Here is a 72,089-nt window from a genome sequence, read left to right on the forward strand (position 1 = left end):
CTTTTATGTTGAGCACCAAAACTCCACCGAAGAGTGGTGCATTTTGCGAGAGCTCTAGCACTGAGTGCCATCCCTGGCGCCAATTCCTATCTCTTTGGTTTATGATCCTTTAATTTGTTGTTATGTGTGACGATAAAAAAAAATTCTATTTATTTATTTATTACAGTATACTTATAATTATTTAGACGCAAAAATTTATACACTAATATATAATTATATTTAAAATATTCACATTTATATATATATTTACAATATTATATACTTCCTATATCCACATTGTTTAGTACATTTTATATTTCCTACACTAGAAGAGGAAGAAGGGTTATTTATTTACAGTTTCCCCCTCATATGCGGTTTATCAAACATGTGGAGGGAAAAAGTTATGGAAAGGATTCACTTGGACTGTTGGGGGTAGATAAAAGGTAACTCCGATTTGTCCTTCGATGACAATCGGCGCGTTTGGAGCAGAGAGAAAAGTAATGGTAGAGTTTCCCGTTCCCTGAAATGTTACAGAATTATTCACTACATTGGCTTGCCATGCATTTCCCGGAAAAATAGCCACAATGACAGCGAAGAAGGGATCAGGCGTGTTCGGAGCAGCCATCTATGATAATGTTATAAAATTTTGTTTTTCATACACCATCATAAAATAGGGAAATAAGACAAATATCACATAAAAAAAATACAGTATATCATAATCAAATAAAATGAAATGAAATTTCTTCCAATACTATAAAACTGGATCTTTATTATACTTTTATAAAGATATTGATTAATTTTGTAGTGACTAGTCAGGATAAATGAGCTCATGGCCAACAAAGTAACTCAAGAACATCTCATCTTGAGTAATACTAACTCATTTAAATCCCCAAGGTCATACCTCCAACTACAATAATCAAATCTTTATTTATCATAAATTTTAATTCAATATTAAATCATATAATTATATAAACAAATAGATAGGATCAATGTATAATTAAAATAAATATAAATAACTAAAAAGGACCAGTACGTAACTGGAGATAAATATAAATAAGTAAATGAGAATAAATATAAATTGAATAAATAACTGAAGATGAATATAAATAAATAAGTAGGAATGAGAACTAAATATAAATTAGAATGAGGTTAGGGACACCTCACGGGAGATAAAAATAATTATGAACAGATAAAAATAATCATAGTAAAAAGATAAAATGATAGATGTCTCCTTCCCTTACCTTAATTATTGTGGAAAATATACCAAGGTTGTACTGAAGCTTTGATGATATTTGTTTTTCTCTGTCGCACTTCCAGCTCCTATTTCCTAATAACCTCGATTCACCTTACCAACACTCTCTGTTTCCTTTATCACGTTTCACTACTTTCACACTTTCACTCATTTACCTCTCACCCCTATTTATATGTCTCAATGTAATGATTACATATAGTTTAGTTTTAACTAGGTTTGTAAATACTATTCCCGTTTGATTGGCTTTGAATGCTTGGTTACTGATTTTTTTTTCTGCATTAAATGCTACATCAGAACAGATAAGAGTTGTTGTGCAACCTTATCGCTCATTTATTGTTTTTTTGTTTTTTTTAATAACAGTACAAATTAATAATTATGTAAAATTTTATATATATATATACATATAGAATGTTAATTCTTTATAATCAGTGGAAACTTTAAAATAATTGGTGCCTATTATTAGACGTGTAGTATATATATATATATATATATATATATATATATATATATATATATATATATATATATATATATATATATATATATTCTTTGATTCCATACCATATGGCCACTACCATGTCATTCATGTTCTACATCTTTAGATGATAACCTTTAGATATTCTTTGCTGCCACCACCTACAAGCCACAACTTGTAGAAACATGTGAGGGAATATCATGCTATGGACCACACTTTGCAATGCTAGGTGGAGTTCCTAATATGAATCTCAATTCGTACTCTGAACACAAGATTAGAACATGGCCATACCCTGTGATTGCTAAATCAAGTGGAGACCCTCCGTACGACCACAACTCACACAATCACACCGGTAATACTCACCATAACTCAAGGAATGCTTGTGTTCATCCTCCATATCGAGCCACAACTCAATAGATGCCATTCTGAGCTACAACTCAAGGAATGTCACGTGTTTACCCTCTATCCCGAGCCACAACTCAAGGGATACCATTCTGAGCCACAACTCAAGGGATACCATCCCAAGCCACAACTCAAGGAATCCCAAAGCCTTGTAGACCACACACATCTAAGTCACACAAGCCTCTACCCCTGCATTATCTCCTGGCATTGCTCTAGAGCCGCCAGGCGAAAGCCAGATGCAGACAGCCTGGCGGAAGCCGCAAGCCGCCAGGCGCCAGGCGCTGTAGTGCTCACTACCGTCAAGCTGTCGTGTAGTGAAATCATCCACGTCGCCAGGCGCTAAGCGATCTAGTAGCCTTTAAAATTGTAGCTATCGCCTGACAGTCCAAACCTCACCGCCAGGCACTACACTGGTACAACGAGTTTACTGATTTATGCACTGCATAATAGATTTCCCTTTCACTCAAAGCATCAATACACTTAATACAATTACCAAATTTCATACATCCCCTTCAAAGATCCAGAAATTCGCATATTCTGATGCTTTATTGTCCTCTATATTTTATTCTCTCTCTTGACTATGCCACCCCTTGGGTTTAATTGAGCACAACCCATACCCCTCAACCATGTATCCCAATCGTCCCAACCATAACTAGATTCCATCACAAAACCAAAAATGTCACAGTAAATGTCAATTCATCTTATGCCACATATATAATACACTGTTTACCCCACCTCAAATTCATACACCTATAACATATTTTCCGTAACTACCATTAACTCTAGGAGAGAGAAGAACCAAATTTAGATTATAATCTATACCAGTTATTGTAACGAATTTTTCACTCATGCCTTCCTGTACTAATATTATTCATCCTGCAAATATTTTTCCTCACTTATTATACCTTCTACTTTTAATTTCTCCTCTTTGTAAATCACTCTTATGACCTAAGGTACCCAAGTTACCAACAATTTCATTTCCACCCATTTATTCATATCTAATTCCACTTAATTCCTCGAAGGAACCCCCCAACACGAGTATCACAAGATCAGCCACAAAGGCTGTTGTCACCGATTATCGCCTGACGGCAAGCTAGGAGCCGCCATGCGGTGCATCACTTTCTGGAAATTTTCCAGATTTGAATTGCACCTGTGCGAACTCTAATCTCCAACAACTCATACCAATATATCAATTTTTCTCATAACTACTATTTAACACATTTCATTCTATAGATAAATAACTATTAATCAATTATGTAGAGAAATTACTACCAATTATAGTACAATCATGCTACCCAAAATTCCCAAGTTGTCGCAATCCTAATACCCATGAAATCTTTAATTCATTCACGTGTTCTCTCCATCCAATTTGTCCATTTACTCAACATCATAGATTATAAAGACTCCCACAAGTCCCTCAAATACCTAGAAAACCAAGAACATAAAATTAAAACAACACCTACCTACACCGCCTAGCGGCAGTTCCTCGCCGCCAGGCGGTTCAAAGGAGAAACCTAGAAACTAGGCTTGATCAGCATGAGTCGCCTGGCAGTTGAAGGCGCGCTAGGCAGTTCTTGGAAATTTTCCAAAAACTCATAAATTTGAGATTTCGCAGAAGATAATCATACCCCATTCATACCATACATTACACAATTAAGCAATTAACACATAATTACAAGGTTCAGCTCCCCTAACATGGTTTTCTTGCTGAATTCCTTCAAAATTCCTAGAGTGCTTGGCTCCAATTCATCTTAGCTTTTGCTTCCCTCTCCAAGAATCCTTCTCAACCCTTACCACTCTCTCTTTTCACGTACACAGAACAATTGCTCAAACCTCACTTTCAGCCTCTCTGTAAGTTTTTCTATAACTCTATTCTAACCTCCTCATTAATCCATTAATCAATTGAGTTAATAACAAAAACGAAAATGGCATTAAGTTCATGTTAATGGCCATCAAATGCCATTACAAGTGATTACTCAACCCTTCCAACTGCACTCTTTGACGACTAGGGTTTCTGACCCTAATCCAAGCCAAAAATATTTTTAGCGAAAAGGAATTTTATTTTGCATAAGCCAAGGTTCAAATACACAACCATATCATTGTCAAGTCAACGAACAATCATTTAGCCAATTTATGCTTCATGATAATTCCTATACATCTAGGGATTTATAATCACTCATCATGATCAAGCATATCATTAAAATAATAAATAATTAAAATAACACATAATTGGCATACACAAGACTCAATGTGACGATAAAAAATTTCTATGTATTTAATTATTATTATTATTTCCTACAATATACTTATAAAATTTAAAGGCAAAATTATATGATATACTTAAGATATTCACACACACACACACACACACACACACACACACACACACACACACATATATATATATATATATATATATATATATATATATATATATATATATTGTATGCATCTTATATCTACACCGTTTAGTACATCTTATATTTCCTACACTAGAAGAGGAAGAAGTGTTATTTATTTACAGTTTTTCCCTCATATACTAGTTTTCAAACAGGTGGAGGGAAAAGGTTATGGATAGGGTTCACTTGGACTATTGGGGATAAATAAAAGGTAACTCCGATTTGTCCTTCGATGACAATCGGCGCATTTGAAGCAGAGAGAAAAGTGATGGTAGAGTTTCATGTTCCCTGAAATGTTACAGAATTATTCACTACATTGGTTTGCCATGCATTCCCCGGAAAAACAACCACAATGTCGGCGAAGAAGGGATCAGACATGTTAGGGGCAACCATTTATGATAAAGTTATAATTTTTTTGTGTTTCACACACAATCATAAAATAGGGAAGTGAGACAAATATCACAAAAAAAATACAGCATATCATAATAAGATAAAATGAAATGAAAATTCTCTCAAATCCATAAAACTGGATTTTATTATACTTTATAAAGATATTGATTAATTTTGTAGTGACTAGTCAAGATAAATGAGTTCATGTCCAACAAAGTAATTCAAGAATATCTCATCTTGAGTAATACTAACTCGTTTAAATCCCCAAAGTCATACCTCCAACTACAATAATCAAATCTTTATTTATGATAAATTTTATTTCAATATTAAACCATATAATTATATAAATAAATAGATAGGATCAATGAATAATTAAAATAAATAAAAAGGACCAGTATGTAACTGGAGATAAATATAAATTGAATAAATAGGACCAGTGCACAACTGGAGATGAATATAAATAAATAAATGAGAACGGGAACTAAATATAAATTAGAATGAGGTTAGGGACACCCCACTTAAATGTAAATATAAAAATAATTATGAGGAGATAAGAAAAAAATAAAAGTCAAAAGATAGAATGATAAATGTCTCCTCCCTTTACCTCAAAGATTGAAAAAGATAAATGCACGTTTCTCCTTTTTATACACCCGCACTGTTAGCACTCTCTTTTTTTTAACGCCTTCGTTGTTTTTATCATTCACTTCTCTGTATTACTTCCTTTCACTCTCACTGTCTTTTTTTTTTCTTTTAGCTTTGAATCTTTGCTATTTATAGACATCTAAATCTATACATACATATATAGATATACTTTTGCATTCAATTTCTTTTATATTTTGTTCAGATTTGGTTTATCTCCATTTATCCAAAGTTCTAAGCATTTAATGTTCTGACGTTATGTACTTAAGCTTTATCCAATGACGTTCAACGTGATTAGCCAAACAAGAATGTTATCATTATATTCCCTAACTCTCTCACATACATATACATGCATATATATATATATATATATATATATATATATATATATATATATATATATATTATAATATTCTACGTATGTTCATTTAATAAACATCTGGAAACTAAAACCTATCAGAATATATATATACATATGACTATCCATCGGCTCCTTTAATATATATATATATATATATATATATATATATATATATATATATATATATTTTCTTTATTATTATTTTTTCTATAAAAATTATCTTAATTCCTTTATCCTTTATATTTTTACCATTTTATTTAAATGTTTATTATCATCATTATAGTAGTACTTATTAATTATTATATATATATATATATATATATATTTTATGACTGTCATTATTTCTAATAAATAAAATATTTATAAATAATGTGATATTAATAAATTGTATATTATTGCATTATAAAATTTAGGCATGTTACACTCAAACCCAAGTCTTTTCATAACAATCAAGTACTCTCAACCATTTGAGCTAATACTATTACCCACATTTATTAAATAATTATTTATTTAATTATTTAAATTTCTTGGGTCTTACATGGTTTGCTGCATGAGATGGTATGGTGGTGTGAAAATATGGTCATGGAATGGTCTAAGAAACGTGCAACCTCCCTAGGAGGCTGCTGGGTCGTCCCCCTATACCATCTCCTCGAATCTCCCTTAAAAGTTACCCTACACTAAGCCACCAAATGAGCCCAAACTCCAATTAGCAGCCCCTCTAAGATTTTTTGCAATCCTAAGGCCCAAACCAATCACATTTAGTGTCCTAAAGTGCTCCAAATGATTAGAACACTTTGACTAATGAAAACTAACAAAATTCAAGACATATCAAACATCTTCCTTCATATCGAGTATGACAAAATCCATTGGAAAAGTGAACTTGTCCACCTGCACAAGTACATTATGCACAACTCCATATGGGCATTTTATTGATCGATCTACTCGTTGCAAAATCATCCTTGTTTGTTTGACTTCAAGGCATTTAATTTTCTCAAGCATAGATAAGGGCATCAAAGTTGTCTCCCAAGTCAACCAACACCTTCCCAATAGCCAAATTTCCAATTGTGCAGGGAATAGTAAAGCTACAAGGAAATTTGAACTTCAGAGGGGGAGTCTTCTAAATGATTGCACTGTAGTTGCCCTGGACTTTGATAATCTCTTCCTCTATGTACTTTTTCTTCTTTCTATGCAAATCTTTCAAAAGTTTGGCGTATGCCAGCATCTGTTGTATTGTTTTAGAAAAAAGAATTTTTCTTTCCAACTATTTGAAGATCTCTATGAAGCAAGAAAACTGCTTCTCCCTATCTTTCTTGGAGGGTACTAGAGGATATGGAAGGACTTTTTGCACCTTTTCTTCTTTTCTTCTTTCAATTTCTCCTTCTCTCTTTCATTATCTATTTTTTTTCTTTCCATCCTTATTCTCTCCATTATTATTCTCTTCCTCTCTTTTTTTTCTCTCTTTTTCCTCATACACGTTCCCACTTCGCGTTATGATAGCATTAAAATGCTCTTTTTGGTTCACCTCTGTATTGGCTGTAAAAGTTTTGTCAAATTTCTCCTCTACCTTTTTCGCCAATTAACCTTGTTGTGTTTCTATATTACAAATAGAGGCTTTCGTGCTTTTGTGATTTGAAATAGACACTTGAATGAATTGTTGAAATTTCTCTTCCAATTTTGTCAACCTCTCGTGCAAGGAGGGTTGTTGTTGTTGCTGCCTATTGGATGGTCCAAGTTGTCCCATGCTAGGATGAGACTTTCATCCTTGATTAAAATTCTCGTAGTTTCTTGGGCAACCTTGAATTCCTATATAGTTCACGTCCTCCTACGGCTGACTTTGCACGACACATTGCCCATTAGCGTGATTTCCTTCACACAACACACAACTTTGCACTTATGTTTGGTGTTGCACTTGGTAAGCATTCTGAATCTCTTGTGCCAATGATGATAACTTCTTCATGAGCACCTATATCTCTTGTGTCATTAGCTTATTTTGAGCTAACAACGCATCGTGACTTTACAGCTCCAATACTCCCTTCTTTTGTAGTTGATTGCACTCATTCTTCACCTCGTAATCATTCAAAGCCATTATTTATATCAATGCTTTAGCTTCAATAGGTGTCTTGGACTTGATCATTCCTCCAGCTAAGGCATCCAACATTAACTTCGTCTGCACCGAGTCTGCTTAGAAATATTTTAATTTGGGTTGGATCATCAAATCCATGCATTGACGTCTTCCTTAGAAGCCCTTTGAATCATTCTCAAGATTAGCTGAGTGGCTCTTCATAGTCTTATTGGAACAATGTTATCTCCTGTCTTCCCTGATTAACGTTAGATTGAGGGAAAAAGATTTGAAGAAATTTTTGGACCAAATCATCCCGTTCAATTAGGCGATTCTTAGGGAAAGAGTGCAACCATACCTTTGCATTTCCTACCAAAGAAAAAGGAAACAAACTTAAGCGAATAACATTATCAGGTACCTAATTGATTTTCATCATGTTGCAAATTTCCGAGAAAGTGGCCAAGTGATTATATGGGTTTTCGTGTGATAACCCATGAAATTGATTACTTTGCACCAAATCTATAAGGGCATACTTCATCTCCATATTTGGTGCAATTATGGTTGGCTTGACAATGCTGTTAAAATTGAGTGGGCCCATAAGTGTGGCATAGTCTTCTAAAGTACGTTGTCCTCCAATTGTTCTGACCATATCCACCTCTTCTTTGTCATCTGATGGTTGGATATTTGCGTGATCAGAGAAATTTGTTGTACTTTCTACAGTTGTAGAGGAAACTTCTTGTGCTTCCTTGAATAGTCTTCTCTTGATACTGTTGTTTCTCTGAGCTCTTCTTTCAATCTCCAGATCATAAAGTAATGGTTTAGTCGGGACCCTGCGCCCCATGCACAATAAAGAAAACTAGAAGGAACACGTTAAATAGTGGATAATGATAAAAATATATTTTTTAATTTTTTTTGAAATAAAGTTAAAACAAAAATTCTAAATCGGTAAACAAACACAATTAAACTACACCACAATGACGCTAAAAACTTGTTACGTGTTTGACAAGTGTACCAAATCTTATAAGTAATACAGTAGACAAGTCCAGATATCGTCTCTTATAGGGACTAATGTGATTTAAATTTAATAGATTGTTTACTAATAAAGGTACAAAGAACAAAACATTTTTGGTCTAGATTAAAAATGAATTTAAAATTTAAATGTAGCGAATAACAAAAATTGGCACAATGGAAACAAATAACTTGATTGAGAAAATATAAGATAAAAATTTCACCGGGATTGGGTTTCATGATTCCATTCAACGTAAAAGTAACAAACAATATATTCCCATTTCCGTATCTAACACTCACATTATTTGTAACATGCATCGATTTCTATTGCTACTCAGTTGAGGGTGTAACTTTTCCAGTAAGTGCACTGGGTTAGTTGTAGTACAACAAGGTCGTATCCATAGGGATTTGGTTACTAAATTAGTAATCTATAACCTAAGTTTGGCAGTGAAACAATAATCAAAGGTTTGGTAAGTTTGAGAGAGGTGATGTTGATTAAGGCATTGGGATTGAACTTGGCTTCTTAATTTAATTGTACTGCCCTTAATTATATATAAATTGTGTTCTTTATTTTAGTGTTCTTGGAAGTATGCTTACACGTATAAGAGTTAGAACCTAAGGGTGTCAAATGCAAGATGTCCCTATCCAGGTGAAGGAACCCTTGCATTGAGAACAAGACTCTTTGAACTAATTAAAGCCGCATATCCATGTCTAGTACATGCCAAGCATTAGGAGACTTGATTGGATTTAAACACTAGACCATACGTCTCTACATTTAGTGCTGATAAGGTATGATGATTGGCCAAGTTACCAAAGCAATCAATACAAATCAAGTAACCATTACGTAAAACAAGAACACAATAAATATATAATCAAGTGTGGTACAAGCAGAGTTTAGAGGTTACATTCAATCCCAACTAGGAAGGACTTAGCCACTCATGATGAAGAATACAATAAGAACATGGAGTAGCCTTCCTCCTTCGAAAGCTTTACAAAGATATACAATGAGATCTAAGGCTAACTAGGGAGTTTCTCTCTCTAAAATTGATTAACAAAATCATCATATGAATCCTAGGGACATGCCCTGAAAGCTTTACAAAGATATACAATGAGATCTAAAGCTAACTAGGGAGTTTCTCTCTCTAAAATTGATTGACAAAATCATCATATGAATCCTAGGGACATACCCTGTATTTACAGAAAATCAAGTGTTGTTTTACCTTCCATTCTTGAAGATTAGCCATGGAGGTTTCCTTCATGAGTGGGTTTTCTTCATGAGTGGGTTTTCTTCCAAGCTTAGGCAACCACCTTAGTGATCAACAATGGAGGTTTCCATTCCATGGAGGTTTTCTTTTGATGCTCAATTTCAAATGTGGAGCTTGAGGTTTCCTTGTAGTGAAAGTTTCTTAAAATGTGGCTCAACGCCGATATCGGTGCTCAACCACAAGCTTCAATTTTAACTTTTCTCAATTCATCTTTCTAGCTGAGCTACAACTATTAGGACTTAGCACCAACTTCTCAATTTCTTTCATTTAACATGCAAAAACATCACAATTGCATTAAATTCCAGTTTTTATGATTTCTACTTACATCATCATGTATTTATATGCAATTAGGGCAATTATAATGATTTTTTCATTGATTTAATGTAAGATAAGTGTCCAAATGATATGCAATTTAACTAATAATAAACACTTATCAATTTCGTCGCAGACAAGCCTAAACTAAAATAGTAAAAACTCTATGTCTAGCAATTTTTACTATTACATTTGCATTAATGATAAATATGCTAATGCTTAAGAATGATTACTAACCACATCTATGTCTAGCATGTGAAATCAATTGTTGTTTTATCTCAAGTTTCCCAAACTAGCTTTCGGATAAGCCGATACTCCTACATATGCACCAATCTAGAACATGCAATTAAATATCATAATTTGGGTTTCCAAACTATCTTTCAGATCAATATGGACTCCCAGATGTGCAAAATTCATAAGTTGTGCAAAATTCATAAACTATGCAGTTAAAACAAGAATAAAACATGAGAGATTGTGGAAAAGGAATATATTGAATGAAGAATTCACAAAGAATTAAGAATAGATTGCACCCAACCCCCGTGAATAAGGGAGTTAGCTACTCCAACACATACTGAACACAAGACTAATGTTGAAATTGAATGCCTCAAACCTTTATAATGCCCTTCTACCTTTAAGTGTAGAGATATCAAGTTTCTTCCTCTTCAAGTGTGTTTTTGACCTTTGTCAGGTTGTCAATTTATAGATTTTTTGAAGTTGCAGTTCGCTGGGCGAATTGACTTGTTAGGGGAAAACAATGATTTGCTGGTTGAGATGCGCTTCGCTAATTGAATGGCTCGAATCTGATTTGGGTCTACAACTTTGTACTTGATTTTTTTTTACTGGATTTCCATGTTGGATTTATCTTTCTAATCTATATTTTCGAATTTTCTTCACTTCTTCTGACTTGAACTTGAGTAACCAACTTTATGGAAAATTGATATTGTTGATAATTCTTGAAACTATTCCACTTATTCCGTTGATAATTTTTTCAAATCTATGTGATTTCCACTTATTTGCAAAATGTATCCCAATCATTTATCTTTTCCATTTTTATTGAATAAAACTTGAAATATCAACTAAAATTCAAAAATAAAATAAGAATTAAACATAAAAATAAATAAAATAAAAACATGAAAATGTCAATTATCAATTAATCATTATGATTTGCAAAATATTAGAATAAGAAAGGACCTCCATCCAAGGGAGATTAGTAAAGGTGGAAGATGTGGATTACTTGGAAGTTGAAATGATGCAAACAATACAATATTTTTTAATCGCACCTAGTTTTTTTTCTTTATAATTCACTTGCCAATTCATGAAGGCAAAAATTTTCTTAGAGTGAATCGATTTGAGATATTGGACTCAAATTCATAACTCGAATAAATACATCCTTCTTCTTGTGTGTATCTCTTCCCCTACCGCACTTTGTTATGGCTTGCCAAGTCGACATTGATATGTCTTGCAACACTCATAATTCTGTCCTTTGTTACAAAATTTCCGCAAAAAGTATTTGGGTTCTTTTACAATCGAAAGCTCAAATCGCCTTATGTATTCCTTCCTGGTCCTTGTTTGGCAAAGGGTCGTTGATCAAAGACATTCCCTTCTTCCATTCAACATGGTGTCCAACAATTCTTTAGTTCTCCTATGTTATATCTTCATAATAAGGAGTTGTTGAAATTTATTGTTCCTCCCTCCATGCATAACTAAGCAAGATTCACTCTCATAACTTCATTGATTTCAAGTACTTTAAAGTAGATCTTAACTCTCGATTTACAACTTATGGGGTCTTCCCCATTGAACATGGAAAGCGCTATTCTCTTCATTGATTGACATAACTTAGTGAATTTATCTCCCTCTATAGGAATTTCAATTCAAACAACGCATTCCCTTCTTCATCTTGACTTGTGGCTTAGTTCATGGACTAAAGCTCATTAGGCCCATTACTCTTTGGACCTATTATCATTACATAGTCGTTGGCACTTTATTATATAGGTTAATCCATATTCTTAAAGATATCCTCCAAATTAGTAGGAGTTATATTCTGCTTGTTATAATCACATAATGTTGGACATAAGTAATATAATATATTTTATCTCTCATTATTTGTTATATTAATAATAATTAAGATTCTCGAATACGAGTATGTATTAAATAATAAACGTAATAAATCATTAAAATTTAGTAAACAAGACTTTTGTTATTTATTTGAGAACAGAAATTATCTAAATAGTTTGAAAGTAGGTTTGACCTAATTGGACTTAAGGTCTGATTTTCAACTATCTTTTCCGCGAAAACTTCTTAAAAAGAAAAATATGTTGAAAAAGTAAATAAGTTTAACATACATATTAAAAAAAATTAAAGAAAAAGGTATACGAGAGAACTTGTATAATTTTAATTTAAAAAAAAATCTAATTTTAATTTTTCATTCTATTTTTTTAAAACAAAGTCTCTTATATTGCCCTTATTTGTCTCTAGACAATTCTAGGTCCATTTATTCAGATTAAAAAAAAATAATTTACGACACTTTTTAAATATTTTTTAAAAACTTGCTATTTAAATCTCTCGAAGGTACTTGAATGTTTTTTTAGTTCATTTTAATTTTTTTGAGACCATTATCTTATAAAGAAGAAAACTTCTTGAAGTGACAGAAGAAATCTTTTTCTGTTCGCGGAACTATTGTGACTTTTGTTTTTCTATTTTCTTCACAATCTTGCAGCAACAAAACTACCAAAATATGAGTGGTGGAGGGTGATGCTGCAACTCTAACCTCAAATAACTACATTTCCTAGAAGCCTCCATTTTGTTCTTAGAAAGTCCAATGCACTCAAAAACCACATTCCAAAACCAACGTCCATGTCACCAAAAGCCACGTATTAATAATACCGCAGTACTTCCAACCCCACCTTTGTGGCTGTTGATAGATTCTTTAGCCAATCCACAGATTTTTCTGTTACTTTTTCCACATTCATCACACTATAAAGTACCCTCTCATCTATTGAATCCAACCAAACACTTTGAAACACTTAGTTTTCTCTTGTCTTGTTCCCCTCTACGAGTCAAAATGGCTGCTTCAGTGCCAACTTTTGGAGCTGTTAACATGGCACCGGTACTATGTATATGTCAGATTAAACTCTTCAAACTTTGGTGTCATTGCTACAACATGTTTTGTTTCACTTATAATAATGCTGGTCTGGTCCATGTTTTCAGTAGTTTTAGCTTACCATAGAGTATAGACATGCTGGGGCTCTTTAGAATTTTGGTGATCAAATATGTATTTGATTTGTTTTTACTATCTGGGTCTGTTCCAATTTCTTGCAAAGGATGAATCTTGGTGTTGAGTTTGGGGTTTATATGGCTCACTGGGGTTACATTTTTGTGCAGTTGAAACTGAATGGCTCTAGCAGTGGAGTGGCAGGCTCTGCATTGTTTGGAACCTGTTTGAAGAAAGTCAGTTGTGTGAGTTCTAGCCAGAAGAGTGTGTGTGGGAATTTCAAGGTTCGTGCACAGATTGAATATGATGAGGAGAAGCAGACTTCAAAGGATAGATGGGCTGGACTTGCTTATGACACTTCCGATGACCAGCAAGATATCACTAGAGGGAAGGGAATGGTGGACACTCTCTTCCAAGCTCCCATGGAGAGTGGCACTCACTATGCTGTCATGAGTTCCTATGATTACATCAGTGCTGGTCTTCGTCAGTAAGTTGTTGCTTTGAACTTAACATGGCCAATAAAAAGAGTTGGAATATTAAGTTTGGATTGTTTGCATTATGTGAATATGATGAATGTTAATGGACTTATTTTTCAGGTACAATTTGGACAACACCATGGATGGCTTCTATATTGCTCCTGCATTCATGGATAAGATTGTTGTTCACATCACCAAGAACTTTTTGTCCTTGCCAAATATTAAGGTTCCTCTTATTTTGGGTATTTGGGGAGGCAAGGGTCAGGGGAAATCTTTCCAATGTGAGCTTGTCTTTGCCAAGATGGGAATCAAGTAAGCTTATTTATTTCCATTCCAATATGTATTACCCCATTTGCTAGGAGAAGGATACCATTTTATTAAGAATCTGAGTATGAGTTAAAAGTTTTATATTGACTAGAAATGAGAAAGTTGAATGAAACATGGAAAAAATAAGATCCATAAACACCGAATCTTAAGGTTTTATGTTGAATGTGGTGTCAGATCTCTCATATGGGTATCTCATATTCCAGAGGTGATCAAATTCAAATGTCATAATTCTTAGTTTGGTTTGACTTTCAAAATATATCCCTAAGTTAATATTGCTTCCTTAGAAGCATGGTTGGGTTAAGGATCCTCATAACAACCAAAACTATAGTATATAAGTTGGTGAAAAGTTTATCTTATAATAAGGTTTTATAGGATTGAGTTAAACTTAAAGTTCACTTCTTAACACAAATGTTAGGTTATGTGTTAAGAATTCTTAGTTTGTGAGAAAATGTATTCCTATGTAGATTTTGCTTCCTCAGAAGAATGGTCGGGTTAAGGATCCTCATAACAACCAAATTTATGTTCAAATACAACTCAAAGGAGATTTTTTCAATGTAAACATGTTATCTATGCATGAAACTCAATATTCAGTCTCCAAACCATGGTTTGGGACATACAAAATTACAAACTACAATCCAAAACATCATTAACTCTTTGTCCTATTGCCTTTGAGTTCAGCCCCATAATGATGAGTGCTGGAGAACTGGAAAGTGGAAATGCTGGAGAGCCTGCAAAGTTAATCAGACAAAGGTACCGTGAGGCAGCAGACATTATCAGAAAAGGAAAGATGTGTTGTCTGTTCATCAATGATCTTGATGCTGGAGCTGGTAGGCTTGGTGGAACAACTCAGTACACTGTGAACAACCAGATGGTGAATGCAACCCTCATGAACATTGCTGACAACCCAACCAATGTCCAACTTCCTGGCATGTACAACAAGGAGGAGAATCCCCGTGTTCCAATCATAGTCACTGGCAATGACTTCTCAACATTGTATGCTCCTCTCATTCGTGATGGACGTATGGAGAAGTTCTATTGGGCACCTACTCGAGATGACAGGATTGGTGTCTGCCAAGGCATTTTCAGAACAGACGGTATTCCAAAGGAGGACATTATCAAGCTTGTTGACACTTTCCCTGGACAATCTATTGGTAAGCTACACCTCAATTCAAGTTTCAAGCTAAAACTATGAACTTAAATATATTTTATCCTTGTAAATATAAGGCTTTTTTGGTGTTAGTTCTTACTCAACTTTAATCCCTGTATTTACAACAAATGTGCTTTGAATCCCTTACCCTCAACTTAAATTTGATGACTTTTGTTATTGTCAAGACCTGAAAAGAATAAAATTTAAACAGGGTATAGTTACAAGAATTGCTTAAGCCAAACTTTTATTTGCTAATTCCTTATCTTCTCATTTACCATAATGGATGGAATGTGATTCCATGCTAGTAATATAAGCTTTTATTAACACCTCTTTGGTTTCTTGGAGTCTTGTGAATAGATGGAATAACTATATTTTGTTTTAAGGAAAATTAGGCTTAGATTTCCTCACATCTTTAGATAAGGTAATAGATTAAGTTCACTTGGTATTTATCTTCAAGAATTTACTGGTGGCAGAGCATATTCCTACTATTGTCGGATATGACTTTTTTAGAGATAGACTTGGTCAGTCTAATTTTAAGTTTTTCTGGTGGATTTTGGTTGGTCATTCACTATTTTGTTCTATTTCTTCATATATATTTTTTATATTCTGCAAATTATTGATAGACTAAGGTGCTGTGCTGACCTGGTCAGGATCTCAGTCTTTACAGTGATGCTTTTGCAGATCATTTTAGTTAAAAAGAAGACACCATAGAAGTTTGAGGCATTGGTGTCAAATTGTATGATGAAATGTGAATAATGAACTGTTTGATGGATTTTTATGCAGATTTCTTTGGTGCCTTGAGGGCCAGAGTGTATGATGATGAAGTGAGAAAGTGGATTTCTGGTGTGGGAGTGGAGAATGTTGGGAAAAAGCTAGTGAATTCAAAGGAGGGACCACCAACTTTTAAGCAACCACAGATGTCTCTTAACAAGCTCCTTGAGTATGGAAACATGCTTGTCCAAGAGCAAGAGAATGTGAAGAGAGTTCAACTGGCTGACAAATACCTCAAAGAGGCTGCACTTGGAGATGCAAATGAAGATGCCATAAAGACAGGAAACTTCTATGGTTAGACCCTTGATTTGATCCTAAAGTTGTTGATGGGAAAACTGTTTCTGACTTCAACATTTTTTCTGTTTTTATCGGCAAATGTTAGCTGTTAGTTTTTGTCAGTGGAAATCCACAACTTCTTCCACTCTTCTTTCCAAACCTTTCAAACCAGTCTTATATCTCCCACATATTAGTAGAAGAGTTGAACCACAACCTTTTCCGTTCTCCCTTCCAACCTTATAGCACCTTGTGGCTTCAGGATAATGTTGGAGTAACCAGTGATGATGAATGAACAAGACTAAATAAAGGTTTCCTTAATTGTTTGGTGCAGGACAAGCAGCTCAGCAAGTTCATGTTCCTGTTCCTGAAGGTTGCACTGACCCTACTGCACAAAACTATGATCCAACAGCCAGAAGTGATGATGGAAGCTGCACATACACACTTTAGGTGATGATTCTTCGGTAAATCTGGAGCAGATAAGGAGATATTTGATACAGAAGAATAAAGAATGTCACCATGTTTTCACACTTTTTATATAAGGTGTAGATATTTCGTACCCTTTGTGTTGGGTTTTATGGGTGGCAATGAGACATCTTATAGCTATCGTAGTTGAAAATGTCCTTTCCTTTGGGTTTCACTGTTATATCGCCAAGTTCGTCAAATCAAACCTTCAATTGTACTAATAATGTGTATGATAGAATACTAAAAGAAAATTATGTGTAACATTAAAGTTATCATAATAACATAATACTGATAAGTGTTTTTTTTTTTTTAACTATCAACTATATTCACACTAAGACTTAGTAGATGGTTGACCTTAGAGAATTTTTCTTGACAAGCATATTATAAAGAAGGAAGCTATGAATAACGGAATAATTATGTATAATAACAGTATTAAAAGTTATTGAAGAAGGGTCTTAAAGAGTAAATTCCTTGAGGAAAAATTAGAAAGGTAGAATATGGTCAATTTACATTCTCAGTTTATAAGGTAATATTCAATTATTCATCCATCATTCTCAAATATAACTTTTGTTTCTTTAAGATTATGCTATGTATTTTCAAGGAAATATGGAAGAGTTAAATTATCTTAATAATACCACACTTCACTTTTGATATCCCATAAATGTAAAAATTCTCATTAAATTTAGAAACATTAAATTTTCTAGAAAGATTAAAGGAAACTAAGTTATGAATCCCATCTATTATAATAAAAGGGTACAAATTGTTAAAGCAACGGTTCGTGCAAGCTCGAGTAGAGGTAGGGCTAGAGTTTGCTAACCTTGTATCTCCTTTTCTCCATTATAAGATGTAAATGGTTGCTCGCACCACATCACATGCAGTGGCGAAACTTGGACTAAAAATATAGGGGGCCAAATTAGATTTGTTATATATAATTTTTCCTTAGAAGAAAAACTATTCATTTTTTTCTCTTCATTTCCTCTCCTTCATTATATTGTAAGTAGCATATCACGCACTAATGGATTTTTAAATTCATTATATGTAATTCTGAGAACTTTAGAGATTTGTTTTATATTGTCTTAAATTCTTGGTTCTTATTAAATTTCTCAAGTTTAGTTAACGTAAATGCATTTCTTTTTAATCTTTATCACAAACCTTCCTATTTGAAAACAAAAAGAATCAATTTTTTTACTTTTTATCATAATCTTTCTAATATAAATTTATCACCTCTCACCTATTTAGAAAAAAATAAAATTTATATTTACAAATCACAATTATCACAATGCAAAACATAACAAAACTCATACTACTTTAATTAAATAAATAACACGGTATAAATTCAAAACTTAAAAAAAAAACTTACCATAGGTAACGAAAAACACAAAATCCATAAATTTCATAATTAAGGGTTATAATAATTTAGGAAAAATTATAAGTAGGATTCATACCAATTTCATAAAAGAATCCCTAAAATCATAATTAGGGTTTATATTAATTTGGGATAAACTTAATTTGGAAGAAACATCCTAAAAAGAATCATAAACTAACATACATAAATCATAATAAGATACTAACATTTGATTTATGAGAGATAATACAAAAATGTATACATCAATCTCAATCTATGTGTTGTCAATCTCTATTTCCCGATCTATCTCTTTGTATTTATCTCTTTTCACACACCTTCATGATAATTTACATAGTAAAAATATCTTATAGTCAGAAAAAAAAAACCCTAATCTCTTTTATAAATTAATGTTTCTATTAAAATTTATTATTTTATCTTTTATTATAATTTTTCAGAATATAATCTTAATATAAATAATATATAATATAATTTTAAAAAATATATAAATATATATAAAAAAATTCAAAAAAAAAAAAAATGGGGGAGCCACGGCTCCCCCTGGTCATCACCTAGTTCCGCCATTGATCACATGGACAAATGGTTTCTTGGCTTGGGCAAATAATAGTTGAAAAAATTGTAAGTACAAATATACATATTATCTTTGTTATTTCTCTAATGTTCGTTAGACTTATAATTAGATTTAGGCCTAATTATTAATTATATGTTGCAAGATTCTTTGATTGAGCAAGTCACACGAGGCTTCTTTACTCCTTATAATCGAGACAATATCTTTACAACGACAATAGGAAAACCAAAACACTTAGGATGTGTGCATTGTATTGGTGGGGCATGAGGTCTCTGAGATGCAGTCCACCACCATCGAGAATTACTGACTCTTACAGTTAGGATACCTTGAATAAAATGGAAATGTAGTTTGAATAAAAAAAAAATCAAATTTGGTAATCCTTGTAGCAAGATTTGATGAGAAGTTAGAGTTCCTTGTTTGTTCTCAATAGCAAACTCAAGAAACAACTTACACAGTTACCGAGGTTTGTTCAAGTAAGCACCAAAAGGTCATGTGCTGTTGTAGATCCCTCAATAGTGAGTTATATGTTGAAGATAATCTTTTTGTGTCTCTAGTCGCAAATAGACGACAAATAGAGGGAGATTTAATCATCCATAGTGTCCTTCTATAGTCTGATCGGAGATGAGTAGTGATTAATGAAGCTTGAGATGTTGTTGCTCGAGTGTCTCTACCTAATACAAAGGTTCAATTGGTTGGAGAGGTCTTAAAACCATTTTTTACTTGGCTTAGACATCTAGGCATGCCGGTCTCAACAAGGACATAGGTATTACAATTCTTTTAGGTTTTATTGTTATAATTTATAAAAATGTTGAACTTGTTCAGACAAATGTTAGAAAACACCCTATTAGTTAATATTCTAATTGATTTTGATAATAAAAACAATATAAAATGATGAAAGTACATATTATTAATAGACTAACACATTTAGTAAGAAGATGAAGGATCTCACAAATATGCTCACTTTATCATGTCTTGTCAAAGGATTAGACGATTAAAAGACCTCGTCCATCGTCTATTGTCTAATGCCTTTCATTCGCTGAATATTTTTTTATCTTAAATAAATGGTTTAATTACTCGGATGGTACCCATTTTGGTGGAAGTATGTTAATCTGGTACCCGTTTTTAAAAAGTGTCAATTGCATCCTAACTTTTGAAAAAGTGCTTCAATTAGGTCCCTTTCAAACGAAGATGACTAACCCCGTTAACGGCATGCCGCGTGTCAGTATGTGGTTTTTGTTTTATTTTTATTTTTTCATTTTTTTAATTTTTTTCAATTTTTAATTTTTTTAATTTTTAATTTTTTTTGAAAAAAAAAATTTAAAATACCACGTGTCAGGTCCCTAGTGTGACACGTGGAATGCAATGCCACGTGTTAGTGTCACCATCAGATGTCATTGTGTTGATTTCAATTTAGTCTCTATATATGTCTTTTTGATTCAATTTAGTCCCTACTTATGTGAATCTGATTCAATTTTGTCCCAATTCTTTTTAATAATTAAAATCCACTTTTTTATAAAATTAAAACTCACAGAATAAAATTTATTTTTTGTTTTTATAATTATTGATACTAATGTAAGTTAAATGATTTAGGTCTTCAATGATTAATCTCCGTTGTTACAGCAAAACATCAACTAAATAAGAGAACAATGAACAACTTTCCTTTTCTAACATATATAGAGTAATTTATTTTATTGTTATTTTTTTAGCTTCATTATATGCTATGTTAGACTTTTTTATTCAAATAGTTGAAAAGTTACATTGTATTGGAAATTTTCTATTTTTCAGATCTTGGATTAAAGCCAAAACCAATGATGTTTTAAGAGAAGAAGTCCAAAAAATTTTGTTGGCCAATGCATGCCTCATTGTAAATTTTATTGGTGCAAGGTGACTCTAGAATGGAGGATTAATAGAGCCTATAGATAATTTCAATATTTTGCACAAATATAGAACAATAAAATATAAATTTAAAGGATATAAAAACACATACAAAATTTATATTGGTTCACTCCCAACTCAAGGGATACGTCTAGTCTCTTAAGCAATACGCTTAAGATATTCCATTAATCAAAATCCTTTATTAGACTAAGTATCATCCTTTCTAGGTTATAATGAGTGTCAACCTTTCCGAGTTACACAAGTATCAACTTCTCTAGGTATCTTTCTCAATCTCTCCCTAAGATTAAGAACTTTAAATTGAAATAACAATAACAACTTTCCAAGGAAGAGAGTATATCAAAGTGCACAAGGTACAATTTTCACTTTGTGAAGAATATTACAATAGTTAAGCTCTCAAACCAATTCTCACAATTCTCTTTTATATAGATTTGACTTTAGTAATTGTAACACTTGTATACGTTGTTAATTCTTTTTATCATTCAACTTCGCATCCTTTATATAGGTGTTGAATTGATAGCCAATAAGGATTTGAATTTTTGTAGCTTCATAACCTTCTTCTTGATTGCTCTTTATATGGAAAAACTTGTTATATTCTTCAAGTCTTCAAAAATCTTTTGTCGGGACTATAGATTTCTTCTCTTTCTTGCTTCAACAAGAGCTTAATTTAGAATCTTTTTAATTTGATCTTTTCTTTAACGTTCAACATTTTCTTACTTAAGGAAACTTTGTACAACATTACTCTAAATTATCTCATTTGAATCATAATAACCACTAATTACAATCAATGTCAATTTGATCATCAGTCACATAAAATATTTCGTTTGCATACAATATGATGGTTTTGATTTGAAAATATTCAAAAATATTTCTTCTTCATAATATAATTATCAAATATAATTTTTAAATTTGTAACTTTTTTAATAAACTTCTAATTTCTAGTAATCAAATAAAGTGATTACGTTCAATTATTCAACAATAATTTTATGAACGAAATATTTTAACCATTAATGATCAAGATCTTCAAGTACGTCTCAAGAGTGTAGTCGTATGCTGCATTCATCAAGTTGAAGCTTTTACTCATTTGGCCAATGCAAGTTATCTTGCCAACTTTGACTCGTTTGGTGGTTTCATCCTTTAGTGCATATACAAGGGTCAAGCAAGTAAAACACTTGTTTTAAGCCTCCATAAGAAAGATCTCAAAGTTTTTTTTAGTACTAATATATTCTTCTACTAAATTAATTATAAAAGTATGTTTTTAAAAAAGGCCTTAAATATTTTTTAGTACTAATATACCTCCATAAAATTAATTATAAAATTATGTTTAAGAAAAAAGGCCAATTATTTTTAGTACTAATATATCTCTATTAAATTATTATAACTTCATGTTTGAGAATAAAATTTAGACTTGAATACTACTTTGGTTCTTATTGTCGTCAAATTTGTTCAATGTGATTCAATCTTTTTTTTAGTGTTCAATAAGGTTATAATTTTTTTCAATTTGATCATTTTTGATAAATGTGTTTAAGTCGTTAATAGAAGGTGAATAATATGTGTGAAGTGCTTTTTTTTTAATTTTTAATTTTTAATTTTTTTACTTTTTTACTTTTTTAAATTTATTTTATTTTCTTTTAAGTTATAAAAAAAGTTGTCCAAGTGTCAAGTTAGTATTGTGTCACATGACAATGTTAGTGTCACGTGTTAAATTATTGTTAGTGTCACGTGTCAAGTCAGTATAAATGCCACATGTCATTGTCTTATATTCAATTTGGTCCTAATTTTTATGATTTTTGTTTAATTCAATCCCAATTTTGGTTAATTTTGTTCAATTTAGACCCATTCTTTTTAAATAGATCAACTTTATTTCTCTTCAAATTGAGACCAAATTTAATTTTTATATAAATATTGTACTGATATTTTTAATAAAATTCACATTTTTAATAGACATTTCATTATAACATTTATATATATATATATATATATATATATATATATATATATATATATATATATATATATATAATACAGTGAAATGCATTATCAAAAAATATATTTTAGTGATTTTTTTAGTTATGAGTTATGAATTTCTCCAATTTTTATAAATCATTTGTTTTATTATTTGTTTTTATAGAAACGTTTAATCAATTTGTAAAGATGAAACTAATTTGTTATTTTATGAAGTAAGTTGTAGAAACAGAATAAAATAATACAGATAAACTTATTTTGTGCCTGAAAAAAAAAGGATAAAAATAGTTTATTTATATTTATAATTTTTAAAATAATGCAAGTGATCTTGGTTTTCCAGATAATGGAACTTAGTTTAACACATTCACTATAATGATTATATAAAAATTAAATTTGGTCTCAAATTGGAGAGGGACAAAATTATTTGAAAAAAATTGGGCTTGAATTGAACAAAATTAACAAAAATTATGACTAAATGGATCTAAATTAAATATAAGATACCGACACATGACACTTATACTAACTTGACGTATGGAATTGACAAATGTCACTGACACTGTCACGTGACACAATATTGACTTAACATGTGGACAACTTTCTTTTTAAGTAAAAAAATATAAAAAAATATAATTAAAAATAAATTAAAAAATTAAAAAATGTTAAAAAATTCATGAACTGATGTGTAGCACACATTGTTCACTTCCCGTTAATGATTCAGATGTCGTTACCAAAGAGGACCAAATTGACAAAAATTGGAATCTTATTTAACTTGCAAAAATAAAAAGAGAGGATTACATTGAACAAACTTGAGAAAATAGAGACTAAAGTAGTATTTAAGCTTAAAATTTAATTAAATTATTATCAATGTATACTAATTTTTATTGGTATTAAAAATGATATTCAATGAGTTAAAACCTTTTTCCAATAAATTATAATTTTTTTTAGGAAAAAGATAATCATTAGTTGTCTTTATTCACTTATAATCAATTATAATTCTTGTATACTGATTTCACTCCTTACCTTTCATTGCTTTCTTCTATTCTAGAGTTATTTTTTTTCAGAGTTTTGACAAATTTCATTCCTTGAATCTTATGTTGCTTGTGTGTACAAATATTTTTATTCTCATTTATAGTTAGTATGTTTTTCTTTCTGTTTGTATTGATGTTATTTTTATTCTATTTATTGAATTTGTATTAGGATGCATTTTTTTTCAGATTTATTTTTCAGTACTTTTCGATTTGAGTTCGAGAGTTTTTTTGCATGTATATTTTGACAAGAAATTGGAATTTTTGCTTGGATTAAATTGCAAAACTATTAACTAGACTATGGTTTAGCCTTTTGATAGATAATGGAGATAGAATCTCAAATGAAATAAGCCAGGAACATGAGTTAGAATTGGAGAACAATGTGAAAGTAATTATGAAATTAATCATTCTTAAATTTCTTTTAGACTTCCCAAATCCTTAAATCGCCCTTGGGTTAGCTGTTTTGGTTTGGCTCGTATATTGTTTACTTCCATACTTATTTCGTTTAATCTATATACTCCATCAGGTCTTTTCTAATCACGCTATTGATTGATACTTTTGAGCATACATTAGATAGTCACACAAAATCATAATTTATATTTGGAAGATCATTATAGAATGTCTAATCAATTTGTCATCTAATGGTTACTTGGCAAAGTCTAGTGATGTCTTGATCTCATTTAACCAATGTCTTTTATACTAATTTGATGATGTTTTGTTATAATCAAAACACTTCATTCAAAAAAGTTTCATCTAACCTTTAACAAATTTTAGACCTTTTCCCCTAATTTTTACATTCTTATTTATCTCAAATGCATCTAGGTCTATTGTAAATTTGATTTTTTTACGTCGAACTTGCATCTCGATGTAAACTTATGTCATCTACATCCACGTCAGAGTATTTCATGACGTAAAAAGTTAAAATATTCGTCATAAAATGTATTTTAATGCCTTTTGTGTAAAATGTATTTTTTTTTTTTGTGATAGTGCCCACAAACATAAACGTAAGAGAAAGAATTACACACAAAAATAATGTGACAATTCAATTCAAGTGTTAATGAACTTGAATCTGCATCTATGATAAAATTCAATATAATAAGATATTACAACTTAGACACTTCAGGAAACCGTTAGAAAAAATTTGAGTGAAACAATCTTCACATTTCTCTTTCATAAAAGAAAAAAAAAAAAAAACACGTAAGGATGATATTATTTCCTTTCTTGATATCTTTTCAGAGGAAACAACCATAAGTAGTGTCCTGATTCAATGTATCTGTGCGAAGGAATCACAATCACATAAATATTTTACTCACAATATCCATACAACATATATTTTCTCAAATATTTCATTTATTGTTGTTTACTTATAACTTAAAGGTGCAAAAATATACGATTCAACACACAAACCTGTTGAAAATTGTTTCCATCTAATCTGATTTACATTCTAAATGGACTAAAAAAATCTTGAACTAGTAATTTGTCTACCTTATACTAGACCATTCTCGTCAAATTCAAAAAAGAAATATTATTTTAAAATTAAAATTGTGTCTTTTATGTTCGAATCGAGCTTATAACAACAATCCAACCCAATCAAACATTGCTATTTATTTAGGAAAAATAATTTTTTGACAATTTTTTGTTGACAAACTTTTTACAATATACAATATTTGATGTGACTTGAAAAAAAAAATTAGTGTATGTTAAAAGGTTAACTTTATTTAGTTTGATCAGATTTATTTTATATACTATTTTTAACGGCAAATCGTGTTAACCCTATTAGATGTAATAAAATCATATTTAGTTTTATGCATGTTACAAATATCTTCTAGTTTTGTTTATATATAGCTAGAAGAGAGTAAACTGTGCAGTTGGCAAAGAAGTGAAGCATAGCTAGGAAAACCATGGGAGAGGTAGACCCTGCTTTCATCCAAGACCCGCAACACAGACCAAAGTTGTGTGCTACCGAAGCTGAAGAAATTCCTGTGATAGATCTCTCCCCAGTAACCAACCACGCAGTTTCAGATCCATCTTCCATTGAAGGGTTGGTGAAGGAGATAGGAAGTGCGTGCAAGGAATGGGGTTTCTTCCAAGTAATCAACCATGGGGTGCCCCTTATTCTCAGACAAAACATTGAGAAGGCTTCGAGGATGTTCTTTGCTCAGAGCTTGGAGGAGAAGAGGAAGGTTTGCAGAGATGAGAGGAATGCCATGGGTTATTATGACACTGAGCACACTAAGAACGTTAGGGACTGGAAAGAAGTGTTTGATTCTGTTGCCCAAGACCCCAGTGTGGTTCCTCTCACTCCTGATGAACATGATGATCGACTCACTTATTGGACTAATGCATCACCTCAGTACCCTCCACACCTCAGGTAATTTCTCTTTCCTATCTTTTGCATATTCACATCGAATTAGAAATAAAACTAACATACATTATGTAATACATTATATAAGCAGAGACAATCATTACCTTACCTTATAAGTCAATTTTATGAACTATATCTAGTATCATATACGTTATGTACATACAGTATGTCTCAACGTAGAGCTCATCCACTCTATAGGATTTGGTCCTAATCTACGTAGGCCGGAGTCAAAAAAGGTCACAAAGCCAAAAAGTCCCCTATTAAAAAGGTCCACAAGACCAAAAAGTCCACAAAAGTCCTGTGGACCAGAGCTAGCCCAAGGACTCTCTTTTTAAACATGAAAAAATATAAATTTTTTAAAATATATTATTAAATTTTCGGTATAAGTCAACCTATTTTGGCCTCCAGCCAAATCGACCAAAGACGACATTCAGCCTGGGTCATCCCATCTCAACCTTCAACTGAATTTGGCCAAATTTCATACGGGACCGACTTGGTTGAATTTTACCAAATTTTAATAGGGGTCGACTTGGCGAAATTCAGCCGAGGTTGACTTGACCGAATTTTGACTAAGACCGTGTTAGCTGAATTTGGTCGAATTTCGTCTTGGTCAAAATTCGATCAGGACCTACTCAACTGAATTTGGCTGAATTTCGGTTCGTGTCGCCTCAACCGATTCAGCTAAGGTCGGCTCAGCCGATTTGGTTGGGGTCGTATCAACCTTTGTTTTAGGTTATCTCGTCTCGACCATTATCCCAAACTGACATGTCTCAACCTTCAGTCCGAGTAGACCCATCTCAACCTTTGACCTGAACTGATCTGTCCCAAACTTAGGCCCTGATCGACTTGTCTCGACCTTCAATCCGATCTCCCCCTTCGATTTGGACCTTTCTCGTCGTCTTTCGACCTAGGTCAATGGGTATCATCATATTTTAGAGTTTTTTGAAATATAAAATTGAAGCACTTATAACAGTTCTTTATGCACGAGTAACAAGTAATAATATTTATTCAGTTCAGGATAGTATATTAATTTATTCAATTACTATAACTCATTTGGTAACTATGATATAATAAAACAACTACTTCCGATATTGCTATGATGGATATTTTTCCATCATTGAAGTGTCTTCATTTGTTGCTTTCTTGTAGGTAACTTTTACACTATAAATGAGTTTTCCTTGAACATGTTCAAACAACTCTCAACGGGCTCCATTACAAATTTAAATATCAAATGGGGTCTCTTGTAAAATAAATTATTGTCATTACTACACATTATAGAATATAAAAAGGTTTATAATGTTACAAGCTAATAACTTGTGATTAATGAGTAAGAATATGACCACCATTAATGAGTGAAGACACAAAATATATTGTACTAATATATATATATATATATATATATATATATATATATATATATATATATGAGGATATTTTTGTGAATTAAAGTTTAGCGGGTACGGGTATCCACAGGTATGGATACTATGATACCCGTACCCGCCCCGTTAAAATGCGGGTATCAAAAATACCCGTACCCGCTGGTAGCGGGTATCTATTTTTAATATCATTTTCCTACCCGTTGCGGGTTTTATCCGCGGATATCTGCAGGTACGGATTTTCTTGACATCCCTAGTTACATGTTTCCAAGGCGGTATAACAATCTCTACAATTCAATAAAATTTATTAATCAATTTGTAAGTTACATATATTTTTATTATTATTTCTTTGAAGTTGATATCGTAGTCTTTACTCGATCTCATATATATAACTAAGTTGACTTAGTTAAGAGAAAAGAGAGTGAAATACAAATCTGGGTGATGAAAAGATTTCAGTTAAACACGTCACTTTGATTATTTACTTATGATCATTGAGGTGAGTTGATAGAAAATCTTTTTCATGTCAAGGATCTACGAAGTTTGACAGAATTAGTTTTGAGGAACATTGTGTTAAACGAAGCAAAGTTACAATAATTAGAATTACAGAACATAAGAGAAAAATATCATTAAGTCAAGGATTATCTTTTTTAGGCCATTAACAAGTTATATTTTTAACAAATATTTGTTTAAGTACACTTCTTAACATTGTATCAGGACCATGAACTAGAGTTTATCTTGACGAGATTTCTTGTTTATTCGGCCTATTGTGTCACCCACTATCAGGATATATGTATTTGTTGGGCATATTGTTGTACCTGCTATAGGGTCATGATCAAACTACCCATTAATGTCTAGTTCTTCACTCGAGATGCATATACCTCGACATAAGAAGGGGTGTTGCAAGTCTCACTTCGACTGGTGATATGACCAATTTAGAGTATATAAGTGGGTACAAACCCCATCTTACAAGTGGATTTTGTGAGTTTGAGTTATTCTTAAAGTACACTTCTTAACAGTTTGGAATTTCCTGAAACAAAATCCTAGATGAATTAAGAAAGTTCAAAGTACTTGAAATGAAAGAATTTGAAATCATTACTACACAATTTCCCATAGTAATCACAATGACCAACAAAATGAGGAGTAATGGAGAAGATATGTCTAATTTATGTAATCCCTTATTTTCTATTCTGAATGAAAATATGTAGGATCAATGTTAGTTCTTGTTGGGTGCACAAAAAAAGAAATTAAATCATTTTCCAAGTAGTTTTCTAACACTACGTAAGCCTTGATTTTTCCTTGTGAACCGAAATACATTTGAGCGATGTTAGTCCTTGTCAGACCTAAAATTCCAAAAAATACTTTTGTTTCTTTTATACAATCTTTTCTTATTATTTCAAGTAAAAACAAACATTTGAAAAATTACATCCATTTTGCATATTTAATTATAGGCACCATCTTCGAACGGGCATTGTAGGGTGCTAACACCTTTCCTACACCTAACCCACTCCTAGATCCAAAATCCAGTTTTCGAAGATCATGCCTTATCTTCATGGTTTTTCCGTAGTTTTTCATAATAAACTTAGTGACCACTCCAAAACCTTTGTTGGTTTTTAGAATTGATTTTTTTGGTTCACTGTCCCATCATGATTTCGATTACGGTAGAAGGTGGTGAAGAATTCTTCAAACATTTATGAAGTAATTTACCCATGTTGTAGTTTTGATCGATGATTCAAATGACAAACAATATCTATTGATGAGCTATAAAGCTCATCGATGGTTCATGAACAAATTGATTACAAAACAATTGTAGGAAAAAGATCTTGCCATTCTCATATAAAATGGGATATGTAATGTCTATCATTCATCCAAAGGATTTATTGCAAATACAAAAAAGACTATCAATCATATGTTTATTCTTCTTAACAAAAGCTCTAACATGAATTCCATTATTTAACAATGTTTACATACTTTCTCATGTCTAACTTATCTTTGGCATGGTATGGAAACTTAAGATACAAGAGATTAAAGACACGGCAAATAAATAAAATGGTGCTTGGACTCTCAATTGGAAGTATTAATTTTTTTCTTGTGAAGATTGTTTTGTCGGTAAACAACATCGTAACCCTATGTTCTAAGAAGAGTGAATGACGTGTTAATGAGATAATGGAACTCATATGTGAAGATATTTGCAAACCAATAAAGGCTACATTATATAATAAAAAGAGGTATCTCTTATGCTTCACTAATGCGTATGGTCCTAAAGGTTAAGTCTATCAACTTTTTGACAAATTAGAATTTTTTTGGGTCTCTTAAAGGGAATTATTGGCTTTGGGATTTTCAAAAAAGGGAAGAGAAAATAGCTGCTTGCTTTTGCAAATTCTTATTATGCAGGACACGAAGAAGATTCTAAAAGTACTTTTTTTTTCTAATTGAGCTTTGGAGCAATGTCATGGATGTCTAAAATGTAACTAATTGTTGAAGTATAATTTATTGTTGATATTGCTTGTGTGTATAAAAACATAAATCACGTTCAAGAAGATGTCATTGTAATAATGTGTAATAATAATCATTAAACTTTTAAAAAAATACAATAATGCATAACTTGAGGCCTTTAATAAGTTCTAAAAGATTACGAGGATCTTTGATCTCAATGAAATTCACTTAATATTGCAATTAGTTTAAGGGAGAGAATAAATAGGTTTTGTTACAAAATAAATTATTATTATTATTATTATTATTATTATTATTATAAATTAAAATAAAGAAAGGTTTATGATGTTAAAAGGTAAAATTTAACTTGTTATTAATATTATTATAAACAATGGAGAGAATAAGAAGAGGTATATGTTGTTACAACTTTTAAAGGCTATATAATAACTTTCTTAATTCAATAAAATCATCAATTAATTTGCAAGTTATGTATATTTTTTATTATTTCTTTCATTTTGGTTAAAATAAATTTATTATTTGTTTTTGTTTTTGTAATTCACTATGTGAATATGAATATGGGTAGGGATACAATCAAAGAGTATGTTGAACAGACGGAGAAGTTGTCCTTCATGTTAATGGAACTTATAGCTTTGAGCTTAGGCCTTGAAGCAAAGAGGTTTGAGGAATTTTTTGTGAAAGATCAAACTAGCATTATTCGTCTTAACTATTATCCTACATGCCCTAGTCCACACCTAGCCCTTGGTGTTGGTCCACACAAGGACGTCGGAGCCTTAACCGTTCTTGCACAAGATGGGGTTGCAGGACTAGAAGTGAAACGCAAAGCTGATGGAGAGTGGATAAGAATTAAACTCATCCCAAATTCCTTCATTATCAACCTTGGTGATATTGTTCAGGTACTATGTTTTTTTACCACTCCAAACAACATTATTTCTAAAACTAGAAATCAGTTTAGCCACTTTAGCTAAAGTAGCTAATTTTTTTTTCTTTGAAAGATCATTTTTATCTTTAATCGTTTGTGAAAAATGATAATATGATAAACAAATTAATACTTTCATCAATTTAACTGTTGTATTGATTTTATAAACAATATTAAAAACTGAGATTATGCAATTTTATTGAATATTTACTCAAAATTTTGAATTTAATTTTTGTATATTATTTATAAATGATAAAGATAATTTCACATGTGACTTTTGAAGTTTTATTATAAAAATTATTGAACTATCAATTATGATAAGAATGTGTTATTAAAAACCTTTTTTAGGTAAATTCTTATTTTATTCTAGAGAGAAATTTTGACTTGGTGATTGGGGTTGTTGTTGTTGTTGCAGGTTTGGAGTAATGATGCATATGAGAGTCCAGAGCATAGAGTGGTGGTGAACTCTGAGAAAGAAAGATTTTCATATCCATTCTTCCTCTTCCCTGCGCAGGAAACTGAGGTCAAGCCTTTGGAGGAGTTGGTAAGTGACCAAAATCCTTCCAAATATAGGCCATATAAATGGGGCAAGTTTCTTATCCACAGATTTAGCACCAACTTCAAGAAGAGAGAGGGGGAAAACATTCAAATATTACATTACAGGATAAAATAATAGTATATTATTAACATCATTTATCATGTGTGTGTAAAATTCTAAATTGGGTGTAATATGTAGCATTATTAATCTAAAACATTATTTCTGAAGTGAATAATGGTAAAAATTTGTTGTTGAGTTTATAATGGTTTTATGTATGCAATATTATCAAATAAAATAATGAAACACCAATTATCATGTTTATGTATAAAGTTGAAATTCTATTGGACTTTAATTTCATAGTTTAATGCATTTCTCTTTGAGTTTAGTTTGCTAAGACTTTTTGTTGATTACAAATTATTCTTTTCTTTCCCTATAAGACTAAGTATTAATAATTGTTTGAACTAGTGAAACTTTACATGGTCTAGGTCAACTACTTAGTACCCTTTTAGGATTTGATGGACTAATTAATGTCTACCTTGTTCCAACCCAACTTGCAAGATCAATGATAGTCATTGGATGAATGATCTTGGAGTAAGTTTTAGTAGAACAAGTTATATTCTATTGAAATAAAATCATTATCAATGGTAATGTTTTTGCCAAAGACTATGGTTATTTTAGCGCTTTACTCGATGATTATAAAATTGTAGTTTACCAAACCATTTTTCTAAAACAAGTTGCTTAGACTATAGTTGGAATCGTAGTCTATTATCACTTATAGACTATAGCTCTCCCAATAAATGTAGCCTATTATCACTTATAGACTATGGTTCTCCCAATAATCGTAGTTTGTTATGACTTATAAATTACGGTTCTCCCAATAACCATAATCTATTATATTTTGGATTTTTTTTAATATTTGTTTCATTATAGTTTCTCTACTCTTAATTAAGCAACCTAAACAAAAACATAAAAACTAGAACCAATGGATCTCAAAATCAGAAAAAATGAACAATTACATATATCATTGACTACGTTGAAGGATGATTACAATTGTCAAGAATGTATATCTAAATAACAAAAAGAAATTTACAAAGTTATCTAACATATTGTGTTTTACAATTCTACAAATTAGGTTACAAAAGTATTCCTAATGTAGTTAATTGATTCATAATCGAATGGTTAAGCATAATTGAAATACTGCAAAAAAACAAGAACTTCAATTAGTACACAAAATAGACAAAAGTTCTTTTTTATACGCATTAACATAGATGGATAGAGGAATGCAAACCTAAGAGCGTGCTTGAACGAGAATGTGAGTAACACCAATGTAGGTAGCAACACAATGATGCAAAAGGGTAGCAACAATATGGATGGTCATTGTGGCAAAAATAGATAAACATGAACAAGGATTTAAGTTTTACGATCATGCGATAGAAGAAAAACAAATGGAAAACGAAGAAAATGAGAATGAAGAAAATGACAATGGGAGTGGTAACAAGCCAACGCAACAAGAAGAGACAAGGAGCTCATCTTTTATGGTAGAAGAGGAAAGGTTTGCATTCAACAACAGTGGCGTAGACAGACTAAAAATGAAGAAATTTACCCTATTTAGGGCAATATAAACTACATATAAAGCATAATTTCTCCAACCGCAGTCTATAATGAGATAGACTACAATTTTAATTGAATTGTAGTCTATTCTTTGCCAGTAATTTCAAAAATGTTATCGCTTCAATATAGGCTACATTTTTTAGATAACCAAGTCTATTTGCGTAGTAATTTTGCATTTATGGAGTAGTGTAACTCGATGTTGTGGAAAAAAATTCCACCACTCAATATTGTGTACTTGGTACTACCTTGGAGGGATCAATGTTAATATTCACATTAAAAAAATATATATTACAAAGATTAGAGAAAAATGATTAAAATTTATTTTTCATCATAAATTAGGATTTATGACGTTGAAATTTAGGAACTAATTACAAAGAAGAAAGATAAATTAAATTCATTTCTAATTTGTTTTTAATTGTACATAATTTGGACCGGAAATTTAAGTTTTCTAATTTCCAAAATCCATATAAATAAAATGAAAATTTGATATGAAAAATTTATAAAATATAAAGTAGAACAAATGTCGGATTCAACTAAATGAACTTTTAAGGGATCAAATTATAACAAAATGAAACAGATTAGCATAACCAAATTTTTTCTAATTCCTACATTATTTTGTGATGACCAAAATTTCCAATTATGAATCCATCAACAAATAAATTAAACAAGTTCAAGATAGTGAGAAGATATTTCCCATTTTTTGAGCAACCACCTAAACTAAAGATGCGATAACGTTTTCATTGCAAAATTATTTCACACTTGAAACAAGAAAAATGGTACCATAAGAATACATTTCCATCACATACAAAGCAACCATAAAACCACACTAAAAACATGATCCATTAGGTGATTTTTATTACTTGTTTCACTTTTATTATTTTGTTACTCTAAGATGATAGTACATTTTCATTCTCCGAAAACAAGGAGCAAATAAAATATACCAAATTTTCCCTTTTTACACATCTTTACATTATAAGTATAAAAAAAATATTAGTTAATTTCTTTGTATTTTTTGTACTCTACTAAAAAGATTCCCTTAATATAACTTTATACCTAACTTTGTGCCGCAAAATTGCAGTTTTGTATAAATCCATCTTTGTCATTGAGCCAATTAAAATGCAGAAAACCAGAACATGAAAATATATTCTCTAAATACAATTTCTTGTTTGAAAACATGTTATTAAATATTCTGGATTTGTTCATTTTAATTTTCTATTCTGGCTCCTCATAGACCATTTTGATAACAAGTCCCCACACAAATGTTCCCCAAGTGTTTGTTTTTTTGTCTGTATCGAAACCTTTCCTCTCTTCCTCTCCTCAAATAGAAACCACATGCATAAGATACATTCACTTGTATGCTGGATCCAATTGGATAATCAATGGAATCTAGTTACAGCTTTAATATATTCCCATGTCAATACTTTACTCTCATTTTTTTTTAACATATCGTTTAATTTTTATTTTTTATTTTTTTTGTCATATTTGTGTTTATCTCTGTTCTATAACATGAGATTAGGTGGATTAAGTAATTATAAACTTTATACAGATATGGTTTTAAATAGAAAGAGTTATATTCTAATTTTAATTATATTATAGGTTTTATTGCAATAATAAACACACCTTTGCTACAACTTGAACAACTTGTTCCTTCACCACATCCTTAATAAGATCAAATTTCTTTCTTTTTACTTACAATATTATTTAAAGATGTTTATTGAGTGAACAAAATTCTTCTGCCAGAGAACTTCTTTTTGAAAAGCTTACATTGCATACTTGTAAAGTTGTAATAAGAAGAATACGATAACTATTTCAAATATAGTAAATATAATTAATATAAAATTTATATTTTATTTTAATAATAACTTACAGTTTTTAAATTAATAATGAAATAATTAAAAAAACTTATAATAATTTCTTAATTAATTGATGTAACGTCCTAAAAACTAAGCTATCAATTATATTATAAATTCATCAAAGAGCTGGTGAAAATATTATAATAATAAATAATACAACATAAATATATACAAAATATGTACATATATAAATATTATACAAAAGTAATAAAATAAAAATGATATATCTTGATTATCTTTCAAACATTTTGTACCTATATCGACATTGCAATTTACAACATATTCAGATAAGTAAGTTATTGAAACAATTTCTTAACATAATTTATATATATATATATATATATATATATATATATATATATATATATATATATATATATTGAGTTGGTGAAAATAATATGTGATGGAAAGTCTCCATCACCTAGGATAAGCAATAGAGTAGGATATATTGATTATATATTGGATTTTAAGTTTATGGTTTCAGTTGCCTAAGTCAAACATTTAAGTTTGCATTTGACTTTTTTTATACTCTTGTATTAGAGTGTTGTGATATTTTAGTTAAATTTGTAACATCCCAAATTAATAGAATAATCCTAGTAAATAGAACGTCACTTGTTTATAGTATAAAAGAAAAAAGCACAGACATAAAGTATATAAGAATTAACCTTTATGGTTATTCCATATACTGAAAAGAATACTCCAAGGGCACAACAAAATGCCTTGAACAAGAGTTAAAAGAAACAATTGATCAACGAATTGCCCTAAGAGTAATATACCACCTAGGCACCAGCGCCTCAGGAGTGCTCTCCGGTGCCATAACTAATGCCCCTAGATTTGACGACAACACCCCCACCATCTGATCTCCAAGAATCTCCACATCTGCTCACACCAAGGGTTTGGTGATCATCGCAAAAAGAAAACCAAACAGAACACAAACACAGAGAGAAGGGTAAGCTAGACTAAAGGTTTTATCATACAATTAAGCATGCAATTTAAAAGTCAAGAACACATAAATAAACCCAGCATATAATAGCAAACGAGCAAGACTCTAAGACTAAATTATCTGGATATATATAATCGGTCCAATTCACTGGATGCTTGCACTTCTGGTAGCCTCTACTGCTCTACAAAGCCATTGCTAATGGGTTTCACCCTACCACACACAAGGTTAATCTTTAAACATCTAAGGCCTTTATCTTGCCAAAGACTAGATCCTCTTGCTACTTTCACCACTTGAGTCAGTACACTCTACGTGAGACTAACTAACTCTTTAGAGTTTCAGGATACAATCCTTATTTGAATCCTTACCTAATTATATACGCGGAGGCACCACCACGAAACCTTACTAAGAGGTTCATAGAATTACATCCATTACATGAGGCACAACCATGAGCTCTCACCAAGAAGTTCATGGAATTACGTCCATCCCACAAGGTACCACCACGAGATCTCACTAAGAGGTTCATATAATTACGTCCAACTCATACCATAGCCATGTCTCACCAACCAACCATAGATTTGTCATGCATACCAATCTCATGTCAATATTCAACCAACCACCCAATCATGTTTCATATGCATATTCATACCAAACTCATCAATTCAGATCCCAATAAATCATATAGAGCATACATGGCATCATAAATGAAACTATTTAAAGCACTAATCATCCAATCATGTGAAACACCCACGAATACAATCAACTCTATCAATTTCGCTCAAGCTAAAGAGCTCTCGCTCAAGCTAAAGAGCTCTCGCTCAAGCGAGAGGAACCCCTCATTCAAGCTACCAACTCTCGCCTGGGGGAGATTGCACACAAGGGGCACATCGTGGTCTTGCTCAAGCTAGCCCATCTCGCTCAAGCAGGTTTCCTTCGCTTAGGCGAGCCCTTGAAACAGAGAGAGAGAGAGATGGGTTGCAGTTGTTCTCGCTCAGGCGAGAGCTCCTCGCTTAAGCGAGAGCTTACGTTTGAGCGACCACCCAGCTCGTGTATGACTCGAAGAATTTAAATAATTAAATAAATAATTATTTAATAAATGCGAATAGAGAAAGCCTTTATGGAATTAAATGCTAATTGTCATGGTGTGAAAAAGTACTAGCTCAAGTGGTTAAGAGTACTTAGTTGTGTGAAAGGACTTGGGTTCGAGTCCTAAGTATGCCATTGTGTGTTATCTAATTTAGTATTTTCTTTTGGATTTGTTTGGGCGTGATAAGAGAGGATAAAGGGCTAGATTACAAATGTTATCATGAAATGTGATTTGGTTGAGTTGGTTGTGCACTTGAATTTCAATTGTGTGGTAGTGGGTTCAAATCGTGGCTTGAACAAAATAACTTTCTTTTTGTTAAAACCTAGTTTGGCAAGGATGTCAAGAGGCATAAAATTACCTAAAGAGAGTGAGTGAGTGTGATTGGGTGGAGTCAAGGCTTGGAATCAAATTGGAATCACAAAGGGACTTTGGAAGAGCATTAGCACGAGAAAAATCCAGGTTAGAGGAGTTCCTATTGGTTGTTTTAATCTTTAATTGTATGAAATCGTGATGTATCAAGGGTTTGGGAATGCATTTTCTGTTTTTATCATAGTTTCATTTGAGTTTCTGGAATTTTCCAGAAACTGCCTGGCAGTCACGCGCGACCCGCCAGGCGACACAAGCTTCAGACTCATTTTTCTTGGGTTTTCTTCATGAAACGTCTGGCGGCAGAGGAGGATCCTTCAGGCGATGCGAACTGGGAAGCCAATTTTTGTTGATCTGGGTTTTCTTGTGTTCTCCGTGATGTTGTCATGATGATTTATATTCATGAATATGAAATTTATGGTCTATTTGACTGTGGGCAATATTTATATGTTGAATGAATGTATATTGCATGAAATTGGGTAATTAGGGTTCCGTTGGAGTTAATGATGAATGAGTATGAATTATGTAATTGATTGAATACGTTGGTTCCTAGGGTATAATGTTAATAAGAATATATCATGAACCCTATATGATGTGTACGCTTTAAATTAAGACTACTCGATGGTGGGGGTAGAGTTTGGGATATTGGGGCCATGAATGGTGCAGAAGGAATCTGGCAGAATCTGATTTGGTCATGCACCGCTTGGCGGCATCAATGCTGTCGCCAGGCGACACATCAGGACAGAGGACGTCATGAGTGATTTTGTGAGTTGTGTTCTTTGGGGTTTTCACTGATCGCGTTTCTGCGTGAATTGGGGTAGTTGGCAGGGGTTCCATTCCTTTGGAACAGGTGAGGGAGTAAGTGTTATGTGTGTAAGGGAGAGTTAGAGTGAATCAAATGCATGAAATAATAAAAAAAGGGCTTAGAGAGAGGGCGATGAACTGTATAGTTGGACTGTAATTATGTGTTGGCTAGAAAGGTTAACCTATAATATGGATAATAGGGAATAGTAAGAGTGAAATCATGATTTCTTCTGCCATAACTTAAGAATGAGTACAATTTGAATTATGAAACCTGATATGGATTGTATGTATTAGAGAGCAGTAGTAAGACACTACTTGTGGTGGATCCAACTGATTAGGGAATGGTTAATTGGGAACATGATGATAATTGATTTATTGTATGGATTATGTGCATGTATTGCTTGTTAGTCATAATCTGATATATGGAATACTGTGGTTTGGCTAATATTGAAGTAATGTGTGATTTGAGGTCCCTTAGGACCTATTTAATATGCTAAAAACCAGTAGCATTGCGCTACTCGTATGGCGCCTGGCGGCGCGGGGCGGCCCGCCAGGCGATGGAGTCCCAAAATAGTTACAGTGGCAACTGTACTCGCGTGGCGTCTGGCGGCAGGGTTGGTTCTGCCAGGCGGAATTGTGTAGCAAAAGCCCTGAATAATGCGTGGCGCTTGGCGGCAGGGTTGGGGTCCGCCAGGTGGTGATGGTGCAGCATTACTGCTGTTTGGCGTTTGGCGCCTGGCAGTGTGAGATACCTGCCAGGCGATCTGGAACCAGATTCCTCCTACCAGCGTGAAAGGCGCGCCAAGCGGTTTCGGTGTAGAGTTAGTGTGCGAGGAGGATTTGTACACAACTTTAGGTGATGTTCTTGATGTGATGTTTTGGCTAGGGGCCTAGTTACAAGTGTATCTTGTATTGGGGTAACACGTGGCCACTCTAGGTTGTAGCCTGGTGGTTTAGGAAGTCTAGTGGAATATGCGAGATCGTGGCTCGTTTGGTGAGGTTTTGGATGATTGCCTTCTTCAGTGCATTTGATAGAGTTTTAGTAGTCTGGGATCAACTACGGACTTATGTTCATTTTGAGGGACTCCACTTGGTCTCGCGGTGAGAGGTCGTGGCAAAGTTATTCCCACGTGTGGACTATCAGGTGGTGGCCTGTAGGCGGAGGGGCGAGTAGACACTCGTGCGGCAAAAATCTATCTTTGACCTCACCCAAAGGGTGTAGAAATAATAGACGTCTAAATTAAGGGTTGAAAGTTGAGGAACTAAGGAAAGGGAAAATGCTAATACGTGCTATAATTTTTTAGATGTTTTGATGATTTTCATATTTTAGTTGTTTATTTAAATGAACTCATCCTATCTCTGTGTGTTTGACGATGATCATTAACTTGTTACATGGGAGCAGATGTTAATGCAAGTGAGCATGTGGATGGTTAGCGATGGAGTGGGGAACAACTATGGGAGTTTTAGTAATTCTTTTTATAGTAGTTTTCTTTACGAAGAAATATGGTCTATTTTGTAATACTTTTATGGATGGTTTAATTTTGTAATAATTAAATACTGCAGTTTTATTTATTATTGGCGCGTTGAATTTGGAATTAAATTTTCCTGCGTTTTGGGAAAGAAGTTATTAATAAATGAGGTTATTTATATATATTATTCTTTATTTTTGTTTTAAATAAATAATTTTCGACTAGAACGTTACAGCTCGCCTGGGCGAGTTCAACAGAACCCACCAACTCTCCCTTATGCGAATGCCAGATTCGAATCACAGCCACAACACAGGCAATGTATTTTCACACAACAAACAACATGAATGAAACATCCATAATGTAAAACAGACCAAGCATGCAAAGGTAACTTAAAAACAGCGAAACCTTAGCTTCCCTTACCTGAACAGAGACTTGTAGACAACGGTAAACCCCAAACAGTGAGCACCACAGCTTCAGGAACAACTTTTTGAGCTGAAAATAGTGGAATAGAAATGGAGTTCACTAGCTTGATGAAGAATAAGGCCAAACCCTAGCAAAGTTCTGGAAAGAGAGAAGAGTGAGTGAGGAAAATGGGTTGTCTTGCGAAATGAGGGCAGAATGAAAGGGATTAGGGTTGGAAAAGGGTTTTGGGGCACCCTATGGGCTGGCCTTAAGCCCAACAGATAAGGCCAGACCCTTAAACATTAAATGCAGAAAAAGTGGGTCTTACAAAATTCTTGCTTTGTGCAATGTGAATATACTTGAGACCAAAGAACATGAGAAAGTTGTCTATGTTGTAAAAAAATTCACATAATGTTATTCTCTTGTTGTCATTAAACAACAATGGTCATGATTTTTCTCTGATTTTGAAGTTTTCATATTATATTATTATGTTGATGATTTCTATCTTATTTTTCTATTAAAGTGATTTTCAAAGATAAAAGACATTGATATTTTTTATCATCACACATTTTTTCTCATCAATATGTGTATGTATGTTTTTTTTGTATATTTATGTAATATTTTAAAATACTTTATATTACGTAAAAACCATATATTTTATATTTTGTATTAAGATGTCGCAATTGAAAAATTCGTCTATATATCAGATTATTCATTTAGGTAAATATGTACACGAAAGTGGGTGATTCAAGATAGTATTTGAATTATTTACCAACTTTTGTTAAGTTTATCAGACGTTTCAAGCGCATTTTATGATAATATTTGAATTGTTTACACCGTTTGACACATTTTCGCTTCAATGTTAACTCAAATATTATCATAAAATGCGTTTAAAATGTCAAATAAACTTAACAAAATTTGGTAAGAATGACTAAATCCATACATTTTTAAAGATGAATGATTAAATTGGTATAAAATTTCGAAGAGGAACTAATTCCAAAATTAACTTAGGACCAAAAATATATTTAACCCTAATAATTTTGTTATTATTTAAAATAAAGTTGGATTAGTCCAAAAATTGAATTCAGTTGTTTCTCTTATTACATAATTTACTCTATTATGATCTTGTATCTGTTATCAAATGTTTTAACCGATCTTCTTACTTATTAAACATAAAATAGTAAAAACTTTATATTTTGAAGCTATTAATTTATTTAGTATTTTTATAAATATTAGGAAAAAATATTTATTTTTATTTATGATACTTTTCTATAGAACATTAGGAATGTTTTCTTTAAAGAATATATGTATCATTATTGAGCATATATATCATTCTCAGGTGGAAACCATCATCATTTTCCACTAAAATCAACCCAAAAGAACTGAAAATGATGAATTTGAAAACTGAAGATTAAAAAAGATTAAAGAAAACTAATGACATCACAGGTAGGTTTCTTTCAGTTTCTTAAGGATCACAAAGATATATTATATATGACATGTCTGTTCTAAACTATTTTGAACCATTATTCAAATCTTGGACTTTTGTTATTCCCCACTTGGTTGTTCTGTGCAAACCCACAGTTTTAACTTTACTGTTCATTCCTAATCCTACAATACAACATAGTCTTCAATTCATTTGCTACAGTAATGTACAGTTTTTAAAATATAACCTTTTATTTGACTCAAAGCTTTTAATTAATTTTAAAAAATATTAATTGGGATTTCATTTGTTATATTTTCTTATGCTTATTTTATAAGTTTCAAGAAAAAATAACTTTAAGAGTTCCTTTAAAAAAAATAGTATAAACAAATACGAACTTGGAACTTTTCTCGAGAAACTTATTTTTCTAAACATTAAATATGTTTTTTTTCTCATTATTTAAAAAATTGTTAAATCAAATTATAATGAATTTAGATATTATACTTTGTAAAAATTTAATGTAAAACAATAAATGATATATGGAGTATTATGACAAATGAAATTTCATAATGAACTAAAATATAACTTATATGAACTAAATACTTTATAATTTATTTTAGAAACTAAACTTAACTTTTTATAATAATTTAGAAATAAAAAATATATTTAACTTTTTCTCTAAGTAGGACTCATCATTATTAAATAGGAAAATTCGATTTTTTAAGAGTTGAATTTATAACTTGATCGATGACCAAAATCTTATCAAAATTCAAATTTTGGAGAATTAAATTTTAGATTTGGATTTTTTTTTTGTTACAAGGGAAAAAATGAAAAAGAAAATATATATAAAAAATATCTTTCCTCAATTTGGGTCATCCGAAAACTGAATTTCAATAGAGTTTCTAAAAAAAAGAGTATAAATAAATACCACACTTTACTAACTTGGAAATTTTTCTCTAAATAATAGAGATCCAGAAAAAAAATATATTACTCAAATAAACTTTAAGAGAATTTAATTTCCCAAATAAGAAGGATCACCATTCTTCAAGATTGGAAAAACCCAAATTCTAAACTCTATTTAGTTGGACTGGTAGTAAAAATTTCATCGAAATTCGATTTCTAGAAAACTAAATTTCAGAAAAAAAAAAGTATTTCTTTTTATAAAAAGAAGAATAATGAAAAAATATAAAAAAAAATCTAAATCCTCTTCCAAAAGTCCAGTTACCCACAAATTGAATTTCTATAGTTTTTGCTCTAAGTGGAGTGGGGAGTCCAATTCCCACCTTGAAAAATAATCGGTGCTATTTGAGAAAACAAAATGCAAACGGGTTCGGTGGGGAAATTCTTTTTTTGGAAAGCGAGTTTTTTGTGAAAATAAAAATTGTACTAACTTGCTTCTATAAATCAGTATAAATTAATTTGTTTTTCTTACATCTCATAAGAAGTACAAGCAAAGTTGAGTGTATTCGCACTATTCCCTGTGGAAAACACATTCTCAAGTTCTTCCCTTTCACCAACTCCTTCATAAATGAGCAAAATGTGCATTTTTTAATTATGCCACCTTTTTTTCCCACTCTATTATATTCATAGCAATTACTATTTTGAACCCATAAGGCTCAAGCTGTTGTAATCAATCACAGTCCTTGATTCTTGTTTCATGGCAAACCTCAACATGTTCCTCGGACTCTTGTCTTTGTTGCTGTTCCTTCTGGTCCCAGTTTCTTCTCAGCCTAACCAGATCTTCTATGCCGGATTCAAGGGTTTGGATAGCAGCAACATGACCCTTGATGGTGTAGCAGAAATTGAGCATAATGGGATACTGAAACTCACAAATGATTCAAGTAAAGTAATGGGTCATGCTTTTTTTCCAACTGCTCTTCAGTTCAAGAACACCGGTGATGGTAAAGCTCTCTCCTTTTCTTCCTCTTTTGCTCTGGCTATTGTTCCTGAGTTTCCAAAGCTTGGAGGGCATGGCCTTGCTTTTACAATTGCAGCTTCCAAGGATCTGAAGGCTCATCCAAGCCAGTATCTTGGTCTGCTTAACTCAAGCAGCATAGGGAACTTCTCCAACCACCTTTTTGCTGTTGAGTTTGACACAGCCCAGGATTTTGAGTTTGCGGACATCAATGATAACCATGTTGGAATTGACATCAATAGCTTGGTATCCAATGCTTCTGCTCCTGCTGGGTTCTACACTGGGGATCATGATTCAGACAAACAGAATCTCACTCTCAAAAGTGGGCAACCTATTCTGGTTTGGGTTGATTATGATTCTGCTCAAAATGTTATTAATGTCACAATTTCTTCATCTTCTACCAAACCCACAAGACCACTCTTGTCTTTTCCTGTGGATCTTTCACCAATCCTTAGGGATTCCATGTATGTAGGGTTCTCTGCATCAACAGGGTTGCTTGCTAGCTCCCATTACATCTTGGGTTGGAGCTTCAAAATCAATGGGCCAGCTCCACCCCTTGATCTCTCTTCCCTCCCGCACCTTCCAGGGCCAAAGAAGAAACACACGTCTCTGATAATTGGGGTTTTAGTTTCTGGCGCTGTTCTTGCATTGTTTGCTGTCTTACTCGGCTTCTACATGTACAGAAGGTACAAGAATGCTGATGTTATAGAAGCTTGGGAGCTTGAGATTGGGCCACACAGGTACTCCTACCAAGAGCTGAAGAAAGCAACAAAAGGTTTCAAGGACAAAGAGCTGCTTGGAAAAGGTGGATTTGGGAGTGTCTACAAAGGAACATTGCCAAATTCCAACACCCAAGTTGCTGTCAAGAGAATCTCACACGACTCCAAACAAGGCCTGAGGGAATTTGTGTCAGAAATAGCCAGCATAGGGAGGCTCCGCCACCGGAATCTGGTACAGCTTCTGGGGTGGTGTCGCCGGCGTGGTGACCTCCTCCTTGTGTATGATTTCATGCCTAATGGGAGCTTGGACAAGTACCTGTTTGATGAACCAGAAAGAATCCTGAGTTGGGAGCAGAGGTTTAAGGTGGTTAAGGATGTTGCTTCTGCTCTTTTGTATCTGCATGAGGGGTATGAGCAGGTGGTGATACACAGAGATGTTAAGGCTAGTAATGTGCTGCTAGATGGTGAACTAAATGGAAGATTAGGAGATTTTGGATTGGCAAGGTTGTATGAACATGGTGCTAACCCAAGTACCACAAGGGTGGTGGGGACATTAGGGTATTTGGCACCTGAGGTGCCTAGGACAGGGAAGGCCACACCTAGTTCAGATGTTTTTGCATTTGGTGCAGTTTTACTTGAGGTGGCATGTGGGTTGAGGCCACTAGAGCCAAAGGCAATGCCAGAGGATTTGGTTTTGGTTGATTGTGTGTGGAACAAGTACAAGCAAGGGAGAATACTTGATGTGGTGGACCCTAGAATGAATGGTGTTTTCAATGAAAGAGAGGTGGTGATGGTGTTGAAATTGGGGCTTTTGTGTTCAAATGGTTCTCCCAGTATTAGGCCTAGCATGAGACAGGTCGTGAGGTTTTTGGAGGGAGGTGTTGGTGTGCCAGATGAGTTGAGAAGGCCAGGAGAGACAGGTTCTGAAGAGGGTTTTGATGAGTTCTTAAATTTACTTGAATCTTCTTCTTTTGATCAGATGAGCAGAAGCACCTATGCTGCTTCTTTTACTGATACATCACTCTTTACTCCTACTGCTAAAGGAGAAACAATGTGATCCATCATCTACATTGTACTTAGATTTTACAAGTGTACTTTATGAGATATTTGTTTATTTTATCTTATCAACCCTTCATATCTCACAATTGTAGAGTGAAAGTTGCTGTTTTTGTTATGATGAATGAGATCCCCTCAGAAAAGATTTTGCTGTAATCCTTCATCAATGCCATCCTTTTTCTGCTTCTGTGTTATCTTTTGCACAAGAATTCATGAAATAATCACCTTTTTGAGATCCATTAGTCAGTTTGTAAGTTAGTTTATGAGAGGTTATTAGTTTGTTAGTTAATTCTGGACAGATTGGTTAGTTTATTACCATATAAATTCTTAGTCTGATTTGACAGGGTAAATGGGAAATTAGTACGAGGAGAAATTTTAAGAAAATTTCCAAGTTTAAGATTAATTTAATCTTATTAAATTCTTTAAACATGGAGAATTAATATATATATATATATATATATATATATATATATAATATGCTATTCAGATAGTGATATATGTAAATTATAAAACATATAATTTTTTTTTTAAAATATGATAAATATATAATTATTATTACGTGAATTCAAATTAAAATCATATGTATTAAAAATTATCAAAATAAAAAATTATAAATTATTGTCATTATAAAAGTTTTACTACTTTATAGATTATATATTTGGTTGATAAGTATTAATAAGATATCTTAAAGTATCCAACAGTGATACATATCCGACATAGATACATGTTCCAAATTAAATTATTGATGTATCCTATATTTATAAAAAGTCATATGGTAGTTGAATTGCGATAAGAGTATTTTTTATAGTGAATAAAAGTATTTATATACATGTAAAAATATAAAACAAAATAAGTGTTTTAATTACGTTAGTTTTATATTAATGAACTGTGTTAATAATTAAGATAATTAAGCATGTATTTTATGTTTAAAAATTGTCATCATCTTTATTAAAATGTAATCTTACGAGATTGAACTATATTCTCCAAAGTCGCTTGAACAACTTCAAGGATCTACGGACTCGACTTCAAAGGGAACTTATCTCCGGGTCACAAACAAAAGGGAGATGATGCCTGCAAAAGATATTCTGATGCCAAAGCTAGTCCAAGATATCAGATGTTAGAGAGTCAATGTTAGAAAGAATAATGTAATCATGTACTTCGTAAAATGTGTCTTTTATACTAGGGTTCGTGGGCCTTAACTGGTTTGGGTTTTGTTTAGTTCACCTAATTATCTATTAATCAAAATAAGTTAATTAACCCCAGATTTATCTTCTTTGAATGGCAATTAGGCTGACTTAGCACATTGGTATGGTTCAAGCACATGTCTTCCTGTAAGGCCGACATGTACTCGATTGGGTCGGGTACTTTAAGAAGTACTCTCGACCATGTAGTCTCACAAACCCCAAGCCATATAATCTGAAGAATATCCTATCTATGCATGACAGAAAAAGAAAATAAAAATAAAAATTAATGTTATTAATATTGAATTAAGTGATTTTAAAATTATAATATAAAAAATAAAAAATAAAAATTTCTCTCGAGGTTGACTTTATATTAATCTTAATTCTCTTATTAAATACATCAACAATTACAACAAATTATCCTTATCCCTAATGTCATTCAAATAAAACTAAAACTTTTACACTAAAATTGTTTTTTTAATTATTGTATTAAAATGATGAAATATATCAATATTTGATGTGCATAATTACTTATTTAACAAACAAATTTTTTATTTTAACACTTTGACAGCAATTTAAGTTTTTAAAAGTTTGCAAAATTTTATTTAGTGACCAATTACATAAAATAAAAATACAAACTAAGCTATTCAACTTTATAATCTAATGTTAAATTAGATTTCAAGAATAAATTTTAACGTTAAAACTTCATACGAAATTTAAGAGAAACAAATAAAAGTAAAAACTCCAATTAAACGTTTTCATAAATTAAAGCTAATTTATGCACTAGTTAATTATAAAATTTTAAAAATCTATATGAAAGTATTTTTTGAAATTAGTTTATATATATATATATATATATATATATATATATATATAAGTATTTTGAAGAAAAAAAATATTCTTTTTTCTAAAAGTCTTTAGAAAAATGTTTCTCAAAGGGACCTTCAATCCTTAATTATATTGACAAATTGGTGTTACAAAACTTAATACCATGACGATTTCTTTTTTTTTTTTTTTAAATACGTAAAATATAGCTATTACACTTTTTACAAATTTAAATATTAGGTAAAACAATTCGTTTTTCTAGAGAATAAATTTCCATTAGTTTAGTTTAGGTAAAGAAAAATGACATTTATTTATTTTCTCTTTAGTCAAAGTCCAGCAATTTGTAAAGCATAAAACAGACTCATACACACTTGCTTTCCAATTTGGCAATTTAACATAAATGGTAATCGTTCTATTATTTCTAAATGTATTTTCAGAAATTTGTATTTATAAATAAAAATATTATCATAATATAAATTCCACACACCTCTCTCTCTCTATCTATCTATCCATCTATATATATATATATATATATATATATATATATATATATATATATATATATATATATATATATATATATATATATATATATATATAAAAGATTATAAAATAAAATAAAAGATAAAATTTTTGTCAAGAAAATATAATTATATATATTAAAAAAAACTAGCATAACACAGGCATTAGCGCGCCTGTGTGTACACATTTTTTGAATATGCATGATATAATATTAGTAGTTGATGATATTGTAATATTATTAAGTTAATAAACAAAATAAAATTATATTTATCAAAAATAAAGTAAAATGTATGGAGAAAATATAAGAAAATAACGGTTGATGAATAAGAGAAAAAAGAAAAAAAAAAGTAAATAGTTTTATAAAAATTTGTAAAAGTAACTGTTAATTTTTAAAAATTTAATAAATAATTACATTATAAAGGATAAAGTTGGAATTATGAAAAGTGGATGCATTTTTTAAATATACATGATATTATATTAATAGGTGATGATAATATAATGTTATTAAGTTATAATATATAAAATAAAATTATATTTATTTAAAATAAAGTAAAATATAATAACAGAAAAGATGAGAGAATAACTGTTGATAAATAGAGAAAAAGAGAAGAGTATAGATAGACGATTTTAAGTAACCATCAATTTTCAAAAATTTTATAAATAATTATATTTTAAAGGGTAAAATTGATATTTTGAAATGTTGACACAAAAAATGGAGTCCTCTTTATATGTTGTTTATAGTTATATATATATATATATATATATATATATATATATATATATATATATATATATATATATATATATATTAGTTACTTACAATGGAAAAGAATTACTTATAAATTAAAAAAGTAAGTATCGTTTTAAATTGTGAAAAAAGAATATTTTTATGTATAAATAATTGTTTTAAGACGCGAAAACGTCAAAACTGGTAGATACCAATTATAGAAGACTTCAACTAAAGACCATTGATTTCCATCAAACCGTTTTCAAGTCAAATAAACGAAGACTTTTTTGAAGTCTAAATTGTCGGAAAATATTCAACTTATCTTCCACTTTCAAAGGAAAAAAAAACTTAATAATAGAGATATTTTGGCTAATTTTTTCTTTTATTTATTTTTTTCTTTCCCTTTTGATCAGGTCAAGATTGGTATATATTTTCATATTATCCAAATTAAAACTCAAATGTTTCTAAAAAAATTAATTTATATTTTATTTAAGATATTTTTAATTCATAAACCGATGTGTAAAAAATTTAGTTTTTTTTAAAAAGTAAAATTTTAATTTATTCCCTAAATGTATATAATATGTTACAATTGGATTATCTTATTAAGATTATTTTTTTATTATTAAGTTGGAATGCTAATAAATAAGATTTATTGGATTTGTTTACATGTCTATCTAGTTAGGAATACTAATAAGCAAGAAATTTGAGAAATTGTTCAAAACAAGAAAACGAAAATAGATAAGAAGATGAAGTGAAAATTGATAGACGCCACACTTCTAAGGATGGAAGATAAGCCTAAGAGTTTAAACAAACAAAGACATAAAGGACTTTTGATAAAACTCAAGGGTTCTTGAATCACTCAAGTGCTTAGGAGAATCACTTTCACTAAAATAAAAGAGATAAACTCTAATACTTCTAAATAAAACACTTGTTTTCATTAATAAAAATTGGTTCAGCTTATATAGAAACTTTAACCATTAGAATTAAAAAAGACCCAGTAATTGCAATTACCACTTAAGCTAATAATGATATCACTACTTAAGACGGATTGTAACCGAAATAAACACAAGCACAAGAGAGGGTAAGCTAGTTTATAAAATAAATAATCATATAATATTTAACATATTTCAAACATTCATAAAAATACCAAACATATAATTACAGACTTTCTAAACTCAATTATCTGGATCTAGACATTGATGTACGATTCTTTGTGATTTTGCACTTGTGGCAATAAAAAGAATGTTGCTCGACCTGAGTTGATATACACAAGGTTGGTCCATTTAACTATCATAAGAACCCTAGGGTTGTTCTTAATTACAAGATCTCATGCCCCTCTCACCATATAACTCATTCTACTCTACATGAGTCTTCATGGGTATCAGAGTATCAGGATAAACCTCTAGTATTGACTCCTTCTATCAGTGCATACACTGAAGGAACGTCACCGTATAATCTCCCTACAAGATTCTTTGAATTAAACCAAACTCATACTTTCATCCACAAACATGATTCCACATCAAATTCCAAATACAAAAAAAAAAAAAAAAATCACTCATATTTGAATTTGTCCATACTATGTAATATCATGTCTGTGACCAATTATAACCGTCATGTATTCCCATACATGCTCAAATCCATTAAAAAGCCCATCATCATCATAGTTTCATACATCATTATACATATGCATATTCATAAATTAATCCATCAACAATTTTATAAACAACCATATACCTTCTTTTATTCCAAGTCGGACCAAAACCACAAATAAGAACTGCTTCTCTAAAAAGGAAAACCTAAAATAGGTCAAACATAAGAGACTAACTTTTCTAACTACAAACCTCTAATCAAAAGATCCTACCGGGCAAAGCAACAATTCATGTGTGTAGGACCTATTGTCAATATTTCAGCTCAATCCAATGGTTAATGAAGCGGGAAACCTATTTTTCCAAGATGATGGAGACTAGAAAAATAAGGTGGCGCCTGACGCTACAACCCTTGGAACCCACTAATTTGAGTGCACCCGACGATTCAAAAGTGGCACCTGACATACCAAAGTGAATGGCCACTATCTAAATGGCACCAGACGACACTACACTGGCTTCCAACGGTATAAAAAAACTCATACTTCACATTTTGAGTTTGATTTGTGTAATTTGACACTCTTTGAGCCAATTCTCAGTATTTAAACATTTTAATGATAATAAATTTCGTGTTCCTTAGCCTAGTGTCATATTACCTTATTTAAATCTTACAAAGGCATTCTCAACAACTCACCAATCACTTTTAAGCTTTTCACAAACTCAATACATATTAACCATGATTATGCACAGGTTCACAAATAATTCACAATTAATTCATCCATTTAACATCTTAAACAACCAATTTAACATATTTCACATTCAACCTTATTTAAGTGAAAATCAACCCTTCAAGTAAACTAAGCATGCAATTTCACAATTCAAAATACAACTCATCACCCATTTTATCATGGCAAAACAAAATTTCACAGGAAATTAGTTAAGTTAGTCTCCCTCACCTTAAGAACAACCTCACAATAGATTGACGACAACAATAGGACTTTCGACTCACGAAAGCTCAAACTAACCCTATAGACAACATAAAAACAAGTTGATCAAACCAAAAGGACCACCAATTAGGAAAGAGAAAAAATAGAGGCTTTAGGAGCACATGCGACGCAATAAGGATCGCTTGTAAAAAAAAATTGGGCATCAAAGGAAAAGAAATTTTTTGACTTACCCGAGTGAAAAAATTGTTCAATCAGACTTGAAGGAGGCTTCACGACGATTGAGAAGATGTCTTCTGTTCAAGAAAAGGAGGAGATCTAAGTGAGCTCACAAGGGAAGGAGATGAAAGTTTTTGGAGAGGAAACCGTATGAGAGGGTGATACCTATATTTTTACTTTGTAGCTGACCATGGTTTTAGAAATGGTTTTAGAAGAAGAAAGAAGAGGGGTCTTACACACTGTTTGATGTTTGATTTTGTAATTGTTATTGTTAAATCTTCTCATGTAACTTCTCAAAATTTCTTACATTTTAATTTACTTAAAAATTAATATAAACTTATAAAACATTTTATTTATTTATTTTTAACTCTTTAAATTATTTTTATCATCAATAAAAGGAATTTACCTTTTTGTGTCCATATTTTTTCTAATTATATATTTAAATAATAAATTTTATAAATTTAAATAAATAATTTTTTATTTTACATTTTAATAACTAAATTTTTAAATTTAAATAATTATTCATAGGAAAAAACTATTTATCTAATAAAATTTTTTAAAAATTATTTGTTTTTATTATATTTTTTATAAAAATTATTCTATAATTTATTAATATTTTTCATTTTAATAATTACAAATTATTTTATAATTTAATAAATTTTTATTATAGTAAAAATAAGTTCATACACATGCACCTTTTTCCACGACAGAAAAATTTTAATCCAAAAATTCATTCATGCAGTTTATAGGAAAAAAATTGCAGGCTTTTTCTTCCTTTTGCACATTATTACTAACTGCACCCCATATTAAAAGATTAAGATATCTACTTCTTTATTGCACCATACTACTTTCACCACCGTTCAGAAATTCAAGAAAGAGGAAATCGAAAGGAAGTAAAATTTAATAAAACTTAAATCACAATAAATAAATACATCATATTTTTTATTTAAGTTGCACTCGTCGTTTCTTCATGTTATAAATTTCATGGATGATAGAATTTGTATCACATTTCTTAGCGATCTTTCTCTCTATGTAAGTGGTCAAACATTTAGTTATAAATTCATCTTTCCTTTTCTTTGTAAGTCTACTTTTCACAATCTTCATAACTAAAAAAGATCTCTCATATGTAACAGTTAAAACAAGTAGAATTAATACTAGTCGAATTAAATGATTAATTAAAAGATAACTTAAATATTTTATTGTTTCACAATCCTTGACATAACTCAGGAATTGTTGGTCATTTTCTATTTCTGAATGAAATAGAATACCAAATTGATAATGTTGAGTTTGTATTTTAAAATGCATTTTTTTCTGCTTTGTAAAATCATCATGTAAAATTTCATTGTCAATTCACAATTTTTGTTCCAAATTGAATGATTTGTAAAACCCTTTTGAATTTAGAGTAACTTCATCGTATTATCACAAAATCAAAATCTACTAATAAACTCCTACAAGTGGGTATCAGTATAGAAATGAACAAAATGAACATTTTTTCTGAACTTAACCTCTTATAGGAATATACAACATAATCATCTCAAGCACATTGATTTCATGTTTCTCACAGAATATGATACGACTTCTTTGGAAAAAAACTTTTCGATTCCCTAAATCTTTAAATCAAAGATTTTGTTGTGAAAACCAAAGATATTGCATTTAATATATCTCATACGAAGAGAAAAATGAATTCAAAAGATATAAGAATGTCATTGTTAACAAGTTTTGGCTTTTGCCTCTCTCTCTATCTATCTCTCTCTCTCTCTCTCTCTCTCTCTCTATATATATATATATATATATATATAAATTTTATATTTTTAAAGAGGAGGTCAGTGCCACGCCTGCCTCTATAGATCAGTCCTGACTGTTACTATTATTATTGTCGTTACACTGTGGTTCTTCAATGCAGAAAAGAATAAAGAGTTTGTTTCGAAAATAAAATTTAAAGAAAATCTGTTTTAGAAAAATCATTCTAGACTCTCAAAAAACCCATTCTTAAAAATATTATATATATTTTGAAAATCAAGATTAAGAATATACTTGATATATGAAAAAATTGTTCTAAAGATTATGTTCCAGAATTTCTGAAAAACTTATTTTGAAAAATTTTCGGAAGTACAAATCTCGAAGTCACTATTAAAAAAAGAAAAAAAAAATGCTCCTTTTTAAAATTATGGAGTTGCAATCAGAAAGCACATGTTGCAGCAGCAAAAAGCCAAAATTTGCATCAATGATTCCTGTTGGAAGTCCAGTTTCTCCTTATTTTTTTTATTTTTTATTTTATCCCTGCCACCATTCATAGCACACAACAAAATTGTCAACACCTTTTAATTGGATTGGTTGAAGAATTAGTAGTGGCACACACTTTACATAAACTATTGTTGCAATTGATGTTTCCGAGGCATGGTTTCTTTGAAAAGATTTCAGTTGGGAAACCCACCATTGAGGGTAACAGTTTTCTTTTATCCAAATACTCTTTAATTATTTGAGTACGAAAATGACAAATATTATGAATTCTCCTTTTCGTTCCTCATATAAAGATAGTAGAATCGAAGATAAAAAGTTGACCAATTTAAGAATTTATAAATCAATAAAAAATATATTTCTTACAATTTTGATTTAATGTTTGAATGTATAAAACGTGCAATACTTATGTCTTGTTTTGTGCGATATCCTGTCTTTTTTTTTTCGTTACCGAAATGTATTTTTTTAACCAATTTAATATTAAGTGGTGTTATAAAAGTTGACTAAAAACATGAACAAAGTTAATTTCCTGATGTGTATATACGTCCTTAAGGATTTATATGAGTATTGTGTAAATCTTTTAAGATACAACATAAAATTTTCGGATATCTCCAAAGATCACATAACTAGCAAAACACTCTTAAAAAAAGTAAATAACCCAAGACTTTATGGGAAAAGAAGAAAAAAGGAGAGTAGTCGAGAAGGAGAGGACCCAATGTGTGTTGTGTTGTTTTCGTTGGAAGAGGAGTGTTTATTTATATGGAGGGAGTTGCGGCCAACAGTTGCACAAGGTCTCCAATCATGAAAAAAATCCCAAGATACACGAAACAAGAGCTTGCGTAAGAAGGACCAAAACTTGCAACTAAAGATCTTTAATAGATCAGCATTGTTTGGACTTGCAACTGTAGCAACGCTCCACCGAGAAAAGCTCACGCGACAACCGTATATAATTGCCCCTTTTACAATAATTTTAGCGTTATTAGAACCAAGTGACTTGTTTTTACTCATATGAACCTTATTCATGAAATCTCCAATCACATAGGTTTGGTTACTATAACTTGTTTGTTTGGAAGTGGCTGTCCCATTACTCTAGATGTTTCTAAAATCATGTTTCTTCCCAAGATTTTCGTTAGAGGATCTGCTAAATTCCGTTATGACTGCACCAAATTATATGTCAATTGTATATGATTGTAGTGCTTACTTTTAATAGCTATTGTTAATTGACAATCTCAATGTATTGACACAAATGAGGCTGATTTCATTCCTAATGGAATGTTTGGTAAAAAGTTGTTCAACCACTCAACCTCACTACCAGCCATTTCGAGAGCAACGAACTTAAATTTCATTATTGATCTTGCAATAATTATTTGCTTGGATGATGTAACATCCTGGTCAGATATTACGGGTTTTTAATAAAATAAAATAGAGATAATAAACAAACATCATTTATTGAATATCATTTCCCAAAAAAGGGAAATTTAAAACTTTATTTCATCGCAAATTAAACTTAAATCCATACTTATAAAAATCCAAATCCAATACTCCGGTCTAATAAGATAAAAGTTTACAATTTATTGAAAATCAAAATAAAACTCTAGTAAAACTCTTCTCCCATATTAGCCCCGCTCCGGCTCTATGTCTCACCATATCCACCTGCAACATCATTTGCTCTCGTGTACCGCGTACACGATCATTGCTAAACACAAGCAGATACAGTGAACTAACAATATATAAAACATATACAAATCAAATATATAAACACACAAACATTAAATGAACTCCATCCTTTGATTCCAACCCACATGGCCACCATCATGTTATCCATGTTCTATGTCTTTAGATGAATACCTCAAGATGTCTTCCTGCCACGCCTACAAGCCACAACTTGTAGAACATGTGCGGAAAACCAGCTACAGACCATACTCCGTAATGCCAGGTGGAGTTCCCAATACGAACAAAGTTCATAACGTCCCAAGACTACCAAACTCGTCAGCCATATACTGAGGAGGGCAATCTATCTGGACTCATCCATACGAGCCACAACTCACACACTCGCATCGACAACACTCGCCAACTCGAGCCACAACTCAAGAGTTCCTCGTGTTCATCCACCATCTCGAGCCACAACTTAAGAGATGTCATTCTTATCCACAACTCAAGGAATATCCAACAAGTTGACCTTTAAGGTATCACCAAAGCCTTGTAAACCATGCACATCCAAGTGAACAGATCACAAGCCCTACCTCAACATTATCGCCTTCCAGACACGTGCCGCCAGGCGCTAAACGCCTGTGATGCCACTGTTTCTGCAGGTATCGCTTGGCAGGACAACCCCTATTGCCAAGCGCCACGCGTTCCAGGTTTCCCCTGATTTCGTAGGTATCGCTTGGTGGTTCATACCTCACTACCAGACGATACACCAGTAATCGCGTTGTATTAGTTTTTTGGCAAACAGAGCAAATCTCACACTCTAGGCTATGCATCAAAAACCCGCAATAAACTTCACCAAGTTAATTGCATCAGTTCTGATATGTTTAACTTGTTACTAAAGTCTCTAGTTCCTTTTAGATTAATCAACCCAAATGTACCAATACTTAGGATTGCGTAAGGTCAACTTTGCTTATTCACAAAATAACATAATCAACTCCTACTATGTGTCTTCCCTACATGTTCTCAGGTATTATCTCCATCTCCCACCAATTATAAATACATGACCATTATGCTTCCATCTATATTTACTCCCAAATTCACCATAGGCAACCCCGCATAGCCCCACAACACTCACTTCAAAATCTGCCCTGTAATCCCTCAAGGTCTTAACTAAATTAAACTCCTACCTCACTGTCATTAAATTCCAGTTCTCCCAACCAACTCAAAGTTTAAGAATCTCATATTGTCTTGCCTCATGAATTTCTTAACTTCGTATCACCAATTCCTACATATGATAACACCACTGTTGCACCCCCAAATTATTCTACACCAAATTCCCAACCCTTAGAACGTCCAAAATCACCAAGTGCCACTGATCTGTTTGTGGCGCCTGGCGGCAATCACGGTACTGCCAAGCGGTGTATACACATTCTGTAAAATCCCGTCAGTATATTACGGATTTTAAGTAAATAAAATAGATAAAATCATAAAGACATCGCATTTATCAATAATACCTCATTTCCCAAAAGCGCGGGAAATGTAAACTTTTATAAATTCCAATTAATAAACTAACATTCATAATTACAAAAGTGGAATGATCCAAAAACATCTCATAAGAGTTTACAACTTATTTCCAAAAACATAAAACATAAAAAGTTCCCCATGCTATCCCCACTTCGTGGCTAAGTCTCACCGGCACCACCTATATCAACATCCTCTGCTCACGTGTACCGCGCACACGATCATCGCCAAACACAAGCAGATAGGGTGAGCTTAACAGATAAATCATATAACTACATTTATATACATATATATAAATCATTTATATATACATCATGCAACCACTAAATGAATTTCCCCCAATTGATTCCATATGTCATGGCCACAACCATGGCTTTCGTGTTCTACTTTTTCTAGTGATAACCTCTATGTGACTTGCTGCCATACCTATCGACCACAACCGATAGAGCACGTGCAGGAAACCATTGCTATGGATCAAACACCGCAGCGCCAGGTGGAGTTTCCAAATACGAACATAGTTCACAACTTCCTAAGACTACCAAACTCGTCAATTAACTACTGAGGAGGGCAATCTTTCTGGACCCATCCGTACTGGCCACAACCAGCACACTCACACCGGCAACACTCGCCAACCCGAGCTCAACTCAAGGGTTTCTCGTGTTCATCTGTCATCCCAAGCTCAACTCGAGGGATACCATTCCGAGCTCAACTCGAGGAATGCCACGTGCTTAACCTCTATCCCGAGCTCAACTTAAGGGATACGTTCTGTGCTCAACTCAAGGAACACCAACAATCCCACCTTTGAAGCACCACCAAAAGCCTTGTAGATCACGCATTCAGAAATCCAGAACCCAAGACTGCAGCATCCAAATCGCTTGGCGGGGGACACATACCGCCATGCGCTACCAGCTTCCAAACCGCCTGGCGGGTGATGCGTACTGCCAAGCGCTTAGCGTCTCTGAAATAACCCACACTGTAGATCCCGCCTGGTGGGTATACCCCCACCGCCAGGCACAAGCGTTCCAGAGCCCACTGATGTAACGACCATCGCTTGGCGGGATCGCCTCCGTCGCCAGGCCGCATACATCAGACCCCACTGTTTTCCCAGCTATCGCCTGGCGGATGCTGCTATGCCGCCAGGCGCTGCACCAGTAACCTGCGACAGTACGAAATTTCAAACCCTCTGATCCGCTGGTTGCCCAAACTTGAGCCTATAATCTACATCATTTTCACCCCAACTTAGTTGGTTCACATCTATACAATTCACACTAAATTGGATTTTGTCCAAAATCACAAGATCAATTACTTAACTAGGTTTCCCTCTCTATTCTAGTTTAACAATTTGGTTTCCCCACTCAAAAGGTTCACAAGTTCTCACCTCCTGTCTCACAGAGTTTCATTCCAAGCCCCAACACTTTAATGTCAACATTTTCCATTACATTACATGATTTCAGGCCAAACATTCCTACTAAGTCCAGTGTACACAGTCTATAAGTATAACCTTTGCATACTCCAATTCTAAATCCCACAATACTCTACTTTATTCCTTTCTCATGTTATATAGTTATTCTCATTATCCAGGTTATCATCAAACTACCACTTCCAAATCCCAAGGATAGCACGAACCCATATTTTTCAACAATCCCATATCCCAGCGACTCTTGCAACCATAACGATTCCATTGTCATGAGATGGCACCTGGCGGTAAGACCCGTGCCGCCAGGTGGTGCATACGGTTCTGGGAAAATTCCCAGAACTCCCGCACCTGCACTACTCTTTTCTTCCAATATTTTCCCAATGCAGATTAATCACACTCTTCCATTTATTTAGCAACTCCAACCAAAAATGTTTAGTCCATTTCAATAATAGAATTACTCAATTAATTTTCTGCTATTTGATTCCAAGACCTACAATTCTCACATCATTAAACCCTAAACCTCTCTCCACTGTTCCATTCAATTCCTCCCCTAATCGCATCAATATACCCACCTCTCAACAGCAAACCATCCCTGAATGATCACAGTTAACCTTCCCCCCGATCAGATTCAGCCTAGAACCTAGAAATACCAAAAACGAGCCAACTTGACTCGCGTCGCCTAGCGGTTCAACCAATACCGCCAGACGCTTCATCTAACAGACCCGGAATTGGGTAAGACGTCATGCGTCGCCTGGTGGCCGGGAATGTGCCGCCAGGCGGTTCCTCTTCACGAACCCAGTAACAAGCCAAAAATGCATGAGCTGCTTTGTGGAAATTCATCACCCGCCAGGCAGTTTCTGGAAAATTTCCAGAAACACGAAATTTCAACCAGAGACGAAAAACAATCATACAATTCTACATATATCATGCAATTCCAATCCAAGCATAAAAGTCTAACGTGTAAAACTCCCCTAACCTGGATTCCTTAGCTTAACTTTGGCACTTGAAAATTCTCCCTTGATTCCAATGACCTTCCTTGACTCTCCTCAATGCAGTCCAATGATCCACTCAAACCTTACAACTCTCAAATTTCGTTCTCTCCTCTACTAGCACAATGACAGACCACCAAAACTCTTTCTCCTACCACTAAGTGGCCTTTTAATTGGGTCTTAATTGTGGTTTAGTGGAATAAAACGAAAATGATTTAAAACTAGTGTTTATTGCCATTCCTGAGTGCATTATGGACTATTTTTCAGCCACTTCTAGGCTGCCTATTCATCTAGGGTTCCTTCAACTCTTCACATTCAAACCAACACTAAAATTAGCAAAAATAAAGTTTGATTTGGGTTCACCAAGGCTTGAACCCATAAGCATGCCAATGTTAATTCAATGCACAACCATTACACCCATTCATGTTTCTTGATGATTAATATAATTCTATAGTTATTTCATCATTCACATGATCAATCATAACCTTAAAAACAATAATACTTAAATAACACACAATTGGCATACATAAGACTTGAACCTAAGTCCTCTCACATAATTAAGTACTCTCAACCACTTGAGCTAGTACTTTTCCACGTCATATAAGTTAGAATTTACTGCCATAAAGACTCCAACTACCCGCATTTATTAATTAATTAATTATTTAATTAATTAAATTCCTCGGGTCTTACACATTCTGGGAATTTCCTAGAATTTTCCTGCACCTAAGAACTCTACGATCATCGTCATCCTCATTTTACCAATTCATTCACTCTTAATACAATTAATTGTGCTCAGTTGTGAAATTAACATAAAATGAATCATTATCAGTCCAATTTACGCTGCAATTGATTTTAAAACCCAAGAATTCCCAATTAATCAAACCCTAGTTCGAGAATATACCATAAGCATCCCATTTCCTCTTATTACCTCATAACTTCACCATTAACCTCTTCCTTTTCATCAATGCATGAGTAAAATGCCCTTTTTTACCGATCAAAAACAACCCAGAACACCCAAAGAACCCAAATCGAGCCAAAACCGCTCGTGTCGCCTGGCGAGTGTTCATCACCGCCAGGCCCTTCATCCAAAAACCCAGAAACTAGGTTGGCACACATGTGTCGCCTGGCGGGTAGTTCGTGCCGCTAGGCAATTCCTCTCAGGAACCCAATTTTCAACACAGAGGGGATGAACTATACCAGGCGATTTCTGGAAAAGTTCCAGAAACACGAATTTGAACAGAATTAACACAACTTAGGCATTATATTCATCATACATCATGCAACAAATAACAATATAATTGAATACACGGAGTCCAGCTTCCCTAACCTGGATTCCTTGCTCAAACTTGGAAATTTGCAGTCTCCTCTTGATCAACTATGGCTTCCTTTGTTACCACTCTCCCCCTTGCTCCAATGTCTCCCAAATTCCAATTTTACGTGTTCAGAAACCTTTCCTCACAACACTCAATATCGGTGGTCTCCAAAAACCTTCTCTTTCCTCTTCAATGGTTCTCTTAACTCTACCTTAATTAAGCTTAATGACTAAAAACGAAAATATGCATTAAACTTAGTTTAATGGCCATTCAATGGCTGTTTCACGATCATTTTCGTAGCCCTCCTAGCTGCCCTCTAACGACTAAGGTTTCTATGACCTTCCCTTCCATGCCAAAAAGAATTTTGGCAAAAAGAAAGTTTAATTTGGTTCTACCCAGGTTTGAACCCATCACCATGCCAATGTCAAATAAATGCACAACCATTCAACCCATTCATGTTTCATGATAACTCCTACAAATCTAGGATTCTATTATCACTCTACACGATCAATTATATTATTAAAATGCACAATTAAAATAATACACAATTTGGCATACATATGAACCCAAGTCCTATCCACACAATCAATTACTCTCAACCATTTAAGCCAATACTATTCCACATCATACAAATTAACATTTAATGCCATAAAGGCTCTCACCAACCACATTTATTAATTAATTCAAAATTTTATTAATTAAATTTCACGGATCTTACAAATGATCTCCATGTATTTGTACCACCCTTAGGTGTGAATACATGACCACTAACAGATTTTTTCTCATTTGAATCAGAGATCTAGTTAGCATCATTGTACCCTTTTAGTACAGTGGGAAATCCACGATATTCAATGTCATAATCCATTGAACCTCTTAGGTATCTCATAAATCTTGCAAGTGCATCCTAATGTTCCTGATTAGGTCATTGAATGTACCTACTCAGTTTACCTACTGCATAAGCAATGTCTGGTCTAGAAAATCTCATTAAATGTAGTAATCTCCCAATTATCTAGGTATAATGAGTTTGAGAAATAGTTCCTCTTCTATTTTTTAAAATTTAGAGTTAACATCAGACGAAGTACTCACTAGTTTTAAGTTATAATATCCAAACGTCCTACAAAGTTTATGAATGTATTGTTCTTGGGATAGTAATATACTATCTCCTTTCTTTATGATCCTAACACCTAAAATCATACTGGCTTCACCCATATATTTTATTTCAAATTTAGATCCTAGAAACAATTTAGTTCTAGAGGCTATATCAATGCATGTATCAAAGATGAGCATGTCATCCACAGACAAACATATAATTACACATTCATCATTTTCAGATTTAGAGTACACACATTTATCTGCATCATTAGGTGAAAAACCATCACAAAGTAACGCATTATCAAGTTTTTTCATGCCATTGCTTTGGTTCTTGTTTCAACCCATACAAAATTTTTAAAAGTTTGCAATCTTTATTCTTATGACCAGGTACAAAACACCCTTTAGGTTGAGTCATATAAAATTTATCATCTAATTCAGTATTCAAAAAAACAATTTTAACATCCATTTGGTGTATCACAAGCTGATAGATAGTTGGTAAATCTAACAATACATGAATAGAGGAAATCCTAGTCACATGGACAAAAAGGACAAAGTGATCATGTTAAGGTGATACTTTTTCTTAAATATTCACTTACAACCAATGTGTTTTGCTCATTTAGGCAAGTTTGTTATGGTCCAAGAATTATTTTTCTTGATTCAATTTCAGTCATAATTGTTGGTATCGCGCAGCGGAATGTTTGAGCGTGCGGACAAAAACCAAGAGGAGGGTGAATTGGGTTCTTAATAAAAATTGTGCTTTTAAAGTTCTCCCTTTTAATATCAAAGATCAATTAAAATTATTTCCTTTATTTTAATAAACACAATAAAATAAAGAGAGTAGAGAAGAGAAAATTGCACAAAGTATTTATACTGGTTCGGATCAAAAGAGCCTACGTCCAGTTGTTAATCTCTCAAAAACGAGATTAACTCAATCACTAAAATAAACCAAACTTACAATCAATGATAAGAAAGATTAGGGTTTAGAAAACACCTCTCTTGAATCACACAAGAGATGAAGACACCTCCCTTGAAATCCACAAGGGATGAAAACACCTTCCTTGAATCACACAAGGAATGAACACCTCCTTTGAATCCCACAAAAGATGATCGGTTTCTCCTAGCAACAGCAGCAACACTCAATCACTCAAGATCCCACTTGATGAAAGTTATCGCTCTACCCACACTAGGTTTTTCAAAGCCTTCCCATAGAGAGTTCTCAAGTACTCAGACTTCTCTAACTTCTGTGTATATTGATAATGAAAGCCTACCACTCTATTTATAGAAGCCTATTTAGGAATTAGGTTAAGAATATGAGAAGTTAAGTCATAACTGCCATAGATAATCGATTATCATAAGTGATAATCGATTATCACAAAAACTTTTCTAAAAATATTTTTCTTGTTGTGATAATCTATTATCAGTCAGGATAATCTATTATCAGCAGGTGATAATCGATTATCAGCAGGTGATAATCGATTATCAGCAGTGATAATCGATTATTCCAGAGGCTTTCATCAAAAAATAGTTTTAACTTAGATAATCGATTATCACTAAGAATAATCGATTATTCCAGTAAGTTTTGCAGATAAAAAAAATTCTCTTGGTGCTCTACTACTTGGATTTTGCCTTTTGACTCTTGACATGCTAATTTAACTATTTTAAATAACAAACACAAATTACAAGACTTAAACAACTAAACCCTTAAGTCTTCAATGCATCTCTTGAATCAAAACATTCTTTTAAGTCTTCAACATTTTTCCATGCATCATCATCAAGTCTTCCATACTTCTTCATAAGTCATCATCATCATCAAAACTCCTTATTGGAAGAAGATGTCCATCTTCTTCTTTTTGTCAACAATAATGACCTTATCCCAATGTGTTGCATTAGGAGCACTAGTAGCTTCCTTAAAACTTGTTGAATCATTTTCAACTATATGTATAAAAGTCATCTTCAAAAGAAGTTTCCTTCCACTGTCTTTTACTTCTTTTTAAATCCTCACACATGACATCACTATTAGTATCTATAGGTCTATATGTCTCACTAACCTTTAAGGGAAACATATGTTCAAAGAATTCAACATTTTTTGTCTACACTATAGTATTATGCAAATTATATCACTTTTAAGAATAAGAAACCTATAAGTAGCATTATGTACAACATAGTCTAAGAACATACAATCAGAGGTTTTAAAGCATATTTTCCTTTTCTTAGGATCGAGTAACATTACATTAGCTAGGCACCTCCCACTTTTAGGTATTTAAGATTAGATTGATAACCTCTCCATAACTCACAGAAAGTTCTACCAGTTTTCTTAGGTATCCTATTTTGTAAAAAATATGTAGTAAGAAGAGCTTCTCTCTAAAGGTTATCAGATGCACTAGAATTAATAAGTATAACATTCATCATTTCCTTTAGAGTTCTATTCTTTCTTTTAACTACTCCATTAGACTGAAGTGAATATGATAGGGGTTACTTCATGGATAATACCTCCTCTAACACAACAGTAACTAAACAATACATACTCACCACCTCTGTCTCATTTAATCCTCTTAATTTTCTTATTCAATTGATTTTCTACTTTTGCTTTATAAGTCAAAAACACAACAAATGATTCATCCTTATGTTTGATTAAGTACACTTTAGTGTATCTAGAATAATCATATATAAACGTTACAAAATAATTTTTACCACCTCTTGATATGGTTTATTTCAGGACATCTAGATTAGTATGGATTAACCTTAGAGGTTCAATTTCATATTCTATAGAATAACAAGTTTTCTTTGTTATTTTAGATTCCACACATATATCATATTTATTACTTTGTTTATCATGCATGTTAATTAATCATAGTCGTTACAATTTCATAACATATGAAAAGTTCACATGTCATAATCTAGCACACCACATATTATACAAGTCAACAATACAAGTGGATGAACTTGATTCATTGACAATTTCATAAATATTAAGTACAAAAAAGACCTTGATCATAATATCCTTTCCCCACAACATTGTTATTTTTTGTCATTGCAATCTTGTTAGATTCAAATGACACTTTAACCCCAACTTTTCCTAGTAATGTTATAGAGATTAGATTAAATTTGATATAGGGCACATATAGCACACAACACTAGGAAAGAGTCATCCCAAATGTGAGCTTTAAAAAACTCTTTTCTTTTCCTAGAGCATGAGTTATGTTGCAGTCACCAAGATAAACATGCTCTTTTCCATCCCCTACACTAGTGTAGAAGGTAAAAGCACTTATGTTTGCACATATGTGCTAGGTAGCACCAGAGTATACCACCCATTTACTCACACTAGTCATTAAATTTATTTATGAAACGATTGCAACAATAGTATCTTCCCCTTCGACTATATTTGCCTTAGAAGGATTATCGTTCCTTGCTCTACATTTGCACTAAGGTGCATGATTCCTTGACTTTCCACATACGAAGCAATTTCCCTTCTTCTTAAAAGTGGGGTTACATCCATTGGGACAAAGATTTCTAAAACTATTTTTCTTTTTGTGATAAGGTTTATTCTCGTACCTTTTCGAAGCATATTTGTCTTCTACCATGTTTACTTTTGCAAATAATGTTTTGGCTCTTGTAGTAGCACATTCTTTCGTGTTGTAATATTCAATTATGATATGTGTAATGAGCTCTAAAAGCGACATTTGGTTATGTTTGTGTTCCAACTATTGTTTGTAGTCAGTCCACGATGGTGACAATTTCTCGATTAAAAGTTTTGAAGTAAACTCATCATGCAAAATTATGTTCTCTACTTTTATATCTACAAGCAACTTGTGATACCGTATGATGAATGTTTTCAGACGACATCATCAACAGTATCATCAACAGTATATTTGAGAATCAATGAATCCAAATGTCTTTCCCTTCCTTGTATGACAAATACACATTGAACAAATCATTAGACAAGGCACTAAGTAAGGTGTGTCAGCATACCTTGTTCGTATGTGTCAACACCCAATATTGTCCGGGTGAATTAATTTATTTTCAAAAAAAAATAAAAAATAAAAAGTTTTTTTAGTTAATGCAAAAAAAAAGTTAAACAAAATTTTCTTCAAAGATTTTCAAACTTTAATTTTAGAAAAAAAAAGACAAAAAGAGAGATGAAAAAAAGAAAAAAAGGAAAAAAAAGGAAGAGCCTATTTTGTTATCACACTCCTCTTCATGCCCAACAACTAAACATATCTTCTACCTTTGCTCTGATAGAGAAATTAGTATATGATTCTAATAATTAAAAGCAATATCTCTTCATATAATTAAAATCAATATTACTAATTGGGATTGATTTTTGTGCTCTAATTTGTTAAGGGTTATAATCAACATTACTTATCTTGATTTTGTGCTATGATTTGCGATGATTTGATCCCCATAATGCGTTGCTTTCATGACCAATTCCTTCCTTATATTGTTCATTACAATTAAGGTTGCGATTGAATTGATATTCCAAGGTGTGAGTATAAATACGCACTTTGCGGACCGAAAAAGAAAATTCTAGATACTTCTCTAATTCTTTCTCATCACCACTCCCTCACACACCTCCTTTTTTATCTCTCTTTCAAAAAAAAAACAACATATTGAAGGAGGTAGAAAAAAAAAGAGAAGAAAACATTCTCTACGCTCTCTCTTTCTCTCATTACCACCCACAAAGACACCTCTCATTTTTATCTGTATTGGAAAAACAAACACAAAAATTTTAGAAAAGGAAGCAAAAAAAAAGGAGAAAAGGTGAGGAGATATTGAAAATTTTTGAACGTACGTCACTCTCAGTTCTTTCATCTTTTGATTTAGTGTTTCAATTTTTCATTTCTTTTAATCATAAATAATATTTTCCCCTTTCTTTAATGTCTGTCCAGCCGCTTGCATCACATGACATCCAATTTAATTCTTTTTTTGAAAAAATATATAGATGATCTAAAAATAAAAAAATAGCTTTCTTTGTTTACTTTTTGATATCTATCTTGTTGCTCATAACATCCACATCCACTTTTAAATAACTTTAACAAATATTAAAAATTTATAAATGATTAAAAAAAATGAAAAAAATAAAAGATAAAAAAATTTATTTCAAGTGTCTGTCTGGCCACTCGCGTCACGTGACACCTATTTTAAAATAATGCAAAATACGAAAAATTTAAATAAAAAGGTTTTCAAAAATATCAAAAAATTCAAACCATTTTCCAAATAGTTTTTTTTTTGTAAAAGAACTACGTAACCCTAATTCTCCATTGTGAATGTAGATACGTAGGAGCGAGGATAAATTCTTGTCAGACCCAAAAAGCTAAAAAAATATTTTTGTTTCTTTTGTATATTCTTTTATTTCTATTTTTGAGGAAAAATAAATATTTTGAAAACCACATCCTTTTGCACATTTAATTAAAGGTACCGTCTTAGGACGAACGCTGTGGGGTGCTAATACCTTCTCTACGCGTAACCGACTCCCAGACTCAAAATCTGGTTTTTTGCATACCTTGTCTTATCTTGTTGGTTTTTCCGTAGTTTTCCAGAATAAACTATGGTGGCGACTCCAAACTCTGTTTTTACAAATTTTATTTTTGGTTCATCGTTCCGTCGTGATTTCGGTTGCGACAAATGGCGACTCCACTAGGGACACTAGAGAGTCTGGTCATTTATTTGAATGTGTAAAATTGATGTGATTTTTTTAAATATTTTTTCTCCCCCTTTTTTTAATATTTTTATCTCTTTTTATATTTAGAATAATTATATGTGTATATTCTTCTTTATTTTGGTATTTGGAATGATTGTTAGGTGGGGGGTGTGGGTATACATTGTATTCTCCCTTCACACACACACACACACACACACACATATTTTGTTCGTTATATGAGTAGGACCCTATACCCGGGTCTGAGTTGCTTAGAATTAGAGGGGATTGTGTAACAGTGTCACAGTGGATGTACTTCCCAAGTGGTCATTGTGAGAACCCTAGCTAGAGTTTGTTTGCTTCATTGGTACTCCCACTTCTTATTGTTTACCAACTGTCATGGAACATGCCATGAAGTGGGCCATAGCTCTAGTGACCTTGATCTTTAGGTATTAGTGAACTATCTTTGTGAGCACATATACTTTGTCATAGAACTTTATGGAGCCTATGCTAAAGATGAGTAATAAACAAAAAAAAAAATTGCACTAAAATAAATTCAAATTGTTTCCCATTTTGCTTGTCACCAAATTCTTCGAATCTTTCTTATAAAAAATGAGTAAATAAAAAAAAATTCTTTAGTCAAATCAGTGGATTGAATAAAGAAATAAAATATTGTTTATTATCTTTTCTTTTGAAGTACCCATTTAATCTTGCATGCATAAAATTGCTCAAATTCATCTTCCTTTCCATATCTCTTCCACCATAAATCTTGTGTTTCACTTTTCATGAAGGATTATCACAAAAAGAGGTATGGCCTTAGGATGTTTACAAGAAACTCTCTGAACACAAAAAAAATAAAATAAAAAAAATGAAGAATAATCAGCTGGGCTGAAAACTTTGAAGGATAGTTTAGGCAAAAATCAGACAAAAAAAAGTGAAAAAAAAAGAACAAAACAAGGGACATCCTGTCACATGAACTAAATTATTTTCCTCTGAATTAAAGTTTTTGTTGAGAAAAACAACCCTGATTTAAAATGATGTGTGGCAATGTTTTTTTATCCAAACAAAAAAACAAAAGTAATTATCCTTTGCTACCCAATTTGAGCCTTCCAAAAAAATTTCTTTCAAACTACCCTATACAAGGGTCACCCTCACACTAAGGGTTGACATAATGTTTGCATTTGTTTCATCCGAATGGTAGTTCACCAATACAAAAATGTATAAAAAAAAGAAAACAAAAGAAATGGTTATATCAAGAAAAGAAAAAGAAAAGCAAAAGGTGAACAAGAAGAAGTCAAACAAATTCTGAATGAAACATTATTCGAAGATCCTTGTTTGAAATAACCCTCACATCACTTATTTGGGCCTTTACCATCATTTACTTCCATACCCGTAGCCTTGGCCATGATACAAGCCTAATAAAGTCCACACAGATCAAAGATTGATTGTTATCTTTCAAAGGTTTTAATTTAGAGGAAAATTTTGATTTGCTAATAGGTTTGTTTTAAAAAAAATATAAAAATTGAAAAAATGTGTTCAGAGATTTGCTCTTAAACACTGGGGAAGTTTATTTTTGGGTGACATATTTTCGAAGCTTCAAAATTAGCATGGGCAATCAAAAATTAAGCTAAATTTTAGTTGTCCCTTTTCAATTCATTCTTCATAAAACTCTATCTTTGCTCCTACAATATGCCCGCTCTAAGCCTAAACCTTGACCAATCTTAAAATAGTCCATCTTTATCAATCCCAAACCCAATCTGAGGCAGCCACTTTGTTTGTAATTCATATATTCCCATCATTCATTTTGAATTGGGGCATTTATTTACATCAAAGACTGTGATCACATTAGGGGCTACTTGTGAAGACTCCGTCATTTTTCCACCTCCTAAACTAGGAAACACTAAACATGCTTTTGCACCCTAAGACCATCCTAGGCTCTCACACTAAGGGCAAAATTTTGAAGTCCCCACCTTTTCCTTTATACCATTAATAACTAGGAAAAACCCAAACACATTTTGTGCCCCGAGACCAATTCAAATTGGGACAACTACCTAGTTAATCTTCATCACCTCATCCAAGCCTTTTCAAGCCCTTGGCAATTTTATGGATGTCATTCAAATAGTGTTTCAAAAGAAATTATTACAAAAAAAGTTTTTGTTAGTAAACTAATTAGACCAAAGAAATGATTTGGAAGAGTAAAAAGAAAAAATCAAAGTAGAATGATTCCATGAATTTGAAATAACAATGAAATGGAAATCAATTCAAATTTGTTTTCAAAAAAATGCAAAAGAAAAAATCATACATTATACCAAGTCATGCATACATGAGTCATTTATCTTTTTGAATAAAATAGTTTCTACCTTTCCAATCAAAAGCATCTTCATTCATATGAATGGTTATTTAATCCTTTCGTTTAAGAAGGAAGAAAATTAAAAAAATACACAATTTTGTTTCTATGATGTTTCTCAAATTTATGGTCCTCTTTATTCATATGAGTTACCAATATACCCCAAGCCTAGTTTTCACACTAGCCCTCAAGCCCAGTTCTCACACTGGCCCCCAAGCCCAATTTTCACATTGGCCCCAAGTCCAGTTTTCACACTGGCCCCCAAACCCAGTTTTCACAATGGCCCCCAAGTCCTGTTTTCACACTGGTCTCCAAGCCCAGTTTTCATAATGGCCCCCAAGCCCAGTTTTCACACTCACCCCCAAGCCCATTTTTCATACTGTCCCCTAGCCCAATTCCCACATAGGCCCCCAAGCCAAGTTTCCACTAGCCCCTAAGCTTAGTTCCCACACTGGCCCCCAAGCCTAATTTTCACACTAGCCCCCAAGCCTAGTTTTCACACTGGCCCCCAAACCCAATTTTCACACTAGCCCCCAAGCCTAGTTTTCACATTGGCCCCCAAGCCCAGTTTTCACATTGGCCCCCAAACCCAATTCCCACACTGGCCCCCAAGCATAGTTTCCACAGGCCCCCAAGTCTAGTTTTCACTGGCCCCTAAGCCCAGTTCCCACATTAGCCCCTAAGCCCAGTTTTCACACTGGCCCCCAAGCCTAGTTTTCACACTAGCCCCTAAGTCCAGTTTTCAGACTGGCCCCCAAGCCTAGTTTTCACACTAGCCCTCAAGTCCAGTTTTCACACTGGCCTCCAAGCCAAGTTTTCACACTTGCTCTCAAGCCTAGTTTCCACATTGGCCCCAAGCCTAGTTTCCACATTGGCCCCAAGCCTAGTTTCCACATTGGTCCCTAAACCCAGTCTTGTCTGGTCTCACAATTTTTTTTCTAGCCTATAAGCCTAGTTTTTTCTTGCTCTCAAATTAAAATAAAGGAAAAAAGAAAAAAAACATCCATCATACTCCATGCATCATCAAATCATCCATCATACTCCACAAAATCATTGAAAATCATTTAAAAAAAATATTGAAATTTGAAAAAAAAGTCAACAATGACATTTTTTGCAAGTCTCACAAATGCTAAGCATTCACGCGGTGTTTGTCAACACTTCAAGAGAAAAATTCAGGTTCTCCTTTTATACATCAAGACCCTCTACGAGGCAATGGTCATTGATTCCCATGTTTACATCATGACCCTATATAAGACAATAGTCATTGATTTCCTTATGTTCACATCAAGACCCTCTTCAAAGCAATGGTCATTGATTTTCTTATATTTACATCAAGGCCCTCTGCGAGACAATGGTCATTGATTTCCTTCTATTTATATCAAGACCCTCTACGAGGCAATGGTCATTGATTTCCTCATGTTCACATCAAGGTCCTCTACGACGTAATGGTCATTGATTTCCTTATGTTTACATCAAGACTCTATGCAAAGCAATGGTCATGGTTTTTCTCATCATCGAGGCCCTCTACGAGGCAATGGTCATCGATTTCTTTACATCAAGACCCTCTACGAGGCAATGGTCATTGATTTCTTTACATCAATACCCTTTGCGAGACACTGGTCATTGATTTCCTTACATCAAAGCCCTATACGCGACAATGATCATTGATCTTTTTGTCACATCGAGACCCTCTATGATGTAATGGTCATCGATTTATTTACATTAAGACCCTCTACGAGGCACTGGTCATTGATTTCTTTACACCAAGGACCTCTACGATGCAATGGTCATCAATTTCTTTACATCAAGGCCCTCTATGAGGTAATGGTCATTGATTTAGTTCCTTTCGATATAGACCCTCTCCTCGGGATTGATCTAATATGTTTTTTCAAAAAGTCAGAAAAGAAAATAATAAAACAAAGTGATTTTGTCAGATCGTGACCATCTATATGGTAATGGTCACTAAATCTTTTGGATATAGACCCTCTCCTCGGGATTGGTTTAATCTTTTCTCAAAAAGTCAAAAAAAGAAAAATTTTGGATCGGAACCCTCTACATGATAATGGTCACCGAATCTTTTGAATAGACTCTCTCCACGGGATTGGTCTAATTTGGTTTTTTCAAAAATTAAAAAAAAACAAAAAGAATTAATGTGTCAAATCGAGACCCTCTACTTGGTAATGATCACCTAGTTCTTTTCTTTCAGATACAGACCATTTCCTTTGGAATGGTCAAGTTTGTCTTCAAATTTATCTTCTTTTGAAACCCGAACGAAATTAGTGTTCTTATCTTTACTTATCTTTTATTACGATAATATGAAAAAAAGTCAATTTTTCATATTATCTAGTAAAATCTAAGTAAAGAGGGGTAGCTGTCAACAACCAATTTCGTCTAGGTGAATAAATTTATTTAAAAAAAATAAAAAGTTTTTAGTTAATGGAAAATAAAAAAAATGTTAAACAAAATTTTCTTCAAAGATTTTCAAACTTTAAATTTAGAAAAATAAAGACAAAAAGAGAGATGAAAAAAAGAAAAAAAGGAAAAAACAAAAGGGAAGAACCTATTTTGTTATC

The 72,089-nt window shown here is 32.5% G+C and overlaps 3 protein-coding genes across 3 annotated transcripts; all 3 read left to right on the forward strand.

The window, feature by feature from the left end:
* The first annotated feature begins 13,475 nt into the window (after positions 1 to 13,475).
* On the forward strand, positions 13,476 to 17,492 carry LOC114166384 (ribulose bisphosphate carboxylase/oxygenase activase 2, chloroplastic-like). The gene is made up of 6 exons (XM_028051102.1): positions 13,476 to 13,647; positions 13,923 to 14,239; positions 14,349 to 14,540; positions 15,234 to 15,706; positions 16,486 to 16,767; positions 17,081 to 17,492. The coding sequence occupies exons 1-6, from the start codon at positions 13,603 to 13,605 to the stop codon at positions 17,194 to 17,196; spliced, it is 1,425 nt and encodes a 474-aa protein (XP_027906903.1). The 5' UTR covers positions 13,476 to 13,602; the 3' UTR covers positions 17,197 to 17,492.
* Positions 17,493 to 25,885: 8,393 nt separating this feature from the next.
* On the forward strand, positions 25,886 to 31,983 carry LOC114166498 (probable 2-oxoglutarate-dependent dioxygenase At5g05600). Its single transcript, XM_028051241.1, has 3 exons — positions 25,886 to 26,396; positions 30,780 to 31,110; positions 31,549 to 31,983. Exons 1-3 carry the CDS (start codon positions 25,927 to 25,929, stop codon positions 31,804 to 31,806), a joined length of 1,059 nt encoding a protein of 352 aa, XP_027907042.1. The 5' UTR covers positions 25,886 to 25,926; the 3' UTR covers positions 31,807 to 31,983.
* Positions 31,984 to 43,072: 11,089 nt separating this feature from the next.
* LOC114167656 (L-type lectin-domain containing receptor kinase S.4-like) lies at positions 43,073 to 45,498 on the forward strand. The gene has a single exon (XM_028052770.1). It carries the CDS (start codon positions 43,281 to 43,283, stop codon positions 45,312 to 45,314), a length of 2,034 nt encoding a protein of 677 aa, XP_027908571.1. The 5' UTR covers positions 43,073 to 43,280; the 3' UTR covers positions 45,315 to 45,498.
* The last annotated feature ends 26,591 nt before the right edge of the window (positions 45,499 to 72,089 follow it).

This window comes from Vigna unguiculata, chromosome 10 (genome assembly GCF_004118075.2).
Source record: "Vigna unguiculata cultivar IT97K-499-35 chromosome 10, ASM411807v1, whole genome shotgun sequence".
NCBI classification, from domain to species: Eukaryota; Viridiplantae; Streptophyta; class Magnoliopsida; order Fabales; family Fabaceae; genus Vigna; species Vigna unguiculata.

Coding starts and splice junctions, on each gene's coding strand:
- LOC114167656 (XM_028052770.1), top strand. CDS start 43,281: ATGGCAAACCTCAACATGTTCCTCGGACTCTTGTCTTTGTTGCTGTTC.
- LOC114166384 (XM_028051102.1), top strand. CDS start 13,603: ATGGCTGCTTCAGTGCCAACTTTTGGAGCTGTTAACATGGCACCG. Junction 15,707..16,485: donor TTTCCCTGGACAATCTATTG/GTAAGCTACACC, acceptor ATTTTTATGCAG/ATTTCTTTGGTGCCTTGAGG. Junction 16,768..17,080: donor AAAGACAGGAAACTTCTATG/GTTAGACCCTTG, acceptor TGTTTGGTGCAG/GACAAGCAGCTCAGCAAGTT.
- LOC114166498 (XM_028051241.1), top strand. CDS start 25,927: ATGGGAGAGGTAGACCCTGCTTTCATCCAAGACCCGCAACACAGACCA. Junction 26,397..30,779: donor CAGTACCCTCCACACCTCAG/GTAATTTCTCTT, acceptor GAATATGGGTAG/GGATACAATCAAAGAGTATG. Junction 31,111..31,548: donor ACCTTGGTGATATTGTTCAG/GTACTATGTTTT, acceptor TTGTTGTTGCAG/GTTTGGAGTAATGATGCATA.